The sequence below is a fragment of the Nothoprocta perdicaria genome, unplaced genomic scaffold, assembly GCF_003342845.1.
Source record: "Nothoprocta perdicaria isolate Ctin4 unplaced genomic scaffold, notPer1 scaffold_68, whole genome shotgun sequence".
In the NCBI taxonomy this organism is placed as follows: Eukaryota; Metazoa; Chordata; class Aves; order Tinamiformes; family Tinamidae; genus Nothoprocta; species Nothoprocta perdicaria.
In genome coordinates this window covers 1,412,796-1,478,564 of record NW_020455954.1, presented here as the reverse complement: position 1 = coordinate 1,478,564, position 65,769 = coordinate 1,412,796, and the positions used below count along the sequence as shown (strand labels likewise).

Below are 65,769 nucleotides of genomic sequence, written 5' to 3'. Positions count from 1 at the left end.
TTTTTTTTTTTTTTTTGTCTCTTTTTTTTCCCCCCTTTTTAATGCTTTTGCATCTTTCGCTGCCGAAACCCATCATCGCCTTGCGCAGGAGGCACCAGGGTGTGCACGGGCGCTCGCGCCCAGGGCTCCGGTGCCTTGGCTCCCGCGGGTGCGCGTTGGCTTGGACGGCGGCCAGGGTGCTGGTGCTGGGGAGGCAGAGGAAGCCGTGCGGCTTTTCCAGCGGTCGGAATCTTCAGCCTTTAAACGCGACTTATACGTTATTTGAACTTCAAACGTTTCCGTTTTAAATGGCAGCAAGCAGCCCCTTTTGGCGTTGACCGGCATGTCGGTCTTGGAAAAGCTCGAAATGTTTGGAGTTGATGCCTCACTTCCATGAAGCATCAGGTGAGGCGGGGAAGGGAGAGAAAACTTGCGTCTCACACATCTGTCAGTTATGAGGAGCAACGGGACTATTAGGTGTTTATTGAGCAGTATTCTTGTAATTTAAATAAGTGGAGTGGCTCCAGTTAGGCCAAATATAGATGGGAATATCCCTTTGTGCCGAGTTGGACGTGAAAGGGTGGTGCTGCCTCGTGAACCTGTCCTTCTTCCGTGGGTTCTCCCCTAGCCGAAGAGCAGCAGGTCTCAAATGCAGCTCCAGCAGTTGGCTGGATGCTGGCGGATTTTCCATGGTGGTCTGTTAGTGTTTTGCTTACTATGAGTTGTATATTGGCAGGGATCTCATATTTATGTGACTGATTGAAAGACTTGATGCCTTGCTGCTTGTCCTTCCTGCTCTTGTTAATGATCTGGTTAGGGGAAGCCTCTGGAAGAAACACAGAGTTAAGATTTGCTCCTGGTGCAGCTGCGAGGAAAGACACTGCAAGTGTTAGCAAGAATTCCCCCCAAAACTGTGGTTTTCTTTTTTTTTTTTCCTTTTCTTTTTTGATGTAAAAGCCCCCAGGTTTAATGCACTGCTCCTTAAAGGCACGTGGAGAAAAGCTTAATCTGTAATAGAAATGTAAACGGCACTTAATCTTTGGGCAGAAATAGTAGGTAACGGGTGAAAAATAGTGCTTCCTGTTTCAACAGTAGTGTTAATTTTTTTATAAAGGAGATTAACTGAAACAAGGTAGAGGGAGGGAAATTTGAAGGCTCTGACAATTCACATCAGCTGATGTTCTGGCCTACTTCCTTCTTTGCCTCTGCAACATCATTCTAGCATATGTGTTTGATCAGAAACCGCAAATGCAAAGCAAGAAAGATGTTCTCAGCAGAGAAGATAGAGGCTTTTCTTTGCTCTGCAACAGTGAGAGGACAATTTGTGGCGCATACTCCGCTCTCGTGCCCCTCCAGCTGATGAACTGGGCTGAAGTCGTGCCCAGATTTGCACGAGTGGTTGGTCCCCCACGCGGGGAGGAACGTGTGGTTGCACCAGGGGGCAAGTCCTTGGGGCCGCGTCCCGTCGTGCACCCGTGTTTGAGGCGCTGCTGCTGCTGCTGTAAAAGCATCACCGGATTAAGGTGCCTCTCCTGTAGCTCCTGTGTCTTTAGGATCTGCTGCCCTGGGGGACCTGGTTATTATCCGCCTGCATTAGGGCTCATTGGCTCTGAGCACAAAGGGCTGGGAATGACGAGCACTCCCGGAGCAGCCCGTCCTCGCTGGGGTGTTTCCTCAGCCTCCACCTCCAGAGGGTAAGAATGAGAAGGTGGGGGCATGGAGAAAGCCGTGATTACCCACCCCTTCCAAGAAGGAAAACACCAGGTGAAGATTGTCTGGATTAAGGGCTGTTATTAATTTCTGTTCAAGAAACGGGTTGCCCATTCAAGAATTTTGTTTCAGTTTTAAGCCGTAGATTTTAAAGCATTGCTTGAGCTGTGCTTTCAGTCTCTTCAAGCAGAAAGGCCAAGGTCTTTTAATGGGAAAAATAGTAAGTAAAGGTTTTCCTGCCTAAGCATTTTTAATAGCTGCAAAATGTGTGTTTATGGGCGGGAGGAGAACGGCAGAAATGAAGCCGAGTGAGGAGCCGTGTTGTAAGGTAGAATTCTGCTGGCGTTCCTTGATGCCACCCTGCAAACACATTTGCATTTAAAATTTTCAGGCAAGCCAAACTGTAGGAACAGCGCCGAATGCTAAATGAAACCCGACAGCTACATGAGAAAATGTCACATAATGATCCCGGGCATTCCCTCGCGCGGACAGTGGCGTTTAAAAATGTTATCCGTAATAATTACAGATCTGCTTAAAGGCGACTTTGACACCGAGACGAGTGCAAAGAAAATGAAGACGTCAATTTTATTGGGGGCTGTTTCCACTTGAGAGGTGCTTACGTTCTGTCACGTTGCCCTGTAACTGCAGGGGCACTCGCAGGAACTGTAAAATCCCTTCCTGCCCGTCACTGTATTTCTTTGTGGGGCCTGGGCTGAGCTCCGTTTCCCCCCGGTTCCCGTGTAGGAATAAACCCAGTTTGTGCTTCCTGCAGGAATGGTGCCAAGGCCGACGTGATGGCAACCAGGGCCAACAGGAGGGGCTTTAGGAGAGCCCTGCTGGTCTTCCCTCTTCACGTGCAAAACTTGGGTGTCCTCCGCCTGCCCCGTGCAGGCAGATCAACAGTGTGGAAGGCTCTGCAGCCACCACAGGGTGGAAATAGGAAAATAAAGCCAACAACGGGTTAAATTGCCAACTGGGAGTGAAAGAGTAGAGGGCTGCGAGACTGAACGAAACGGAGGGCCCGTAAACGGACCGGGTTGTTGCAGGGAAGCAGCGGCGTAGGGCGATTCAGTTGTCCATCGTATTGTGATAACGAATGAAAGAATAATATTGTGGGTGCATCTGGCTCCCTGCATCACGTGCAGGGCGCCTTCCTTTCGGAAGGGTGGCAGGAGAAGAGCAGCAGCGCTGAGCAGGGGGCTGATTCCAGAAGGGCTGATTTGTGAAGAATGATTTAAAGCTGCTCAATGTGTTTAGGTCTTGAGAGGTGGCTGGATGGAGGCTGTGACACCAACCGTTTCAGAAGCGGACACTCGAAAGGGGGATTTAGGCCTTACTGAGGGGGTCTACCCAGACTTAGAGGGCTCCAAATGAGAATGTGGCTGGAGCATCAGAGAAGCTTCTTGAGGGAATGGCCAATCCTGTTAAATTAATCTGCCAAGGCAAGAATGTTGTTGCCTTTTTTAAGTACAGTTTGCAGAAGGCTGGGAAATGTTCTGCAGGGCCAGCCGCTGAGCAACAGCCCCCAGGGCTGCATTAGGGTACTGCGATCTTGTATCCTTGGTCCCATCTACAGGGCTCCTCCTAAGGAAAATGGATAAAGTCAAGGGCTCGGGGCATTTTCCTGCTTCAAGTCGCAGCCGTTAGCCACAGAAATAGACAGAGCATCATGTACTTGCCGAAATGTGAGAGGAGCTTCCAAGGGGAGCGGAGCTATCCCGGAGTTGTAGGCAGCGCGCAGTTAGAAAGGCGGATGGCCGTGATCCGGGATGCCCCGGAGTCAGCGACACTCCGACTGCTGCTTCAGGCCAATTCCGGGATTTTTTCAGCCTAAGATGTCATGAGTTTTATGCTTGATGTAATTGGGGGATTAAGGTGGGATTTGTCTTTTTGTTGCGGATTATAAAAAGATGCAGAAGTTGCAGCTCGTTCTCAGAGGGAGTGAGCAGGAGAATGTTACTGCACACTCCTTATTCTCCAGTTTCCTTCCCTAGGGGCAAAGTGGGTCAGTTCAAGAAAAGCCTCCTTAAGGAGGCAGCTGAATAGCCCGCCAGTCTTAGGAGGTGCCTCCTCAGGCAGTTTGATGCCTTTCCTGCCCAATCTTTTGGTTGTCATGTCCTGGACTGGTTTATATACATTAGACATGCGCTTCTTGCAGAACAGGTGGAGTTATAAATGTTCCAAGATGCTGTGTTGTTGCTGGATAGGGATATTTTAATTCTGACTCATAGTGACTGCTGTAAAAATGGGAGATTGTTTGACTGTCTCCAGCTTGAGAGGTTTCACAGAGGTCAGGCGGGAAAAACAGGGCAAAAATTTACAGCAGCCATTTAAGAATGACCCTTCTTTCATTAAGAGCAACTTAAGTCCAAAAGTTCCTCATCTAGTAACTTGTAGCTGTTGCTTTTGCTTTATTGGCCATCCAAAGTAGAAAGAAAAGGAACTATTAATTTTTTTTTTTTTTGTCTCAATTTCAAAGGGAATGAGAACATTAGGAAAGCTGAACTTTCTTCCAGGAAGGGTGTTAAGCCAACTTGGAGGTTCTTGTTCATCCCCTGCATGAGCCAAATACTGTTGGTTTTCTTCTTACTGTTATATTAATTATTCATTCTATGAAATATCCCTTCCAGGTTCAGTCTTGGCAGAATACAGGGCTACGTCTCTTCCCTTGATTAACTGCATAGGGCCCCATTTAAAGAAATGCCAGAGAAGTGGTTGATCTCTTGCCCCTGCTTTCCCCTCTGAGGCCCCCGGGCAGTTGGTTATCAATCAGACTAAATCAGTGGCTTGGCTTGGCTAGGCTTGGCTTGGGATAACGAAGCAAAGCATCATTCCCAATTTATGTATCATATCAGGAAGGCCTGACTCGGTCCAATTGGAGGTGGCAGGAAAAAGACATTCTTGTGGTAATCCTGGCATCCCTGAGGATAGAAAATATTGGAAATTTGGAGAGAGAGCCTGTGCTCTGAAAACGCCAGGCCAGTTTTGGGTAACTGAGAAGCCTGGGAAGTTCAGATAAGGAGACAGAGTTTTAGGCCCAAGCTTGTGAGAGTCGCGTGTCTGCATCAAATTTGGCATTCCAGCTTGCTTCCCAAATGGAGTCTCCAATGTGTTATTCCCCTGGGAGTCGAGTTACCTTTTTATTCCGTGTGGCTTTTGTTTGCTCATCATTGTTAAGGGTTTCCTGGGACAGTGGGGCTCGTCTGTGTGAAGCTGAACAGACAGGATGCGGGATATTAACAAGGCTGGGAGATGACTTCCCCCTCTTCTGTAGCACCTTGGGGCCCTTGTTCCTGCCCTGCTGTTTCTCAGCGTTTGCCTGAAGATCTCAGTCGAGGAATGGCCACGGACAAGGTGTGAGGGTTATGATTGCATAAGGCTATGTAGTAACTGCCTTATTCCTCTTTCTTTTACCCTTTCAAAGTTATTACTATTTTTAGGGACCAAGCTCCAAACATGGAGGATGCACTGCTGCATACCCAAGCATTTTCTCTCAAGCATAAAACTCGGTATTTGAGTTTTAGTCCCGTCTGCATCTTGTAACTATTTTGCAGCACTAGAGGAAAACGCTGCGGCTGCTAATTCTGGTAGCCTCAGTCCTGCTTATTTTAACCAGTGCTCCTAGTCCCTCGTTTCTCTGCCTTAGTGCCTGCAGTTTATTGGTGCTCTGATTTATTGCGTCTCCAAAGCCCAGGGCTCAGGAACGAAGCCCGTCCCGTGCTAGGTCCCACAGCAGCCCAAACCCGACTGCAGCCCCTGCACAGTTAACACTTTCCTTTTTATCACTAAATAATCACTAAATTGGAGGGCAGGGGGCTATCTCCTTAGCTGCTCCCTTCTCCAGAACCCTCCAGCCTCTCCGCTGACACTTCTGCAGCCTTTGGAATTAAGTGTCCAGGGTAGCGAGGACAATTTAGAACTGAGCAGCACTGATAGCAAAGGAGGTTTAATGCCCTAGGGATGCTAAAAGCTGTAAGGAACTTAGGCAAGCATAAAGCTTAAAGTTTCATCTGGGGGCTGGGCAGAAATGTTGTGCTCGCCCTGGCTTTTGTTTGCCTTGCCTTCAAGTGAAGGGGCCCATGGATGCCCTGGCCAAGCGAGCCCCTCTCACCACCTTCTTTGCTTGCTTGGCTTTGGTTTGGCACAGCAGGGATAGGAGAGGGGAGAAGAAAACCCCCACTAAATGTAAAGGTAAAGCACGGCTAAAAGTAAAGGGAGGCCTTGTGCGTAACCCAGGGAGAGAGGATGTTTCGTTTCCTGCACGAGCGGTCAAACCAGACGGGTTCCTCGTTGGCCCTGAGATCTGCAGAGGTGACAAAACCTTGTGGCTTTTTTGGGCTTCTTTTTGGTTTGTTTTTTTTTTCCCTCATGCCCTTCTTTCTCTCTCTTTTATATATATATATATATATATATATAAAAACACATATATATATGTATATTTATATATATATATATATATAAAACAATTGAGATCCAGGTCAGCCTGTAAGTCGCCATGACCACAGCAAACCATGCAAGGCAAGAGGGACTCCTGACTCTCTTTCCTTATCAAAACCATTAGCTTTTGGCCAAATCCTGCTCCCTCGTTGATCACCTTTGGAAGGTGGCAAAATATTTCAGCTCTCCACTGAGCATTGTAAAACAAACAAACGAACAAACAAGTATTTTGGTGGTAGTAGAGTTTCCCATGCATTTACTTAGATTTGAGATCTGGTTTTGCTTGTGTATTTTTTCACTTCCTTAAGCATCTTTATAATAGCAGAAATTAAGTTTCTAGAGTGTGTCTGGCTTGATGTGCCTTTTGGTAGATGCAACCTGCCAGGCATCATCTCATGAATGTACCAGCCAAGCTAAGACATTTCTGGTGTGATTACCTTATATACATATATATATATGTGTGTGTGTGTGTGTGTGTGTGTGTAAAAATGTTGCATTTACCCTAAGGAAGGGCAGCTTCCCAGACCAGCTTTCCTTGGGGGCCGCTGTGTTACCGCTGGTTGTGTGAGGTGCTCAGTATTCAGAGTCGAGCCGGGCTCAGTGTGAAACAAATGGAATCTGCTGCTCTTTTGTGGCCTCTTATAAAAGCCTTTTTTCCTCCGGTGCCATTTGAAAATGCAGGGAAGCAGTGTGGAATTTTCTGCTTTGTTTTGGGGCTGCGTGGCTTGCTGCTGTGAGGGGATGTGGGCTGGGTTTTAGCTTTAGTCTTTAGCATTTGCCTCTTCTGCTGCCCTTTTCTTACCCCATGGATGGTTGTGCCTGGGACGCATCCAGAGGGAGCGGGTGCTGCTCTTCCTGCCTATTGTTAACAGTTTTGTTTGCACTGCCTCCCTACAGCACCTACCCCTGTGAGCTTTTGAGCGGTGTTGAGAGCAACGCAGAAAGCGAGCAGTAATCCAAAACCCCTAGATGCGGCTCCTTTAGGAGATTCTGTAGGTGTCTTCCCTAAAAATCGGATCAGAACGGGCTTGTTAAGTTAACTCCTATTGAGGTGCAGTTACCCTCCTAGACCTCGGGGAGGTCTCAGAAACTCTCCGGAGGCTGGTGCGGTCCCCGGAGCGGTGCCAAGTCCTTGGGGACACAGATCCCTTTTCTGCGCTGCCTCCTCTTCGCCCGCTGAGCTTTCCAGGCCTTCCCAGCGTCGCTGTCCCGAGCGCTGCCGCTGCTTGCTCAGGGTGGAGCAGATGGAGCAGGGATGAATCCATTGCTGCTCGCGAAGGGTCGTCGTGATCCCGCTGGAAGGCGGATTGCACCCGCACCTCCGACCTCGCGGGCGACTTTACGGCTCCTCTCCTCTGGTCTTTGCTCTCCAGGGCTGAGTGTTAGCAGAGCTGGCTGGTCAAAACCTCCTTTCTGCTTCACTTTTTTCCTCCCATTCCTTTTCATTTTCCTTCTTTCCTTTTTCTTTGTTGCTGTGGCATGAGTGGAATAGCTGATGATGTGGTGGAAATACTGCAGCCCTGGCAAAAGCCTCTCCCCCCCTTCCTTATAAGCACTATACCCACAGCCACCATGCCACCATGCAAACTAGGACACAGTGAGAGAAAAGGTGCCAGGTAGACCTGCCGTTAAACCATGGGCCAGCAACTGTTATGGGCAGTTCTGCCCAGCTTCACAGAGGGCCTGGATACCCGCACTTTTTCTTTGGTTATCACCAACTTGTGCTCTGCCAGTGCCAAGTTTTTGCTGCATTTCCCCATTAAGATGGGGATGCTGCATTACGATGCCCCTGGGACAAGCTTGTTTCCCAGGAAGGTGCTTGTTCACCTTGTTGCTCTGCTGGGTAGAAGGCAGGTCCCTGCTTTGAAGGTGGGTAAAAGGAAGGTTCTCAATTCCAAGGTGTTTGCCTTGCAGGCATGTGAGGCGGAGCAGCCGTGGCCTGGCGCGGTGCTCGTGGGGAGATTCCATCTCCCTGAGACTTGGATCCCATCTCCCAATGGCTGGTTTTGGTGACGGAAGATTGATGGAGCCAGAAACCTGCTGGCTTTTGTCTGGTAATTCCAAGCCCTGGATTTGTGTCTCGCCAAACTTGGCCAAGTGAGAGGTAACACATCCAGGTGATGTTCCCACATGGGTGTTTTACACTCTGCTCTCCTGGGATATCATCCTTACTACAGCTGCAGTCGGAAGGTCTCTTTATATCGTCTTCCCCTTATGTTTTCTCATCTTTTTTTCAGATAGCTGCTGTCTCATGTGTAGTTAGTTCAGTAGAAGCAACTGGAGAACTTAGAGTTGCTGTCCCCAGCTGCTGCTTCCACCTTAATCTGCCGGGTTGGTGGAGCTGAAGGTAAATCAGTGTAACCACCCACAGCTTCACTAAAGGTGAAGAAATTTGCTGTGGGAATTGGCTCCGTTTTCAAATAGGGATGGATCAGTTGGCAGTCCCTGTCACTCAGCCAGCTGAAATGACTGAGCCAGCAAAGACGACCCAGCAGGTGCTCAAGTGAAATGCTTCAAAAACACCCTCTTGTTTACCTTCAGCTGCATCTTTCCCCAGTAAGAACCCTTCAAAAATTCATGGCAAATTGGCTAAAAATGCGCGAGATGGAGTGGCTTTAGTAGAACCCGAGAAAAGGCCTCTCTGTTTCTTCCTGAAGTTGCTCGAGGAAAGTTCAAAGGGAACTTCTAATGTTTATTTACACTGCATTCACCCATCCAGAAACTCTTTGCCATGAGTTATTTGAAGCTTTAATGTTTTATTAAAATCACAGTGGGATGTTGACTCTAATGTTGATTCTGCACATGGTATGCCTATAAAACCTAGGCACTGGTATCTTACATTCGCATTGAGATAAAAACGATGCACGTTGGGAATAGGATTTTCCAGCCTTTTCCTGATGAAATTGTTGAATGTTTTTCTGTCATTTTCCCTGAAAGCACAGCCAGGGCAGTACAAAAAGTTTTGAGAAACCTCAGTCTCCAAAGACATTTTTGAACTTGAGGAATATTTTTTCATGCGGTAGCAGTCCTCCCTTGTAAAACATGTTTTACACTGGTCAGGATGCAGGTGAGCGAGTGTCCGGAAAAGGGACTGTTCCCACCTTGGCTATAAAAGGTAGCTATAAAATCGAATTCAGAAGTCACTCAGCCGCCTTCTTGGCTTGTCCATGGTATCAGCCAGTTTTTATGTTTAAGACTCAGACCACAGGAAGCAAAGAGTGAAAGAGGTTTAAAATCTGAGTTGGAATTACTAGGGTTCTCAGTGTTGAGAAAGTCGAAATCTAAGATAACAGGGAAGGCGTTTTGGTGAATCCTGTTACTTGCTCCTAAAGGTTCCTCCTTAATTATTCTGCGTGTTCTGGTTTTTTGTTGCTCTTGTGGAGTGAAATTTGAGACATTTGAATGCGGAGCTTTCTCAGTTTTCTTTTCGTATGGCTGCTTCTGAAAGTGGAAAAACGAGAATGTCAAGGAGAAATTCTTCCCTTTAGATTTTCATCTTCCAAGTTATGTCCAGAAAGATATAAAAGTAGATTAAGAACCACTGTTGCAGCAGAAAAGAAGAGATAGATACATGGGCTGGAAACTGATTGTCAGCAAAATAAAATAAAATAAAATAAAAAATAATCATCTTAGAAAAGCCAGCATCACAGATAATGGTATTGGTTGCTTGAGGTAAAGTCAGGAAAAGTCAGCAGGAGTTTTCCTTTCCGTTCCTGTAGCGAGAATTCATGGGAATTCATCCCCTTGCTGGGTGGGCCTGGGCTTGCACCTTTGTGCACAGCACCTGCTGAGACCAAAGAGCTTTTTTGGCACCTGCTCGTGGCCGTGCAGCCAAAACGCTGGTTTGCAGCAGGGCCAGGGGTCAGTCCTGGGCAGGATCTGGTGCTGCCTCACCTGAGAAGCTCATGTTGTATGAGAAAATGAGCTTCGCAGCTGAGTTAACTTCCAAGTCCTGTTATTTGGGCCTTTATTTGACTGTGTTCCTTGTAACGCAGCTGTGGTGCCTGATTCTGCCTTACAGCACGTGTTCTTGAGTCCTCGCTACTGCTTGGACCTCTCGCCTCTCTGCCCAGGACAAGCATTTTGGATGTGAGCAAATTGCAAATACCTGCTCTTTAAAGCAGAATTAAGGAGCCGGCTGTTACCTTTTCCTCCTTTGCCCTCAGTGCCCAATGTGCCTGGAAACCACCCTGCCCTGGGGCCTGCAGCAGTTCCAGCTCAATGGGGATTAACAGCAGCTCCGGCAGCTCGGGGCCCCAGAGTCCCTGGAGCCCTGTTTCTTTTCCGTGTTGGCCAGAGGGTCTCGGGTCTCAAAGCTTCAAAGAGCTGGTTCCATTTACACAAGGGTTTTGAGTTATTCATAGTGATCTGTGAAGCGCAGGGGTTCCCCTCCGAGATTTGTGTTGCTGCTTCGCCCGCGCTAAGGTAGAGGCAGATGTAACTAGCCCGAGAAAGCTGCAAAACAGCCCCAGAATTCACACCATGGTGCGGTACGTGCTGGCAGCACGGTGTCCAGGCGTGGGTACAACAGGCTGTGTGGATTCTGGAGCGGCTTCTCCTGCACAGGGCCGTGCAGACTGCTCCATACAGACTGCTTTGCCGCTGGGATGTTTATTTCCTCAGTTGATCAAAGTACCATGGGCCAAAGGCAGCCTGGAGGACTCTCAATGGGGCCTTTCACAGGCTCACGGAATAGTCGAGGTTGGAAGGGACATGTAGAAATGCTTTTATCCAACCCCCCTTGCTCAGGCAGGGACACGTAGAGCACGAGACATCCCTCGCTGGAAGCACGTTCGTGTGTCGCCTTCCATCTGCATCTTTGCAGCCGGAGAGGTCGCCATCCCTGCCTTGCCCCACAGGAGTGTCGCTCCGCGGTGCCGCCGCCGTCCCGTGCTGGAGATGCCTTCTCCCATTCTCTGAGCTGCCTCCGGAGCTGCCCGTGTCTGTGCTCTTTAGCTTGCTTCAGTCCAGCATAGCACAAAACTGCTACGGCAGCCAATGTCTCTGATTTTGGCACAAGTAAACGGTAGCAGCATGCAGCTCAGTTCCTCAAAGCAGGCGGAAAGCCCTGATGAAGCACACGGAGAATGCACGTGTGTGTGAATGTATCTCTAGGTACGCACTGCAAAGCTATCCTTTATCCTATCTATTAAACAGTGATTAAAATTAAACTAAACCTTTAAATTCTGTTTTTTTTTTTTCAATGTTAGGCATTATAATAAACTCTGTTCAACACCAAAATACCCAGTTTGGGATTGGTGTGTTCACAGTCATCTCAGGGAGGCAGTTCAGGTCCGGGCAGTGATATTGGCACCGCCATCTGCAGGCCTAAAGCAAGAATTTCCTGTGTTTCTAAATGACACTGTTAAGATTTTTCAGGTCACATTGAACGGTTCCTCTTCAAAGGTGACCACCACATGCAGCGTATTTCAGACTCTGTCACCCCTTTGGTTTTGGGAAGCACAACTGTTGTGCTAATGGGAAGCATCAGCTGTGCTAGTGATAAGCATCGCTCTTAATGCTGGTGTCAGTCAGTCCCTGCTGAGGAAAACAGAAGTTTGCAAAAAAAAAAAAAAAAAAGTGCAAGACGATTCAAATTAATTAAATTCAATTAAAATTAATTAAAAGAAAATGAATTCACATATTTTCCCTTCTGTGGGTGCTGGGTATGAGGTTATTAGTGCGCTCTTGAGAGGCAGTTCCTATGTTAGCAGCCTGTGCAATCAATGCTACTTCTTCTTCTTCTCTTGCAGAGCTGCCCTTTTTGGTTTTTATTTCTATCTTTTTTGCAAGTGGCTGAATTTTTGAACCAAATAATATCGCTCGTCACAATTTTCCTGTGACTCTCGGGAACGTGCCGCGGAGTCTTCACTATCTGCTATCCAGTCCTGCTTTCTTCTCCCTTTAGCAGGTAAGCAAACGTCTCTACAGCGCTATCTGCAATTCCAGATCCCGCTGTATTTCCTGCCCTAGCAAATAATCTGCAATACTCTGTGATTCTTTTTTCTAAAACATCAACCCATGGCAGTCACAGAATCACAGAATGGTTGAGGTTGGAAGGGATCTCTGGGGATCATCTAAACCAACCCCCCTGCTCCAGCAGGGACACCCAGAGCACGGGGCACAGGGTGGCATCCAGGCAGGTTTGGAAGATCTCCAGAGAAGGAGACTCCACAGCCTCCCTGGGCAGCCTGTGCCAGGGCTCTGGCACCCTCACAGTGAAGAAGTTCTTCCTCACATGCAGATGGAACTGCCTGTGTTGCAACTTACACTCATTGCCCCTTGTCCTGTCACTGGCCACCACTGAGAAGCGCTTGGGCCCTTCCTCCCTACATTCCCCCTTCATGTGCTTATATATATTAATCAGATCCCCTCTCAGCCTTCTCCAGGCTAAACAGGCCCAACTCAGTCTCTCCTCATATGAGAGATGTTCCAGTCCCTTAATCATCTTTGTCGCTCTCCACTGGACCCTCTCTAGGAGCTCCATGTCCCTCTTGTCCTGGGGAGCCCAGAACTGCCCCCAATACTCCAGGTGCGGCCTCACCAGAGCTGAGCAGAGGGGCAGGATCCCTCCCTTGAGCTGCTGCCAACGCTCCTCCTGATGGATCCCATTGGCCTTCTTGGCCACGAGGGCACTGCTGACTCATGGCTAACTTGGTGTCAACCAGGACTCCCAGGCCCCTCTCTGCAAAGCTGCTCTCCAGCAGGTCGAGCCCTAATCTGTACTGGTGGCTGGGGTTATTCCTCCCCAGGTGCAGGACCCTGCACTTGTCCTTGTCTTCCCCCTAAGTAAAATCCATCTCCATGCGGAAAGGAAAACTCCAATGTCACCCATCGCTTTTCCAGTCGCGGGGCCGCCTCGAGCTGCGCGCGCGGGCTCGGCGGCTGCTCCCAGGATGGCGCTCGGGCGGCTGCCGCAGAAGGGCGCGGAGGCTGCACGGGGGCTGGAGGGCGCGCGGGCTCCTCCGGTGACCCACGCGTGATGGGAGGAGCGGCCGCGAGCGGCTCGGTGGCAGCAGCGCCTTCCGCAGCCACCGCGACGGCGGCATCGGTGCTTGACAGCGCTTGGGCGCAGCCGCCTGTCACGGCGGGGACGGCCAGGCCGTGACAGGGAATTTGGGAAATGCCTTGAAGCGGCTCTCAGAAAACGCTAGTCACATATGGGGGGAGAAAGGAGGATGTAAGCGTGCCTGTGTGTGCATGTATTTATTTGAAAGTAAATGCGCTTAATCTTAGATATTCTTTTTTTTTTTTGCTTTTCATATTATCATCACACGCTGTCATCTTTGTTTTTTTCCAAGCAATTTTTTTTTTTTTTTCAGTAAACAATTGCCAGTTTCCTCCACCAACTTCATGTTCTCCGTGAACCTGTAAAGAGATTTATATTCTCTTGAAGATTTGTTTGCTTTATCACAAAGCTGCAGGAGCTAAACTCTGCCATGGCTTCATTTTTTTCTTTCTGTGAATTTTAAGCAAAGCAGTCTTTTTAAAAGGTACTCCTTTTAAAGAAAAAAGAACTTTCTCTCTGAATTGTTTTGAGCAACGCACACTTCCTTCCAAATCTATATAAAGCTGTAAACGCTGAGGCTGCTCGCTCTGTGCTATTTCATTACAGTGGTCACTGGATTTTGCTGCAGTGCTTGCCTTACCTCATCCCAGGCTGGTAAAGTGCAAACCCTCGGGATGTTCCCTGCAGCTCCCGCTGAGCTCTTGCACCCTATCTGGTACAAGCGTAAGACCTGCAGCAGAATTGATCTCTAATTTTACCTCGAAACTGAACACAGATGCTGCAAAGTGAAAGAAAACGCTTTCGTTTGTGTTGCCCTTGTTTTCCAAGGGCTTCAGGACGCCTGGGTTCCCTAAGAAGTGAGTGAACAGCATCAGTAGCAGAGATGGGGGATCTGACAGCTCTTTGTGCTACAGCTGGAGCTCGGACGTGTCAGGTTGTGAAGAGAGTAGGCCTGGATGTTGCTGCCTTTCTCATGGGCCTCTCCTCCGGAAAATGTGAGGGAAGAATCAGGGTATAACTTTTCAGGGAAGGTTTACTCTTTGCTCCGTGCTGTGGCACGGTGTCATTTAGAGCTTGGGATTCCAGGGCTGTTGTAGCAGGGCCCATAGACGACGTGTGCTGGCGGTTCTGGGCCCTGCTGGTTGGTGTCTCCACATCTGGAGACCTCTTGGTCTCCATGGCCAGTTAGCTGAATGCACGGAGACTTGGTCTCCACGTCTAGCCAGCTGAACATGCCTTCTGGATCTATCACTGGTGTTGAGTGGGTTTAGAAACCTGATTTCAAGTGCAATGCCATTTTTCTCTCTCATCTTCGCCATCTGAGTAAAGACAACAGTGTCTGCGTTAGCTGAGTGGAGATCAAAGCATAAATTTATACATCTACTTATCGAACTGCAGGTAAAACAACCATTTCACCTGAGAAACGGATGGAAATCATGTATATTTATATTAAAAAAAAAAAACAAATTTTGATTTCTGCTATGAGGAAATGGAGGAAAAAAACTGATTCATTCTTCCTTTTTTGCCCAGCTGCACAAAAAGTGATCAAAACAGCTTTCATAGAGCTAAGGAAAGGCATACAAGTCACCTTATTGGGGTTTGAATCATCTTCTAGAAGTTAAGTAGGGAGAATCGCCCAAATAAGGTCATAAAAAGTCATAACCAGGCACAGAAATCATGATGCTGATTTGGAAATAGTTTTTTTTTTTTTTTAATTTTTAAGAACTTGTGTTCTCTTTTTGCACATAGTTGAGACTATCAGCTGTTTCAGCACCTTTGATCACTAGATTTTATTTCTTGATTAAAATAGTAAGAAAAACAAGTAGATAAGTAGGAGTAAGACTTGAGGGCTGGGACATATTTTCATTAAGCCTCTTAACTAGGACTTACCAGAGTAGCTAATAATTTTTGAGGCCTTTGTTCTTTGGCCACCAAAGTTTAGGCCTTCTGATAGAGAAAGACAGTTGTATGTTATTACAGGTTCACACTTAAATTAAAGCTCCTATAATTTTTTTGTTGTTTTTAACAGTACTGGGTATTGAAAATCTGAGTTGCAAAGCATTTTGCCTTTTAAGAACGGCTTCAAAACATTTGAAACAGATTTTGTGTTTGAACTAGTTTTTCTGCTAAGAGCATGGATTCAGAAGGAAAACACTACAGTAAATGAACGCTGAAAATTTATGGTTTATTCCAGTGGAATAAGTCAGATGTATTTAGCCTTTCAAATGACACACTAAATTCTCATGCTGAATAAACTGGAGAAACTCGGGTGGAGTCAAGGAGCCAAAGAGCTAGATTTGCAAAGTCATTTATCTTGTGCCAGCCTGAGTCAAAAGTTCAGTTTTGGGTGCTCTCCTGCCCCAGCATTCAAACCTGGAACCAAAACCTTCAGCTGGAGCCAATTTCTGAAGCAGGTGACTAATAAGATGAATATCAAACCCAGTGCACACACACACACACCTCCGCACACCGCTCCTCTCCAGCCTGGGCAGAATTAGCAGTTTCTGCAGTCGAACCTGGAGAGCTCCATTGGAATACACAAGAGCCAAGCCAAAACATGGCATAGAACATCTTTAAATCCAAATCTGATCTTTCTGAGGCTCAGAAAAGAAAAGTACTGCTCTTAAAAGTGCACGAGCTGTCAGTTTTTTTAGCCTAAGGATGGGCAAAGTGCAGATTTTCCAGGAGGCAGAAACTTCGTTTGTCTATTCCATCTCTTCTTGCTGCTTGGAATAGGTTACCAGGAAAGTGCCCATTTGGTGTAATCTGGTACCAGCTTATTTCTAAAGACTGGAGTACCTTAAAAGAAAATGAGGCAAGGATTTGAATGTGGAGCTGATCCACAGTGCGGGCTTCCCCACACAAGAGATGTTTTCAATTTTTTCTTTTTTTAAATGATTTCCCCAAAATGAAATATGTTATCCAGAATACATACGGAAAGCCCTGGGCTGCCTGCTCTGGGCTGTCTGGGCTATCAAGGCAGCCCTGCATCCCAGCAATGTGACCTGGGACTCTCAGTACTGGATTCCCAGCTCTCCCATTGGGACCTTGTTTGCGTGTCAAGCTCTCTGGTTTTGACTGGGGAGCTGAGCTCCTGTTAAACTGAGTCTGTGTGGACTTCAGAAATGATAGTGACCCTACGGCAGCAGGCCTGAAAGATCCTGGATGGCTCATGGCTCCCTATGCCACAAAGCCTAAAAAGCATTGAGAATCTTACCTTTTCTTTTTCCTGTAAAAAACAGGAATTAAAATTTTCTACACACCTGCAGACTTTGAACCATTTTGTAGAGAGAAATTAATACAATTTAAAAGAGCTCTTTTGAAATGACTAAGGAAAGCCTGGTGCAAAATAAAGCCTGAGCAACAGGACTCGCCAGGAGTAGAATTGATGCTGTCAAGCTGCTGGAGACATGCAATGTTTCTATGTGAGCAGCCCTTGTTCTTTCCCCTTACCTTACCTCCCCAAAATCACTGCTGCTTACAGAGGCTGTTTTCCAGGTGTTGCTACCCTGTGGGGGGGAAAGAAGTGGATTTCTGGATGGAAATGTAGTGGAATTTCCCTTCCTTGGAGACCATGACTCGGGTGGTGGTGTCCTGTCGATGGCTGGCTGATGCCTGAGCCTGGCTCATGGGCTAGGGAAGGAGTGAAGGGAGTTTTGTGTAGCCTTGCCATCGAGTCTGAAACCTCTTGAGGACTCTGCCTTTGAGATGAGCGGTTTCCCTGAGCCTGCTGAGGAAACACCGACCCAGCAGATACTGGGAGGTCTCATAGCGCTGGACCTGCGGATATGATGAAATCAAGATTTAAACGGGCGAGTGTAAAGTGAGAATCGTGAGAGAATCACCTTCGTGAGAATCAGGCCTTTTGCAGCCTTTCTGTTTCCGTTGCCCCTGTCTCACTCTGCAGGGGCTGTTTTGGCTTGTGTGGCCTGCAAAGTTGACCAAGTTCTTCATTTTGGAAGTTACTCATGAAACCTACAGCGCGCTGCTGAATCTGACCATGTAATCAGTAATTGCAATATTAGATTTTCTCTCTAAAATCACTCTGGATATTTTTCCATTAAAAAAAAAAAAAAAAAAAAAGTCCATGTAATACCAAAGGAGAATGATAAATCTTCCTAGAAAAAAACTCCATATGTATTGCAGGCTGGGCTTTTTTTTGTCTGCTCCAGGACTGTAAGATTTGCTCCAGAAAGCTGCAGCAGTGTTCAGGTTGCAGTAGTGTAGTAACATCAGGGCCCAGGACCCACACAGCGTGGTTACAGGGAGCAGTGCCCGGGAGGTGGCACCCATGCCAAGGTAAGGTGCTTGCTCGCAGCCGTGCCCACGTTTTCCTGCCTTCCCTGCAAAGCCCGGGCGTCACTTGTTGCTCGCTGCTGCGGCTTATTAGCAAGCCAGCAAGTTGCCAAAGTGGGCTCTTTATCTTGGTGACCTTCCGAGGCGCTCAGAGCCTTTCTTGGAAGACCTTGAATGGGGAATGTTTGGATACGAGAGGAAGGGCAGCGCACGGCACCCTGCTCCGAGCCACTCGGGTTCCCAGCTGGGGAAGGCACTGCACCGTGTATAACTGCAGCAGACAGCACCGAGATGCTGTGGCTGCTGCAGCAAGGTCACCGTGCTCTGGGATCCAATTAAAATTATGCAAGATAGGCAGTTTAGGGAAGAATTCACATCGGGTTCAGGAGGGGAAAAGAAAAAAAAAACATATAAAGTCATATGCTTTATGAGCTCAGTTACTTTGTACGATTCATTTTCCAATATCACATGATCGGGCAGTAAAAGTGCAAAGTATTTTAAGCCATTCATTTGCTTTATAGATCCGAACTGTCTGACTTTAGTTTCTAAGTCATGGTTGTAGGTTTGACTGGTTTCTGTATCGCAGCAGTGTCGTGGGCTTGCCTGGGAGCCTGTGGGGAACACGCTGCGATGGGTTGTGAGTTTAGTGCGTGAGCTTAAACTGAAGCTTAAACTCCCAGGACCTGCAGAGAGGTAACAGGGAACAACATGAGCTAGAGGGAATTGCCTTTTGCTGGACAACTTGGTGTGCTGGATGGGACTGTGATAGGCATGTTGCAGGTTACCTGCCCTGATTGCTACCTCCTGGTGGACAAGGGTAAGAGATTTAGCAGTCTGCTGCACTTGAACTGCTGTGCATATGCTTGTGTTTTGTAACCTCAGGACCTTTGCTGGGAAAGGGATTTCATGGGTGTTTTGAGCAAAGGTTTCCTTACAGATATTGCTGGACTCATCTCCTGCGTTGTATTAGGTTAGTGACTGGGCACTCTGAGTTCAAGCCCTTGTTATGCTGTCTGCAGCACAGAGTGGAAAGGCACCTTGCCTAAGGAAGAGCTCACAGTCCCAACAGGCGAGACGAAGAGGCGATTTCTTTAAAACCAGCTGAAGATTGGCTTGCAAACAGTGTGTTAGTGCCAATAGTTTCATCTCCTTTTTCTTTCCATCCCCTTTTCACTTCATAACTTTTCCTGAGAAAAAAAGCTAGTTAGCCGGGAAAGCTAACGGCAGAGGGACCAGAGATGCTCCAGGCAGCCCCATATGTCCACGTGCCCCCCTGTAAATCAGCGCTTGGCTGCAGCAAGGGTGGAAATAAAGCAAAGGGCTCAGAAAGGCCAGGCTGTCCCGTGCCCAGCCCAAGCGGTGGCGGCGGCAGGAGCTGTTGGGGCCAGCGGGAAGGGCTCGAGGAGCTGCCTCTCTGCTCCTGTACCTTCTTGATCCGCTTTGTGCTTTGTTTCCCCATGAGAAAGGCGCCTTCTGTGGACGCTGGAGCAGCAGAACCGCTGAGTCACGAGGTTTGCAACTTCTTCCCCCTCCGCTCGCTGTCTTTTATTTTTCCCCGCAGCGGTCACATCCCCTCCTTTCACTGCACCTTCCCCCTCCCCGTATGGTGCAGCGGGACATGCGGTGCCTTTAAGAAGACTGTGGCGTTTTTTCATTATTATTATTTTTGTTTTATTTGGAAGACTTAATTCCCGAGTGTTGGCATGTGCGCCGGCATGCCCTGCCTTCTGCAGTGGGGCTTGTGGGAAGCTGAAGTGCGTTCGCCTTGGGAGGGTTTAACTCTTCTCTGCCACAGCCTTTATGCCTCGCCTGCCAAAGAAGGGATTTCTGCTCTGTGCCTCCAGAGAGGAGGAGGAGATTTAATTAAATTAGTGGGATTTTTTTTTCTTTTTTTCAGTTTAAATTTATCTTCATTAAATTATTTTTTTAGATGGCAGTGCCCTGGTGAACAAAGCTGACATGGCAAATTCTCTAACCGGTGGTATCCTTGCACTTGCTTCACGATCACAACATTTTTTTTTTCCTTTTTTCTTTTTTTCTTTTTTTCTTTAAGCAAATACAGCCAAGCCCGTGTTCTGGGAGGAGCCTGCCCTGAATGTTTTCAGTGTTTGCAGCGGGCATCCACGGGTGCAGCATGTGCACTCAGGCGCTGCCTGCACCCACACACCTTCCAGCAGGTAGTGGCACCGTCACCGTGAGGAGCTTCTTGAAAGCTCTCCTTGTTTTGGGACACTTCGTGCACACCCTACCACTGCCATGCAGCGGCAGCCTGTAGTTTCTGGGGCGCTCGGCGCATACTCTTGTTCCTATGCGTTATCTTAGGCTTCCAGATAGCTCTAGGTGGATGGGTTGGGTCAGCCACACGGATTTCCCCCTGCACATGGGCTTCCCATGCAGAGTCACCTGCAGCATGCGGGCCCCATGGAAGGACCAAGAGTTTCTGTTAGAGATGGGCCTGTTCTCCTGAGGAGGAAGGTTTCAGAGGAAGGCAAGGTGCTCGAGGCAGCACTGGGTGCTCCTTCCATGCTCTGGAGATGATGGCTGCTCTTCGAACACACCGTTCGGCCTTTGAGCTGTGGGTTTCTTCTGCCGAAGGTGGTGATAGGGGCACTGTGGAGGGGTTTAACTGAATTAAGGTAACAGGAATTTACAGTTTCACCTCTGGAAATGTGCCGAGCATAAGAACTTTGAGCTTTTTACCCTCATGCCCAAGAGGTGCTCAAGCTGAGCTCCTAGATGACCAAGAGGTCAAGGAAGTCCATGGACAAGCAGCATGATGCCAGGGACAAGTAGTGCACTGTAATGGTGGGTGCAGGTTACCCGTGCTCAGATTGATGTCTTTTGCCCTAAATTGTCCTGTTTTCTGCAGCCTTGCCTGGTGCATCTTAGGTTGGCGCAGCAGCTCCCTGGGCCACCTGGGCAATGGGAAGCCATCCCATTGCTGGCAGTACAGCCATAGATTGTTGTGGCTGTTTTCCTTTGGCTGACGTGTCTGTTATGAACCGGTGTTTGTTCGGCTGAAGGGCTGAAACATCTGGAAGGGACAAGGGAGGACAGTGCCTTGGCACACAGGGCTGACTGGGAGCCCTGGATCCCTTTGGAAGCGTGTGGCTGGGTGCCGCCTGCCGCACGGCTCATCCGTCTGCTCCGGGGTTTTGCTCTGGGAAGGACAAGCAGCAAAAAGCTCCTGCAAGCAGCAGCACAAAGCTACTGCTGATACTGAAACCGCCCCGAGTGGCGAATGGGTTTTTCCTCAGATTGGGGGAAATATGTGAAGTAAACATTCGTGTAAAACAAGCTTAGCTGAGTTTTGACGAAAAATGCAGGTTCTCTGGTAATTTAAGCATTGAGGTATTTGGACACGAGCAAATCCAAACCTAGCCTGGATCTTGGCAGCAGATTGTCACAGATAAAAAGAAGGAATAAAAAACAGGGGCAGGGAAAAGGAGCTGGAAGTTCCCCTCTATTCCAGCCACCTTGCATGGACCAGAACCGTACTCTGCAAAGAGTCCCAGTAGCTTTTACCAGGACAAACGCAGCCACACGCCTTCAGAAAGAAGTGCCTCTTACACCTGGTCTCGCTCTACCGCAGATTTTTTATTTCTTCAGAGCAAGCTAAGAACTGTATTTTCACACAGCTTCCCCGCTTCATTCAGCTCTAGTGTCACAGTTGGAGAGAGAGCAGGTTTCCTTTGATGTTCAGGCGCCTCTTGCAGCGTTGAACGGCGCCGCGAGTCGTGCGGCCGCTGCCGCACTTCAGAAAGGGCAGAGCTTTTTAACGCCCCGCCAGGAATTCCTCGGAGCCTCCAACCCCGGCCTCCGCTCTTCCTTTCCCCGTTGCGTTGTGCGTTTTTATTTTAGTTATTTATTTTGAACACCTCCCGCGTGGTGGTGGTTGGTGGCGAGCGCGAGCAGCCTCCGAGTGGCCTCCCTCACGGGAGCGGGCGAGCGTGCCGTGTCGCAACGAGCCGGCGCGCGGGCGGTTATGAAACTTTCCAATAAACCCTCCGTGTGTCAGTATCGGTTGCTGGGAGTGGGTTCTTTCTTTTTTTAACTTTTGGGTGTGTTTTTTTGCCTTTTCGCACGTGGTTTCGCCGCGGGGCCCCGGGGGCGGCTGTGGGGCCGCGCAATCCCCTCCCGGCAGCGCCGGCCCCACGCGGGGGGCGGCTGTGGAGCGAGGCCCTCCCGATGCTCCAGGCGCCCGCGCGGCTCCCAAGTTTTTTTGTGTTTTTTTTTTTTTTTTTTTTTTTTTTTTTTCCCCAAAGGCCTGGAGAAATTATTAACTGCAGCTCGTGACGTCAGAGCTGATCTGATTAAAGGTTTGTTTTCTTGCTGGCAGAGGTGTGCTCCCTGGAGGACTGGTTCTCTCTTCTCTCTCTATTTTTTTTTTCTGTTTTGTTTTTTCTCTCTCTTTTTTTTTTTTTTTTTTTAAGTGTCTCTCTCTTCTCGACCAGCAGACGGAGAGGAGCGGAGCGCTGGCGCTGCCGCCGCCACCGCCGGGGCGGCGCGTGTGTGTGTGTGCACAGGATGGTGTAGCTGTAGCTGCCCCGCCGCGCAAGCACGCGTTTGACCATGAGGACTCTTCGCAGGTTGAAGTTCATGAGTTCGCCCAGCCTCAGTGATCTGGGCAAGCGAGAGCAGGCAGCCTTGGATGAGCGGGGGAGCCAGCAGCGCCGGGCCTGCTCCAACGCCACCTGGAACAGGTAAGGAGCCCGCGGCGCGCGCCACGGGCACGGCGAGCCCGAGCCCCTCACGAGCCCGAGCGCTGCTGGTCTGTTACAGCTGTGGGCGCCCCACTGATCCCAGGCTCGCAGGTGATCCCCGCAGGACAGAGCCAGCTCGGTTCCACCTTGATGTAAACACCTCCGTGTGTGTTTGTGTGTATATGTGTGTGCGCGCTTGGAACAAGGCAAGGTAGCCCATGCTGGTTTGCTTTGCTCTGTTTAAAAGTTAGAATTCTCTTTATGTCAGACACCACCTCCCTCCCCCCAAAAAATAATCAGGAAACCATTCATTTTCTGGTGAATCACTTATTCATCAGAGGAATTCTTTCTGAGTTTTCACCCTCACAGCCTTTCCAGTGACATTCGTCTTTTGAAGATATGCCTAAATCTTCCGTGTGTCCTTAGGAATGGCATTCTTTGGTCCTTTTGCAAATGAAATGTCATTTCCTGGCCCAGCTAGCTTGGAAGGTGTCACCCGTGATGTTTTGTAATTGTTTGGAGATCCGGGTGTGGGAGGGAAAGTATCAGTGAATTATAGATGTGCTTGGTGAAAGTGTTTCCATTCTGAGCAAAACAGAAGTAGAAAATACTCCGTCTTCTGTCCCTCTCACTTCAGTAGTTGCACTCTGAGACCTTTATTATGAATTATTTGTTAGATGCCAGCAGCACACTGATAACTTAAACTATTCTAAGCACTAAAAAGTTGCTGTTCAGTGTATCTCGCTGCTTAAATAACCCAAGGATGCTCCAGAGGTGCTAATTAAAGGTCCGTGCTCCCTGGCCTCATGTCAGTCAGTCCCTTGCTTGGGCAGCTGGAATCAGCAGGGGATGAGACACTGTGTGGTGGGAACCAAGGTGCCAGAACGTGATCCTCAGATCTTCCTTCTTGGTGCCCGTGTGCTGGAGCTGGATAAGCACGCCAGCTCCCATGGGATCGAGTGAGTGGCCAAGGAAAGGCCGCCTCATTTGGAAATGGAAAACATTCCCCTTTTCCTTGCTATCTACAAGGAAACTCAAATCCCTGAGGCTGCGACAAGTCACGCGGGTTATGGAAGAGTTGCGCTGCGTGGAGCCCAGCGCAACTCTTACTTACCCAGCACAAGGTTTTCCCCAGTGGGAAAACCTTGGAGATCCAGGAGGTCCCTGCGCCCGGTCCAGGCAGAGCCGTGGCCCGGCACCCTTCACCACAGCTCGCGGAGTTCACATCGGATTAAAATAGCTGGGATTTTTTTCACTCATGTTGTCTTTGATTCCTTTCTTTTCTTTTTTCCCCCAATCCAGCTTCAGGCGAAAAGCAAGGGCTGAAAGCTGACTGAGGCGACCCAGTGGGTCGAGAAGCGTGGGGTGTTTCATCTTTAGCCCACCAGCCAGAGGGGCCGAGGCAGATGAAATCCCTTGGGAGTTTTTCCCTGCCCCAGCCAGGCTTGGGAAGGCTACTAGTGAAGGACACTGAGGTCCCTTCTGGTGCGAGGAAAGGGAGAAGGCCTGTGCGAGTGGGAGATAGCGAGGAAGAGGCGAAGAAAATAGATCCGAGATGCCTGTTCCCTTAGTGAGGTTAGCAGTAAATCCAAGGAGGCACACGCAGTCAGAAAGGGTGTTACGGATCGGGCTAATTCTTACAGGGCTGTATTATGCACAATAGCTTGCTGTAAATTAATTTTTACAGTCATGGGAACCATATCTCCTCTGCTAATTAAAAAGGAATGTTTGCTCGGATCACGGGGAGGTGTTCCGAATGGAGAAAACATCGCCGGCTGGTGCATTTATCCAATACTTCTACTAGGAAATGCTCTTGTTTCCAATATTCAGCGTTTGCTTGGAAAGCCCCCTGTCTGCCTGGGCACCAGCTGCTGCTTTTTGGCTTTCCAAGTGCCTTCCTCTTGGGAGGAGGGACCGTGACATGAAGGGACTCGGCTGGCGGCAGTGACCGCTGTGCATGGAGCACGTGCCGGCCTGGACTGTGGTGACAGAAACAGGGAGAGGAGCCAGAGTTGCTCCTAGGCCCTCCAGACGTCCCTGCGCTTGGGCATGGCTGTATTGGAAGCCAAAATCTTGCTGCACGGAGGCATTAGCTCCCTGGAACACCTCTGGGAAGGCTTCACCTGTCTCAACTCTACAGCAGCAGTGTTTATGTTTGGCAAGGCTCGTGATGGATTCACGTCTGCAGAGCCTTTTGAAGGCTGTGGGCTTGGCAGGCTCCGTGTGTTTTCACTTGTACGACGCTGCTGCGCCCAAGTTGTGGCCCATCCCTCCTCGCGGACTCTTTGACCTTGAGGAGGAATTTGGGAGATGAAAGGCACTTAGAAGCTGAGATCTTGTTTTGAAAAGGATGGGGCCTCATGGAAAACCTGGAGGATCCCACCGGGACAATAACTTGTGGGCAGTTCAGAAAATGGGGTTTTCCAAACTGGGTTGAGTTAATTTGGAAAAGCGGGTTTTTATTCTGCAACAAGAGTGTCTTCGAGGAGGCTTAGATGGGTTAATTATTGATATATTTATTAGCTGATCTGATAAATATCCAAATAAGATGAGCTGTAAGCCGCATAGTCCCTTCTGAAACTGTTGCCCTTCATCTCTGCTGTGCTGGTAACGTGTGATTATTCACATAGGCCTGGTTTTGCTCACTGACTCTTTGCTTGCAGCTCTTTAAACAATAGGATTTGCAAACAGTAAACAAAAATGCCGTGGTGTTTTCACCCGTGCTGTTTGCATACGAAGGTGGTGACTGCTTTAGAGAACAAAAACTGCTTATGCACAACACGCAAGAAAAACCTTGGCTCACACCACCTGCTTGTCCAGGAGATAACAGCCTGAGAGCACCAGGAGCCTGGTCAAAACAAGCAGGGGCTCCAGATTCGGACAGAGATTTGCAAGCCCAGTTTTGCAGTTGTTCCTCAGCTCGGTGAACCAGCTGTTCCCGCGCTGGCAGAACGCAGTGCTGTAATCACCAGAGCTCCCCTGCCCAGTTCCTTTGAGCTGCCAGTGGAAGGGCCACTTAAATGCCAAGGGGGACAGACACCTCCTGCTTAGAGGAGGCGGTGGCACCGGGCAGGTGGCTGGGGACCCAGCGAGGTCTGTGCTTCGGTGCTGCCAGGTGAGTCAGGCAGTGGTTGGCGTGGCAGAAAAGTCATCCCCACCCTCCCGTCTTGGCACGCGGGCCGTTCCGCCGCCTTGGAGCGTCAGCGGAATGGGTCGTAGCTGGCGCTCGCGTGCGGGTTGGGTGTTTGCACCCCAGTACGGCACCTCTCCCTTCCTGTGGAATAGGTGCCTGCGGGAACCACACACAAACCAAAAGCGTTCCTGGCCCTGCTTGTAGAAGAGCAATCTGTAGAAGAGCAATCGACCTGATCAGCGTGTATAAATACCTCAAGGGAGGCAGTGAGGAGGAGGGGGCGGCCTCTTTCCAGTGGTGGGCAGGGATAGGACTAGAGGAAATGGCTTCAAACTGAAGCATCGGAAGTTCCACAGGAACTTAAGGAAGCATTTCTTCACTGTGAGGGTGACAAAGCACTGGAACAGGCTGCCCAGCGAGGTTGTGGAGTCTCCTTCTTTGGAGATCTTTAAAACCCGCTTGGATGCAGCCCTGTGCCACGTGCTCTAGGTGACCCTGCATGAGCAGGGGGGTTGGACTCGATGACCTCTGAGGTCCCTTCCAACCTTCGGCATTCTATGATTCTATGAAGAGGCTGGGGCCTGATCTCCATGGGAGGTTGTGACTTAGCTCAGTAGGTGTGGGCAGTTCAGGGACAACTGTTGCTTCTTCCTGAGCCCTTTTGGGAGTGGGCTCTTTTTGTGTCCTCTGCTCTGCTTTCTTGTGCCTGGTGATCACACATTTACACAGCCACTGCATGCAAGACATTCATAGCACTATGGGAGCAAGAGTGCACCCATTATGAACCTGCATGCTGTAGAAGAGTTGCAGAGGAGAGTTTATAAAGCATTTCCAATTTAGGCTGAACTATTCACGTGCAAGCTTAATGACATCCCTTAGGACCTAAGCCTCAGCAGAGGCTGGTGGCAGACGCAGGTTAAAGGAGATGCAGCCACCTCGGGCCCCTTGCAGGACTTTGGGTGGAAGCAGCAGGTAAGGGCTCCCTGTGGGCACAAGGGGCCTCTTTTCCAGCTCCCGCAAAAACCCAGGGCAGGGGAGCGGGTGACAACCAGGATGCTTTAAGCAGGTGCAGCTCTGCTAAAGGCCAGCGCTTAAGCACTTGCAATCTGTCCCAGCCACCTCTTGGTGGCTCTTTCTCCAGGGAGCAATAAGGGACCTGTAGGGCCCCTTGGAGAGGAGATCCTTGCCCTCATTTAGGAGAGTGCAAGAGAGGGAGCAGCCCGGCTGCCAACAGGGACTTACTCATTCTTGCCTCCAGCAGGGCAGCAGGCAGCATCACAGAGCTGCTTTCCAAAGCAGAAGAGCGTGTGAAGGCTGCTTGTTCGCTCCGCTACGTTAGTCGGCCTCCGCGTGCTCCTCATAATGTTAAACGCACCCGAGTCACTTTGTAGCGAGGCTTTTAGCTGCCGCTTCTGAAGGAATGGTCAGTTTGAGCCAAACCAGGCTGCCTTGGATTGCTAGTGCATGTGTGGAGTGTATGGCGGGAAGAGGGACCAGGGTGCCAGGAGATTCTGCTGCCAGGGAGGGCCAGGGGATGTGTCCGCCCTCACAGCATCCCCTCAACACATCTTGCACCTGCAGGGCTCCGAGCTGGCAAGGACAAGTCTTGCTGTGACCCCCTGGCCATGCCTTGGGCTTGCAGCACGCTGCTGGATGCGACTGAGCCCTGCCAAGCTTCCCTGCCTGCAGGAGCCTGGCTTCCTTCGGTAGGTTTCTGCTGAGCCAAACTCACCTTTGGCTCTTCGCAAGAGGTGTCAAACCCAAGTCCTGGTCCCTTCATGACGGGCAAATCTGGCCCAGGTTTCTCTTTCCAGGGCTCAAAAGCTGCTTTTTGCTGCATCTTACTCGGCTCCAGCACTGCAAGATCAGGGGAGGCTGCTGCAGAGCTTGAAGAACGGGATTGTGGAGTTGCTAGCAAAATCTTGGGAGAAGGTGCATGGCACAGTTAGGATTTCCTGAAGATATTTCACGAACTACCGTAGGGGTGACTTCTCCCACTCCAGCTGAGACGTAAAGAACTTGATATTTTATGAACTTCAGCCCTGGAGTCAAATGTGGTAGAAGCTGAGTTGAGGAACGGGGATTAACTGACAGATGGAAGTGCTGCATGAGTCTTATTTCTGGAGGAATCAAAGCTGAAATCTGGTGTGAGGCTATAAAAGACAGCGCTAGGCTGAGGAAGAGAAAGGAGACTTCTGTTTCCTCCCGCTATTTTAAATTCCGAATTCTGGGCAAGTCTTTCAGAGCTTGATCTTGAAGCATTTGCTCCTTTCATCGACCCTTGGAGGTGCAGGGACCATGGGACTGTCCTGGGCAGCACGTGACACCTGGCAGGTTTTTGCTGTTTGGCATCCTAGGAGTCCCCGGGCTGGTAGCCACACACAGCAGTGGGAGTGTTGGATAAGGGACTTGGTGCTGTTGCTCCGGGGAGTTTTGTCTCCATCCTGCCTTGAGTTGCTACCGACTGCAGCAGAAAATCACTGCCTCCAAGCAGGGTCTGCTTACAGAGCGGGTACAAGCAGCTTTGAAAGTGAAAAGGGAGCGTTTGAGCAGGGCAGATGGTTGGAACAGAGCTCCGCTGTGCCCAGGCCTGGCACGTCACCTCCTCTGCTGATGTCTCCGCTGCAGAAGCTCTCCGCTCTTGCTCTTTCAGCTCAGTCTGGCTTTTCCTGCAGGCACAGCAATAGCTTAAATCTGTGAGAAATGAATGAATGGTGATGGTAATCAATTCTGGGTTTTGTAATCAATTCCGTGGTAAACTACACCCCTTTTTTATTATTTCACTTTGGGGAATGGTTGAGAGAATGAATAAATTGCCCTAAAAAGTGGACATTGTCTGTTTTTTCTTTCAAATTTTTAAAGAACTAAGCATTCTTGTTAAGCGCCATTAACTGTGTCCTGGTAAAGGAATGCTCGGTTGTGAGTTGAACTTTATACGTAGTGTCCAGACTTGATAAATGCTGATTAGTCGTTGGAAAGTCACGTAACCACAGTTCAAACAAACATATGCCAGCAGGGTAAAAAATATCATCATGGATCTCATAGTGAAGCTGTGAATTGTTTCTATAGTGAGACTTTTATTTTACTTCAAGTACATGAGCTCATGTTTTCTGAGATGCCTGATCTTTGAGGTGCAACTTTTGAAGTTACCAAGTTGGGATATATCAAAAAGAAGTGATTTTCCAAAATGGTGTCTGTTTTCTGGAGAGTGATCCCATGAGGACTTTGACCTTATCTGAGGTGGAGTACCAGCAATCACCTACAACTTTGTAAAAGATCTTAAGAGGCTTCTGGAAAGAGAAGTTTGTCTTCTCCTGGACATCACGCCTTTCTCGGACGTAACGAGGTGCTAACATCTCCTCCCTTGCTCTTTCAGTATCCATAACGGAGTAATAGCAGTGTTCCAGCGGAAGGGCCTCCCGGACCACGAGCTGTACAACCTCAATGAAGGAGTCAGGTGAGTAGCTCTGCTGGAGTTACCCAGAATGTTATCAGCCAGCTTGCACAGTAAGTGGAGTTTGCTAGCGTTCGTGCTCCCAAATTTCTGCAGCAATATTGTGGATTGCTTTCCTGGTGGGATGCGTTTCAAGCAGAAGCGTTGACTTGGGTTTTGTGGATAGTCATCATTGATGTGTGTCAACACATAGTCCTTTCCCTAGCTGCTAGGCCTAGCCATGGGAAGCATCCCTAATATCTGTGGAAGCTGTAGAGCCTCCCAGCTGTGACATGATGCCGAAAGAAGTCCTGCCTCAGGTCTAGCTTCTCTTTCCATGCAGGCAGAATACGGCAGAGATGTTACACAGCTGTCTTGTCAGCACTATCATCTGGAAAACACAGCTTCAGGTTCCCATTTCTTCCTCAAACAGTGCTAAAACGGCGTTTTTAAGAGAATAGAGAGTGAGGTATAAAATGGTGTATTTTTTTCTTAAAAAAAGAAAAAAGGATGGTAAAAAGACATTTAAGTTAGAGATGCCGAGAGCTACAGTGGTCTCTGGATTTACAGCATTTTAACAGTGCATGTTATTACTGATTAAACCCCTCTTGCTGACAAGGCCAAAGGTTTCCTTGACCATTTGACAACTTGTCCCAGCACTTGGAAGAATAGTGACATGACAGTTTGAAGAAGCACTCCAGAAGACACACAGCTTAATACGTTCCCTAGCAATCTTCAGATAAGACTCTCAGTGATTGCCTTTCCCTGCCACTTTTTCCCACTGCAGCTGGGACCAGGTTGCCTGACAAAATCCATAGAATACCCAGAAAGCACCAGCCCAACCAGGTTCCTTTAGCTATAGGAATGTCTTCAGAGAAGTCCAAGCAAATGACATATGGCTTGTGAGCTCTTTCTTTTCCCTTCTCCCTTTCTCTTTTTTAAATTAAAACGAACTCATTCTTCAGCTGGGGGAAAATGACAGATACAAATGAAGAGCTTTTCTGGGGTGACTGTCAGTGAGTGTGATCCATCAATCACTTTGGGTTGGTTATTGGAATAATGGTCGATCGTTACTGCTGTAAGTGCGGTTTGGATTCTCCAACTTTCTCCAATGGATGAGAAAGTGCCATGCTGGGCTGAGGCTTCCTGGCCCGATGTGTCTGCCTCGGGATCCTTGCCTGCTGAAGAGAATATATATAAATATATAATATATATAATGCTAGAGAGCTACTTTCACAAACTAGGCATCCGTGGCATAACCCTGGCCAGGCTAAAACCACAGCAGCCTTTCTGCTGCTTAGGATTTTTCTTCCTCTTACATCCAACTTAGCCCAAGCATCCTTCCCATTTACTACCAAACTCTGTCCTTCCTCCCAGTGACTGCATGGAGTTTGTTTCCAGAGCTCCCATGTGAGTATCCCGCTTGATGGTTATTCATACAAACAGTGAAAATGACAAAGAACAGAGAAAATGAGAAAGCTGCAAGTGGGCTAAGAGGACAGGGCAGACAGCTGGGAGGTCTGTCGCAAGAGGAAACCACAACACTGGTATTTTTAAGCGTGCTTGTTCACACGTCCAGCTGCAGCTGCTGTTCAAAAGCTGCATTCCCTCAGCCTGCTACGTTTTGTGGCTGACCATGGGCATTAACCTTTTTAGCACTCCTGACTATTTACAACTGAGGTCCTTCTTCCTCACTTGAATTCAAAACTTAAAGAAGAAATTACTGATTTCACAGCTATATGAAAAAATGTATATATTTAGTAGTAGCTGTTGCTATATTATTCAAAGCAGTTTGTTTGGGTTAGTATTATTATTTAATACAAAAATATCAGATTCATGAATATGATTTGAAGTGGAAGAGGTGCAAAAATCTGTACTTGCCCTCTGTTTTAGATGCACATTTTCAGCAGATTCCTACATAAAAAGAAACGTTATACCTGTTTTTTCCACAGAACAAAATTGGAGTGTGTAAATGTTCAGGTAAATGGCTGATACTGCTGACTTTTTTTTTTCTTTACTGGGTAGTAAAATAAGCTATTTTGTTTTATCTATTTAACTGGAGCAGATTGTGGGCTGATTTTCATAACTTAACCTTGAATCTCTTAAATTGAACCGCAGACTAAATACTAGTATTTCAGCAGTAATGTTATGTCTGCAGTGTTTGTGCATCTTCCCTTTGCCTTGTTAATGTCACATATATCCAACTACTGTGTCATGCATGTGCAAACGAATACTTACATACGTGACTTGGTTTTCTGCACACACATCTAGAGGCTTCTCACTCTGCAAGGGTTGTTTGCTAAGAGATCAGGGGCTGCCAGCGTGTGCGCTGCCGTTTCCTTCTGCTTTCGTTCTGGCTGGCACAAGCGCAGGTGCCTCTTCCTCTGCAAACGTGTGATCTGCTCTTCCGCCCCGTCCCCAAGGGGGACAGAAAATAAACGTGTGCCGTACAGGGTGTTTATGCAGCTCTTTTTTTCCTATTTTTTGAGATCATTGTTTGCCCTGCAGGGTTAGGCTTGTAGGGGTAGGAATCGGGGGTTAGTGTGGTTGGTGGGTCGGTTGGTGTTGCTTTGATCCCATGATCTATGAACTACCCCTCTCTAAAATTTCTGCACCGATAGAAATGACAGAACACACAAGTGATTCCCATAGAAATGACAGAACACACAAGTGATTCCCCCTCATCCAATGCAAAAAAAATGATGCAGTCTAATTGAAAGTTTTAATTTGGGTCCTCTTGCGCAGGAGAGATGTTAGGAGGTCCCGAAACACAATGCACAGCACACACAGAGACAGAAAGGGGAAAAGGGCATTCATGGGACTGGAAGAAGTTGTAACTAAAATGGCACACATATATCAAAGATGTAATAATCCACTGTGCTTGGCATTCATCACAGTATCTAAATGCTGCTGCAGCACAGAGCAAAAAATACCCAGTCTCATTTACACCAGTGGTCCCTGGTGTTGTGTAACTCTAGCATTAGAAAGTGGCCTTAAATTTGGGGTTACATGCAGCATGGGAAGCCCTTCCACCAGTAAAAATGGGTATGTAATTTTCAGATTGCTCTCACTGCTGAATAACTGTGCTGAATCTGAAGCTAATGGAGTGCAGCAAGGTGGTGAGAAGCTATTCTGATAACAGAGGTTGTCACCGGTGTTTGTCCAAATATAACTTCTCCTGAGCCTTCGCTGTGTAATTTAACTGGGGATTGGCCAAGAAGCTTATTATGGTTCGTTATGTTTTCCTTTTTAACAATGCAGCTAATTCAAAGCTAACCGAAAACCAAGGAAGAAAAAGAAGGATAGGGAGACCCAAAGGAAGCAGGATGTCCTGTATTAAGACTAATACATATTTATAGCTGCCTCTCAAGTTTCAGGATATTGGCTCGATGCAGACAAAGCACATTTTATTGTCATTTCCTCTTTCGTATCAAGAGTTCAGTCTCAGTAGAACCACTTCATTTTGCTTTATAATCTAATAGCTAATAAAGTCAGATATGTGCAGTGCTAGGCTTTCCGTTATTATTTCTCGAATAATGCTTCAAGAGTTAATTTCAGAATGAATCAAAGACGCAGCAACAGGAAGATACCACCTTAATTTGTAAAGTCATTAAATAGACAATGAAGACCTGATACCAGTGGACAGCAGAGTCGTAAGAGCACAAAGTAGCTCTCAGGAAAACCAGATGCACTTAAAACCTGGTCCCATATCTGACTGGGAATCTTTCCTTTGCTCTAAGCAGCTTCTCACCTGGATTTCACCACTGATACCCCTATATCTAGGGGAGGTTACTTGGTAATCAGAATTATGCAGAACTGGATAGATGACATTACAACTACACTGGGAATAAGCAGGAGGATCTGGAGTGCAGAAAGGAAAGCTGGTGTTTGGAAATCACCTGCTGGAGGCAAAGGCAAATCTAGGCTTCAAAGAGGTCTTCGTCTGTGGAAAGGGCAGAAGCTTAAACAAAGTCTGAGAGTACAAAGTATTGGTCAGTATTCCTTTGTTTCATTTATTCATTTATTTTTGAAACAATGACACAAGAAGGGCGTCAGCATCAAATTGTATTGGTAAATGAATAAGATACTGTATTTTGGCCTCGTAAAAGGTGGCCTTTTTCTCCTGGCCCTGAATTGTCAGAAGATCTCAAGATGATTAACCTTGCAGTGTTGTAAACATCAGGGTCCTGTGGATTTTTTCCTGGAAGCGTAGGGACATGTTTGGCCTTGGAAATAAGGCATATCTTATTTCTTGCCAGTTAAAGAATATGATTCTTTGCTTATTATTTGAAGGATAAAACTTTAAGAGTTAGATGATGTCATACACCAATTATATGTTTTACATAGCTACACAATTGATCACAGGGTTTGGTGGCCTAATCAAAGTGTATCTTAAATAGATTTTAAATACATACATAGATGTATGCATTTGAAATATGAGTATTTTTTAAAATAGATTTAGATGTAATAAAATGGATTCTAGATTTAGATTAAATAATTTTTAAACATAATTTTCATAGCTTTTAAGTAGAATTTTAGCTTGTTTCCTGTGGTTACCTGAGGTGATTCTAAAAAGACAGGTTTTGAAAAGAGCTCAATGCCAGATGTGCAAGTGTACAGAAAACCCAGCCCAGGCTGCATTTTTATAAGGCCTGAGCTCTCATTTAGGCACATAAATGATGACCTTGGTACAGAGAAGTGCTAAACATCTAGCATCCAGCATGGGAGATAGGACTGACCTACAGCTCTTCAGCAGTGCAGTGAGTTTTGTCCAGGTACAGCGTTGGAGCTTGGCCATCTGCTTGAATTCAGCTGCTGAATTGTTGGAATTTTCTTGCATGCGGGTTGCTGTCTGATTAGGGTTTTTTTGGTTTAGTGCAGAGCACTAAATAGAGAGCTAAACTCTTCAATTTCCATTTGCTTTTTCACTAAAACCATATGAAACTTCAGCTGGCTCGGATTGTGACAAGGTTCAGGCCTGTGACAAAATCCACAAAATACTGTCAAGTTTCGGGTTTCTCGGCACATTTTGTCCCAGCTCTCACATTTTGTAGGGCAGAGATGATTCCCCCATGGGCTCATTTCAGAGGAGCTGGGTGCTCCTTGCTCCTGCGTCCCTACATATTGGCATACAGTGCAAAGAGCTCTCCCACGTCTGGAGCGTGAGGCACTGACCAAGCAGAACAACTGGGTGTTTGTGAGAAGGTTCTGTCTTTGTCAAATCTCCATTTCTGCTCAACTGAACCATCTCAAAGCAGAGCAGATGGGTTTTCCACACGTGGAGATGCTGGCTGATGCTTAACCTGTTTGTTATGCTTCTGGAGTCTCTACTCATATCCAGGTATTTTGCTGTCAGTGACTCCCTCTTTTCTATGTGCTCCACCTTTATGATGATCTGTTGATTACATAGGTCCTATTCTTATTCCTCTTCATTACAGGCAATTATTGAAAACAGAACTGGGATCCTTTTTCACCGAATATCTACAGGTAGGCATGTGCTTTCTTTCATTCAGGAATTCATTTTTTAATAATCTCCGAGGAGAATTGTTTCACCCAGTGTAAATGCTCGTTGAAGCCCTTTGAAATCAGTTGAAGATTTCCACTGTTTTTGCTGTGGTCTGCATTAGGCCCCGTGTGTCATTTCTGGAGTGATTCAATTTGGATTTTCTACCTGTAGGTGTGCATGTATATATGAATACCTATAGTTAGATAATGAAAACTCAACCAGTGGAATAGATGTATGAAGCCAATGTTTTTTTTTTTTTTTTTTTTTAATGAAATTGCTGTCTTTTGATGTATTCCAGACATTTTCTTTTAGCTTTAAAATTTAAGCTACTGAATAAAGCTGTTCAGTGCAGTATAGTAAATAGGAAAGCCATGCAATAATCAGTAAACATTGTCTGTTAAAGTGCAACATCCTTTCTACCCAGGTAAGACTAACTATGTGCTGTGTGGGTCAGTCATCTGCGGGCTGTAAAGCCCTCTATATAGCTCAGAACAGGGGCTGAATTCTGCAAGTGTTAGGCAGTTATATCATCCTTTCACAAGAGTCCCAAGGGATTTAAGTGTGATGGATGAGGAAGGAACAGCCGTTTGATGATTGCTTATTAGAATGTAAGACCCCTGTTTTTGAATGTTAAGGAAGAATGGATTGGTAAATGTGATGGCTACAGGGTAGTATAGGACTGAGTAAAGGCAATTTATATTTCATTTACAGAATCAGCTGCTTACAAAAGGCATGGTGATCCTACGGGACAAGATCCGGTTTTATGAAGGTAATTTGGATTTTAGCATGGCTCTCTGTGTCTTTCACAGGTGCGGAAGCCTTCTCAAGGCAGTGACACTGTTTTCAACCCATTCCTTGGATTATGCATTAATTATGTCAATTCATTCCTGCAATCTACAGTCCTGTCCTGCCTTAATGTTCCCATTGGCTTTCCTCAAGGAGACGTGATTGCTTGGTGCAGCAGCTAGGGAATAAGGGAAAAATTACCTCCATTGGCTTTCTTCAAGGAGAGGTGATTGCTTAGTGCAGCAGCTAGGAAATACAAGGAAAAAAATGCCTCCAGCTTGGATGATCTCTATAGCTCCAATTATAGCCTTAAGGAAAAGTGAAAGAATAGAGTGAAATATCTTAATTAACAAAAACCTGAGCGCTGCAGTCCCGGTTAGATGAAATGTCTGGTTAAGTCCAGAATAATGCTGTGCTCATTGTTTTTAGAGTTATTCTGGATTCGTGCACTCATTAATGAGGCCAGAAAGTGGCTTGTTTCACTGCCGAGGCCCCATTTGTCAGTCTGCACGTTATGGAGGTGTCACTGTAAAGAAGTCAGCAACAAGAAGATTGCTTTTATATTCCAAGTGGCAAAGTCCAAATTAAAAAAGAAATAATCCAGGGGTCGAAGTTGAGAGTATTAATCACTTTCTGCTTTTTTACTTGAATCTGGGAAAATCTAGAGAAGTGTGTTCATTAGAATTAGTCCAGACTGACAGAGTTATCGCTTGTCACTCAATATCTTCTTGTTGATGCCCTCATTCCCCTGCTTGTTAGTGCCAGTGCTGGAAAAGACACTGTCAGGTTCACTTTTTGAGTGAGACTATCTAAACACAGGAAGAAAGTATTGCCCAAATGTGTTAAAGCATCAGTAGAAATTTAATGTGGGCAAATACTTTCTGCTGGAGTCCCTTGCAGCGCTGCAGCCCCCCTCATTTCATGTCCTCTGCGACTGCACAGTGTTTAGATGTGCTATTAAATATACTATTTCATCCTAGATGCAGTTATATGTTGTCAGTGAGCCAAAGGATGTCTGAATATTTTATAAGATTATTGTATGGGTAAATTATTTGAGGATCTTTAGGGAATCTGCGACGATTCTGAAGAAATGTAGCTTTCCTTTAGCTTCTAGGGCCACAGTTATAATTCTGCTTAGTCTAAATGTACTGTTTTAGCACTAGCCTGGAGACAACCATTCCCCTTAGTTACAGCTATCTGTAAATCTTAAATGTGACCTTTCCTTACTGTCAGTACAGCTGATTGGATCAAGACGATGCTGTGGGACCCACGTTTTCTCATGAAAAGAAAATAGCCCTGAACACAGCAAAAAAGAGCCCCCATTTCACATTGCAAGTACTCAAACGCTTCTAAGCTGAACACAGAGTTCCTCAATTATATAAAATAACAGCTTGGAGAGCACAAGGGGAGCGGAGCTGCAAGGACTGCAAGGCCTTCACAGCTGCTTCACAGATCACAAAGGAAGTTGTCTTTAAGTGTCATATTGACAAATTAACTCCAGAAAACCACTACATTCCTATCCTCTTTTCTTCTATTTTTACCAGCTTGGATATCAAAATACTACCTCTGATATTTGAAATCAAAGCTGACAAGACAAACTGAAATGTCAGGCCACTCTCAAATATAGGAGCATGTTTAGCACAAAATAAAGTTTCAGCAAGCTGTTGAAGTTTATTTTGGTTTTGAATTCAGTGTATCCTCTTCTGGCCTCCCCTTAAAATGTGGTCAGAAATGCTAGGGATGTGATGATTAAATTACACACGTATTTTCCAAGTGCTTTCTTGCTTGCAAGTGTCAACTCCCCAAAACTGGAACGTTTTAGAAGGATAGCTAATTGGGGATTGAAATTGAGGCTTCTCATAACGTGGTTGATGGATGTGGGTCCATCAGGCTGGAGGCAGAGCTTGCTGCCTGCAATGGTGCCACCACTGCAGGGTTCCTCCTGGGCTTGGTGGCCCCATGACTTGGACCTCCAAAATACTGCAGTAAAGTTGGGAACGTGGAAATCCTGGGAATTCCTCTCCAAGCAGGAGTCCCCCTCCTGGTGCTCTACTTGTGCTTCAATTAAATGAGCATTTAGATGTCCCCAGCTTCCTTGAATGCCATACTTACTTATGGTAAGTGTAGGCATCTTTGCCTGACAGTAAAACAAACCTATTCTTGACCAGACCCAGAAGTCACATTCCTCTGTGTGAAAGATGCTGATCATCTACAAACTCTGGGGATTTTTGCACAGCCCACAGCAATAGGCCTGCCTGGGAAAAAGCAGTTAACTGTGCAGCCTTTCTGAGCTGCTGCACAGAAATCCATCGCTTTACAAAACAAACTGCCCACAGGATGAGAGGAATGTGCTACAGTAAAGGCGTATTTATCCCAACAGGGCAATTTGACTTCATGCAGTTCTTAGAGAAAAATTTCAGAAGGACCCAAATTCTAAGTGTTCAGCACCCACTTTTGGAGCCAAATGTGTTAAAGGGCTCGGTTTCCCTTTAACTTTATGTGTTACATTAACTGATGTATTTAACTCTTTTAAATTCTGCCCTCAAGCTTTAGACTAGCTAAAGTCCTTCTTGTGAGCAGGATTTCTATCTTTGAAACACTTTTAGCACATTGACCATAAATGCAACAGTATTTATTATTATTACTGCTATTACTACTGCTAGGAAATTTTGAACACGGTGTCCTGTTGTGTTTCACTAGAACTAATTTAAGACAAATAAAAAAGAAAAGAAGCTTACAGCATATTTTTTAGTCCTGTATATGAATATATGAGAGGATCGCAGCCTGATGATGCAGAAGGCAACAGTCTTGAAGTAGGTGACAAGCCAGCAGCTGCAGTGTAGCTTGGTGATTCAGGTTTATCTCTGAAAGCATTTAAAGCCGTGCCCTCAAGAGTGATTCAAGAGCTGCAGAACATGCCAAAGCTGGTGCTGTTTTTCATACAGGTAAAAAATGCAGCAAGATCAAGTACCCTGTAATAAAAGCTTGGTGCTCAACTCACTTTGTTTGTAGATGCTGTCTTGCAAAGTCTGCTTCTGAAGGTTTACGTGCAAAACTAGGAAAACTGCTCCCTGGCAGGGGCCTTAAGTAACAGCATAATACAAATATGAAGGTTAATATTTGTTTCTGATACTGTGCTGATCTTGACTCATGGATAATGAATTTGCTCCCTGATAAGCTATACTGCCTTATCGGAATGCCTCGTGTGTTTATCTCCGTAATAGCAGCTGGGGGAGGCGGAGTGGAAATTTCCCCATCCACAGCCAGGTTAGGTGCATGGGGGCACAAATCAGGGTGCCCAAGGCACCCAGGCCAGCTGGGGGAGTGTGGGTGGGACGGCCACATTCAGCTCCTTGGCCCAAATTCCTCTCCCAAAGATCTGCAGCTCCCACATTTGCCTCTAAAAGACACAAGTACTGAATGATCTGATATCCCAAAAGGAATACAAATGCCCTACTACTAAAAGTATCTGGTGAATGATTCATCGTTGTGAACAACTAGCAGATTTGCATCATTTCCTGTGTTTCTTAGTCTTTGCAGTTAGCTGATTATAACCCAAACTGATCACCAGTTTGTTCTATGTTTTTGCAGGGCAGAAACTACTGGATACATTAGCTGAAACCTGGGATTTTTTCTTCAGTGATGTCCTGCCCATGCTTCAGGCTATTTTCTATCCTGTGCAGGTGAAAATTTACTCTGTTACTATAGAATCTTGAAAAACGGGAGGAAGCAGCTTTTCTGGTTCATCCACAGATTGATGCAATCTTTACCTGCCTCTGCCCGGGCCAGCTTCCCAGGGCTGCTGTTCTGCATAGTCATGTTATGGAAAGAAGTTAATTAAGGCAACCTGGCTTGAAAGTGCTTGGCTAAAGAAGATGAAGGGGAATTTTGGAAATAGGAGGAGTGTGCGGGGAGGATAGATGGTCCTTATGTCAAAGGGCTCAAGCTGAAAGAATAAGGAGGATATGAACGATACACTGAAATATGCACACAGTGAAATAAGTGCAGCTGTGTTGACTTGAGCATATTTGGGGAAACTTTGTAAACATTTTTGCATTTTTCCGAGTGAACTTATGCCTAATTTGTTTGTCCGGTTGTTACCAATCCTGTTTCCATCTGCAATTAACTGCAAACATGCAATCTTAATTCTGTGGCAGAGTTGTAGCTTTAGAAAAAAAAATGATTCTAAAACAGAAGACATGTAGAGACTGGATAGCCCGTTGACTGAAAACCTATTAGAACCCCAGGCTGGATTTTTTATAAGTGCCACCTAATCTAAATTCAAGTCTACCTGATAATGTAGGTAGGCTCTCAGCATGATTTCAAAGACACTTACCTGAATTAGAATTCCCTTAGAAGGTTTTGGAAATTGCACCAAATACCTCTTTTTCACTGCCATGTTTCTGAGCCTTTGAAAATAATGCAGCCACACGAGACTCCTCATCTTTTAAGTGGAATTAATAGCCTGAATTTTCAAGGGAGCCTAGAGGGAGTAAGCACCAAGTCCTATGTAATTTCAAATGGATCTGGGTGCCTTATGTTCTAGGCACAGTTTGTGCTTATACGCTCTTGGAAATACCATTCACTACTGCTTTAAGCAGATTTGGGACCCTCTTCATTATATATAATTACTCTAAGAGAAAAGAAGTGGTGGGAGTGTCAGAGGACTTTATTCTAAATGAAGAGAAGTCAACATTAGGTGGATGCCAGGACTTCCAGAAAGGTAAATATTTGACTGGCAGCACTCAGAAATGCGGGCAAGAGTGTGCAACTACAGCCACATATATCCAAGGAATAAATCCTAATCACAGCAACTGGAATGGTTTGACGCCTCCTCAGCAGACGTAAGGCAAGCGGTGTTAATCTCCACCAGCAGAGAACTAGCCTCATATTCTTCAGAGGAGACTTCTTCCAGTGAGAAGTGATTCTTACATTGCAAAAAGATGTCTTTGAAGATGCATTGGAAACTTCACCTCTCTTCTTGCCTTATGCTGAAATTTCCCAAACTCTGGGAGGAAGGAGGATTCTAGGCAGACTGCAGCTACGATTCCTAACACAATCTAAAGAGCAAATGCTCGGCCAGTGCTTAAAATAATGGATTTTAAAAATATATATATTTTTTTTTAAAAAGTTTTTTTTTTTTTTTAATTTTCTGTTCATTTTACTGCTTTTGAAATACAAAATGTTCTCGCATATTCTGCACTCATGTAAGATTCTTCTTCAAGCCCCCACTGTCTTCATAGCTGAGATGAGTTTTTCTTGGCAAATACACACTTGGTCTTTGTCTGTAGCAGTCAGTATTGTCAAATAGAACAAATTCATGGTGAGTGTTTATGGGTTGTTTTGTGTCCTTTATCATATTGCCTCTGCTTTGCACTCATGTGTGCCATTCTGGTAATCCTTTAGGAGGAGAGGAAAGAATTTCACCTCGGAATTTTGACACTCTTTTTTGCGCAGTTCATAATCCATTTTGTTGTGTCTCTCTTTCCAAGGGGAAGGAACCCTCTGTTCGGCAGCTGGCTCTTCTGCACTTTAGGAATATCATTACCCTCAATATTAAGTTGGATGATGCACTATCACGTTCCAGAGCCAGAGTTCCACCTTCTATTATCCAGATGCTGTTAATACTCCAGGTAAATTTGTTATTTTTCCTCAGGTGATTTTCTTTATCTGTCTTTCCCAACTGCATTGCTCAAATCTTCTAAAGTAGCTTCTGTTATTGAGTCTCTATTGAAAACTTCTCCCCAGAACACCAGCCATCCCATGCAATTAAATGTTGTCTCCATCATATCTAGAAAAAGGATCTAGACTCCTAGAAAACGTGCCTTAAGATCAAGGGGATTTGAGAATAAAGACTATTTTTGCAACTGCAGACTGCAAAATAGTGAGTTTTGCAAGAAGGCCAATCTTTGTGGTACTACCATGACTTCCATTAAAAGTTGTGTGTTGCACCACTGGTGATTTGGAGCACAAAGATTCACAGCTGATGTAGGCAACAACGTGAATATGCAATTTGTGGTTGTATCATAATCATAGAATCACAGAATCATAGAATGCTTAAGGTTGAAACGGACCTCTAGAGATCACCTAGTCCAACCCCCTGCACACGCAGGGTCACCTAGAACATATCCTAGAGCTTAGGCTGCGTCCAAGTGGGTTTGGAAGATCTCCAGTGAAGGAGACTCCACAAGCACTCTGGGCAGCCTGTTTCGGGGCTCTGTCACCCTCACAGTGAAGAAATTTTAATTTTAATTTTGTTAAGAAATAACCATATTTTCAGCCACTATGACCAAATTGCATCAAAAATGTAGACATAAAAAGGTACAAGATCAGATGCTGATATTTTCTTTCAGTATTAGACTGTTTAACAAGAAGCAAAAAGAGGAAATGCAGGAATAAAAGCACATTTAAGAAAATATTTTCTTAATTAAAGAGAAGCATGAGTGTGTGATGAGGAGACGAGGGATGAAGCAGAGGGAGAGAGCCAGGACTGGAATTCTTAAGGCGTGAGGAAAGCTGGGAGTTTCCTGAGTGGTCATCTTTTTATTGCTATTCTTACTACAAACAAACAGATTCAGAGCAAATAAAAGAATATAGCTTCTCACACTTGAAGTCACTTTGCTTATCCTCGTCACGCAAAGTGGTGCTGCATCTGGATTAGTTTTAGAAGATGGGATAATCTGAAGGCCAGTGATGAAAATGGAGCGAGGAATAAGATTATCTCCGCTGGATCAAGAACGGATAGTTCAGCCTTGCTATCACAGTGCACATATGTTGGGGTGTATAATGGTGTGTTTAAGCTAGATCTCTCTGAAAAGATACTTAGGCAATAGCACTGCCTGCTTGCCCCCTTATCTGCCTCTCCCTAACCTCCCTCTGCCCAAATGCTTCTTGAAACTTGGCTGATTGTGGCGCAGCGACAGCTATCTCCGAGATATTAAGTTCTATGAGCTTCATGGAAATTAGTGTCTGGAGAGAGCAGAGGAGCCTCCGGGAGAAAATAGAGCATGGGCTTAGCTGCATAATGAGACATCAAAGAATTCACATAATTGAGCTGTGAACGAAACTGTGCTAATAGACACCAGAGATTCCACATTACAGAGCACCATCAGGAATACCTTAATCGCAGGAAGGTGGCCTATCAGACCTCATCCCTTCTTGGAGACTTTGGTAATTTGCTTTTTGAAATCAGGCTTCAGAAGCATCACTGCTGACAGATCTCCCTAGTTTTCTGAGGGTGGAGTTTTCTTGGCTTGTTTAAACTTTCTTTTCAAAAGAATCCGCACTAGCTGTGATTAGGATCCTGCTTCTGGTGAATTAGGTAGCCTCTTGATTTAGGAAATTCATAGGAGCTGACGTGGAGCCACTTGCCAGGATCAGTTCCTACAGCAAGCGATTTCATGGCAAATCTGCTTTCTCCAGCAACTGGATGTGTTAATAAGGTAGATGCCAAATTAGAGGGTAAAGACAAATCCAGTCTCATTGCAAGGCTGCTGATGGAATAATAATAATAAAGTGGGAGGCAGCTTGACCTTGGGTGTTCATTTCTGCATGTGTTAGCTGCAGCTGTATGGTGGGGAACCTGGTGAGGAACGTCCTCTCTTGGCAATAGCTCTGCCAAGCTTGAGGCTTAAAAGCTAATGGAAGTTACAGTAAAGGGTCAGGAAATGGGCTGGGAACGAGCCAGTTACATGCTTAGTAGTGTTAGTCAATTAACTTGATTTCATAGCTAAGTCTGTCTCCCAAATTTAAATGTCAGGCTAAGCAAAGGCAAAAATTATACATTTGTGGCGTAATAATGGAATTTCCTTGGGATTAAGCTAGTGTGTGAATAGGACTGGAGCTGAGAGAGCAACTCAGCTGTCCAGAAACGCGTGGTGACCTTGTGCGTGTGGGTTTCCTACACTGAGAGAAGAGGTCTTGGTGTGGGCACTGTCTAACCGTGTTTCCATCAACCGTGGATATCTCTTCCATAGCGAGCTCAGTGACACTGCAGCGGCTTCCTGAGACCTGAAGGTGAGTCTAGTCATGTTGACCCTGAGGAAGTGTTGCTCCTGATGCCAAGCCAGCCGTGCTTCGGTCCTGGACGGCTGCAGGCGGCGGTTGCATCACTCCAGTGCAGGTCATCTGGTTCCAGGCAGCAGCTGTAACTTCAGCTGAAGGTCACATACTGGCGTGCACCAGTCTGTCCTGTTAGGCTGGATTAAAGAAGCGATGGGTTTTGTAACTAATGCAGGATACAAGTGGTATAATCATATATTGGCTTGTCCTGGTGTAGAGGTAGATCTCTGTCAGTTTATCGAGAGAAGATGCTTTTCTTACGGAGGAGAAGGGAACTTATAAGGAGAAAGAGGAGACAGAAGCTGTAACAATCCTTGAACTTTATTCAGGAGGTAGGTGCTGATCCAGCCAAGCACATTTTGCCTGAGGATGGGCAGTTGAATTGGTTTCAGGAAAATTCCAGTATAATTTCATTGCCTTGTGTCACAGCACAGAGCCAGTGCATGTTACTCGTGTGTTGCTTGCTCAGGGGGCTGCCCTGTGCCAGAGGCCCCACAAGGAGAATAAAAGAGCCACTGCTAAAGAGCTCCAGAATAAAATGGAGCCTGGAATGAAGTTGATGCCCAGACTTAGTTGTCTGGGTGATAGTTTTTCCTTCTTTGCATCAGCTCTTTCATCCTCTCCTCTGTACACTGCTTGCTGGAAGGGTCCGTACCAGGTATTTAAGACCCTTGCCCAGGACGTGGTGATACAGCTGGGACAGAAGGGGTCACCAACCTGACGTGCCTCATGGTTTGCCCACAGAGCCAGATTCCTCCGTTTCCTTGTGTTGAAGACATCAAAGGTAAAACAGGCAGAGAAAACTCCTGTCTTCTCTCTGTACTTCCTCTTTGAAGGAAAGAAGAACTTGCATTTCTGCAACAAAGCTATTACAGCTATTGTAGTGGCTAACTGTGTAGCTAAGGTACCCTCCACTTAAAGGAATGGAAATTAATCCTCCGGTTAATTAGTGCACTCAGCTTCTCCAGTCCAGTACATTCACTTCGGGATATAACCTGGTCCTCGTTGTGATCCTGGTTGTTGATATATCCTGGTAACCTGGATATATCCAGGGATATAACCTGGTCTGGTTGTGACCAGGTGGGCTACTGCCCCAGGGTGGATGGAAAGAGCAATATCTCTTTGCACTTAAAGGGAGGTTAACCAGAAAGCTCAAGCTTTCTGTTGCCACCTGCCTGAAATGTTTATCCTACATGGTTGCTCATAGACAGTATAGGATGCTCAGGATGCCTCCGAAACGCTCGTATGCCTTGCAGGGCCTTAAAGAGCAAGGTTGTGAATGAGACAGGTAAAAGAAGAAGAACTAAAACTGCTTTTCAGCGCCAAAATATATGCAGGAGCTCACGTATATGTTCTGTAGTGTCAACAGTCTCTCCTCGGTGACCTTTCTCTTGGGCTGGAATTAGGAAGCAGGAGAAAGAGGGATAAGCAAAATTAGAGATTAGAAAGGAGTTTTCTCCCTTGTGTTCTGTGAACCAAAGAGAGCAAAACTACCACAAGAAGGTAAACAAAATGTGACTAATTTCTCAAATCACATATTGTGAAAGAAGCCCTTTACCACTGAGACGGGAACATCTTATCTCCAGGTATCTTTCCTGAGGTCTGAGAAAGTCAGGACAGGAGAATAACAGAGTGTTTATCTACATCTCTTGGTTGACAGCAGGATTGTTGCAGTTCACAGAATCTCTCCGGGCAACCCGAGGTAGTAGAGAAGCAGAGAAAAGCAAAGCACCGTCTCTGTCATGCTGAGGGATGAGGCCTCACTAAACCCCAGCTCCAAAGAGAAAAATAAAACCTGTGGTTTCCTTTTCGGCTTCTCTGAGCTTCGCCAGAGCTCCCTTGCCTGTTGTCTCTCTTTGTAAAGGGAGACAAAAAAAGACAAAATGCGCAGAACTGCCCGGTGGGCCCTGTTTGTTCTCTCTCGATGTCCCTACCTGCCTGTGTGGCTCCTCACACTTGAAAGGGGCGGGAAAGCTCCTCGCAGGAGCCGCAAGCAAGTGCAAAGAGCAGCTTGATGGTTCCAAACAAAACGCCCTGTGCTGTCGGGAGACCGCGGGGCTCTCGCTGCAGGGAAGCAGATTTTCCACGTCGCACTGGGAAGCACGGCAAGTGAGGCCAGTTTGCTGTGGCCAAAGGGTTTCATGCTGGGCTCTTGCTTTTCTGAGGTAGCCTTGTGAAGGCTTTTGGACCGGGAGCGAGGGTTGGGCCAAGTGGGGTGTGCGTGAGGTTTCTGGGTGCTTTTCCTCTTGTTTTTACCATTTTAATCCCTAGTTTGGTAAAATGTGCAGAATTGGAAACCTAAAAATAACTGTATCATACTCTCTATATAAATATAAGTCACCATATGCAAAAGCAGAGTTTACCCTGGATTGTGGAAGAATATATTTTCCTCTTTCCTTGCACATAGATGCTTTTCCTGTGCTGGGTGCATTAAATCAGGAGTCATGTAAGGTATCTTACAGCCAGGCTGGTGCCTGAAGTGTAGTGAGGTTTCCTATATTAGTTTGTACTGATATACCCAAAACTGAGAATCTGGGCTTTGAGATTTAATTTCAGAATATTCTGGGTATAAAAGAAGATTGTTGCTTCTAAGCAATACCTATATCTCTCTCTTACTGGTTGTCTCTATCAGTAAGAGCAGCTTGCATAAATTCACATAGGTTTGTTACCCTACCATGAGTTTGTATGGCTGTGACTTTTAACAAGGCAGAGCATTCATTTTTTGAAGGAAAAGATCCTCTTGAAAGAAAAACGTGACCTCTTTTTTTCCTAGTGAGGAGTATTTTTCCTTTTTGCTTTTGCTTTCCTTCGTATGCTTTCTATTATTGTGCCGGTTTCCTGGTGCCGAGAATCATTTCAGCATGGAATTACGAAGAAAATGCTGGAATTGCTTCACGTGGACCTTGGGATGAGCTCAGGCAGGTCGGGATGTGCTGAGAACCAGCCGGGGGCTTCAAAGCCGCGACGGCAGCAGGATCCCCCGTGCGATGGGGAGGAAGCAGCGAGGTCTCCACACACCCTGTGGCTCTGCTGCTGCTTCCTGTGCCCGGGAATATAGACCCTCCTTGGTTATAGCCAAGGGGGGAAAACACAGGCTTCTCCCCCGCTCCTTAATGCTCTTAGCTCTGGTCCATGTGTCCTTATTTCAAGCCCCAACGCTTGTTTTCTGGAGGTGCAGAGAGCGGGCAGCAAGCAGGGTTGCTGGTAAGGGGCGTTTTTGCCGTTAATTCACCCAGTTGTGGACCCTGCTCCTAACTGCAGCCCCTGAGTTGTTCCAGCTGATGTCAGCTAGGTGCATGTACAACCCGGGCTCAACCAAATTGTCCTAACATGCCCTCAGCCCTGAAATTTGCTTCCATTGACAAACCTGGGCTGTTAGAACCTGTACAAAACCTTATAGATGGGAGAGAACCTTAACTGGCGAGAATAAAGAAGAGGTAGATAAATCAAGCCGGTGTTCGTGTGAATTACAGTGTCTCTACAGAGTTTACAGTTACACCGGGGAAGGAGGAGGAGGTTTCTAACTAATTGCATTAGTCTCCACAGACATCCTTTGTGGACCCATTTTGGCCCCTAGACTAAAACTGGCATAAAGATAGCATAGAAAAGTGGAGCCTTGAAAACCTCTGAGGAGGAGATGTTCCCACTGCCCGCAGGTCCTTTGGGGCGCAGTGCTTTAATGCGCCGAGGCTCTCCTGAGGGAACCTCAGTGAGAAAGTTAATCCAAGCTACCTTTCAAAGAAGATTAATTAAGCCTCATTAAAGCCCTATGTGGACATTCATCTGCAGAATTAAAGGACTAAGAAGAGAAGCAAGTTTAAATTAGCTCTAATTCTGAACCAGAGGCCTAAGCACAATTTATCTAATCGGCTTTCTGCTCTCAACGGAGTGAATATTATTGCTTTTTTCCTGAGTGTCCCTGGCCTGACAAACCCGACCTTCCCGGGTGGGCAGTGGGCAAGCAGAGCAGCTCCCACCAGGAGATGCAAGAGGCACCTTCACCTTCTCCAGTCCTTCAGTGCTCCTTCCAAACCATTTTGCTCTCTCTCTGGCCAGCCAGGAGAAACCCTGGAGGAGCTGCAAGCTCAGTGGTCATGCAGAGGGTGGCAGGAAGCTGGTGCTCATGGGCAGCTCTCTCTGGTCTCAGTGTCCCCTCTCCTGCCTTGGGTTATGTCCCCGAGCTGGGTCAAGGCCCAGCACTGCCGTGGTGCAGGCACTGACCAAGGCCCCTCCAGCTCTCTCTGCCCACTAGAGGTGTCCCCACACTGTGGATGGTTTTCTGTAGAAAGGGCTTAGAAGTGACTCTAGCAGCTCGCTCTTTCCATCAAGAATGATGTATTTTTCTCCCAGGTTTTTGGATTTGGGTTTCTTTCTCCTAACCATACTACAGAACATTACTGGAGGGAGATTTTTCCATATAATGTCTCCTGTTCTGTGGCTTTTCCCCAGAAGAGGCATTGAGAAGCAAAAGTGTGGTGAGAGATGAGCAAAATGCACCTAGGCCTGTCCCCCAGCTCCCCTGGTCCTGTTTTGCTGCTGTTACCCCCACTTCAGCATCCTCTTTGCCCTAGTTGAACGAGGATGGGATGGGGCTTGGAGGCAGCACGGATGAGCACAAAGGGAGAAGCAACCCCTCCTGCATGGCACAAATGGGATTTCTGAGCACCTGGAGGAGTTGGTCCTTGTTCCTCCTCCAAGGTTGCCTACTCTCCAGGACAGCTGCAAGGAATTTCTGCCGAAATAAAAGGCCAGGACAAGCCATGAATGGACTGAATGCGCCTCTCAGAGTCATCACCGCCCGTTGAGTGGACGAGGTTAATAGGTGCTTGCTGGCAATTTCACGTCCTTACCCTTTGCTCTCTTGTAGCTGCAGAAACAACTACATGACAGAGTGATACGCTACGCGTACCGTGAAATTCATTAACTTGCCCCTACCCGATAATTAACAGCAATTAAAAGGCAACCAGTTAATCATGTGACCAGGCAGCATTCAGATTACCGTCCCTACTTAGGTCGTCATCTCCTCGTGAGTGTGATTTTATGGCAAGTAAATACATTGGTGGTTTTAGTTACCCAAGTGTCTTTTAAGGCTAAGGGTAATGTGATCTTTGTGCCGGTATTGCAGGTATCCTGTTGGACTCCAAGGAAAAGACAAACGCCTCGTTCCTCCTGTATCATCTTCCTGTATCATTCATGAGCCTTTATCATGGTTTTATTGTTTAGCTGAAGAGAAGGAAGCCTTTGAGAAACTGTGGGATATTTCCATTTCTGACATGTCTGAGTCACACCAGGACAGATGTTCAGGCAGGATGAAGCTAGTGCAGCTCTGTTGAAACTAGAGGAGGAATTAGGCTCATAGTTCTTTCTCAAAAGTTCTCAAATATGATTGTATATTCAACAATGTTCTTCACATTTGAATTGAAAACAAGCAGAAGTTTTGCTCTGTGGAGGCGGCTGTGTAGATAACTAAATTAAATCAAGGATGAGTCAGCTTGGAAAAAGTTCTTTCCATGTCAGTAGTGGGACCTTGCCTTCAACAGAGGCAGCTCAGGTTGTCCATTCCTGCTGCATGGATTCCCACTACATGTGGGTTTGCTCCGGCTGGCTCAGTTCCTCATGGAGGATGAAGCTGCAGGGAGGATCCTGAAGGATGAATGTTTATTGATGACCTAAAACGTGAATTTCTTGGTTGTGAAAGACCCACTACTGTGTCTTTACTAGCTGTCTGGCTGTTGAGCTTCGGCAGGAGCTCGACTAGCACATTCAAATCTCCAAATAACTTCCTTCCATCTAATCATTTCATATCTTTTCCTTATCTTCCATCTTTGTCTTCTGCCTTGTCTTTTGCAACCCGATGTATATAACCCATAGCTTAAAGAAAAATCATATACTGGATTCCTGCAGGTAAGAGGAAGGCTTTTCTTGCCCTAGTGTTTGATCCTGTCTGAGGAGGAAAACCCTCTTGCTCTCTTTCTGCAGCCGAGCCATTCTGAGAAACTCTCACCAACCTCCTGCCAGCCGGGTCTGGGTGTTTTGTCTTCCTTATCTTTTGTCTCCGTCTCAGTGTCACCAGTGAAAGGAAGAGGGAGACAGAGCTGCTTCTCCCGCTGACGCTGACGTGACTTGGCACTTGCTGAAGAGGAAAGTGGCTGTGACAAAATCTTTATTTCCGAGGCAGTCGTGGGGATGGAAGTGCTGGCCTCTGTCAGTGCTGCCATGCAAACTCCTCACCTCTTCCCCGCTTTGAGTGCTGCTGGGGTGAGAAAGGAGATGGCTAGAGATGAGACCAGGCGTGGTTTAACCCTTCATATATTCTAGGCTTTGCCAACACGCTGGGTTTAGGCTAAGGTGATGGGAGGCAACACTGCCAGGGGCTCATAGGGATACAGCCATGAAATGTCTGGCTGCATAAATCTTTAACATACACAAAAAATGGACACGTAGCACGTATGGGAATGGCCTTCAGCGGCTTCATTAACACAACTGGGGTTGTTCTTACAACAGTAATTGTCATAAGAACTGAATCCTGCTATTCAATAACAGTAATTACCTGCCCTGTAAGTTTGCTCTGTGTACTCTGTGTGCTCTATGTGCTCTACACATTTGCTCTATATACCAGACAGAGAATCACAGAATCATTTTGGTTGGAAAAGCCCTTCTGGATCATGGAGTAAACCCATCCCCAGGCTGCCTGCTACTCCGTGTAGCTGCCTGCAAGCAGAGGAGCAAGCAGCTTTCTGGGAGGCTTGCTGAGCACGGCCCCCGTGGATCACTAGGAAACCCCCACTGGGCTGTGGGGTTTTCCTCAGAGAGGAAACTCTTCACTTCAACCTCTTCCCACATCCCGAAAGGTGCCTCCATCACCCTTAAACCCAGCACCTTAGGAGTTAAGCTGGAGATTACAGCCAGCAGCCCCATCCTTCTCTGCAGGATGAGCGAGGTCAGCATTGCACTTGCTCAACTCTTAGGTAGCAAAGATGCAACTGCAGAAGGAAAGTCCTTAAATCCATCCTCTTTCCTGTTCATGGGAATTCAGGAGGTAAGCTGGTTTTTTTTTTTTTTTATTATTATTTTTATCTCTAGAAACTAGTAATCTGGTTGTTTTTGTCCCCCTCCATCTCTGTGGTTAAATTCTGGAAACTAGTAATGCTGTCAGTTACTGGCCATCTACACCCCTGCAGTGAAACCATTTCTAGCACAGATTGTTTGTGCTTAAGGGCTATTGCAGACTGTCACGCAGCAAGTTTTTGCATTGCTGCTGTCAGAAGCAGTCACAGTATTTTAGAAGAAATCCCACACTGTGTATGCCCTATTTCGTTTTTTTTTTTTTTTTATGCCCTTCTCCTACTATCAGCATTAGTGACAAAATGTTGAATTCTCTGAACTTTTGGCCTGATTCTCTGCAGCTGGTTTTATACGCTGTATTTTCCTTGCTAGGAAGATGGCAAAGGCTGAGAAGAATCAGTTCTCAATCCAATAACCCCGTGCATAAACAAAGGCCAGATGCTGCCCCAAAAATGCAATGGAGAAAGCTCAAGCTATATAAAACCAAGGGCTTGGTCTTGCAGACGGGCTTCCCACATGGGCAAATGCCAACGAGGGGCCCAGTGTCCTCATGCACTCGGAATATCCTGATGTTGTGTGGGAGCCTTGCTGTGCTGCAGTGATCAGTAGTGATTCAGTGATGCTGTAACACATCTAAGGTGGAAAAGCTGCGGGATATTAAATATGTGCATAGTTGGGATGCAGATGCCCATGCAGAATGCAACCTGTTGCGCAGCAAGGAAGGAGCCCTTGCTCCAGCACAGCTGACACCAGCAGGGAGAACCAGCGGCCCCTGGGTCTCCATTTCTTCCTCCTGCCAATTCCCTGTGCCACAGCGGGGTTGCTGCTCGGCCGCTCAGGTTTTGCAAGGTGAGACCTGACTCTGTGCAAGATACTGGTTAATCTTGGCCTGCGAGGGCACCGTGCAGCCTGGCCCCTGCAAGCAAGGCCATCTCCTGGGCTCAACTGCAGGGCAGACCTTGCTGTTCCTGTGGTCACCAGTGTCTGTGCACCCGTGCCAAGCCTCTGCCCGCAGCGGTGTCCAAATATCAGGCATTTCACTATAGATACATGGGGTGTCTGCATTGTGGTGGGTCCTGTGACTTTTAGTTTCAGGTTTTCCTGTGGGTGGTTGAGCAACTGTTAATATCCGGTGCTGGCCAGAGCAGCAGCACTGAGTGTGTGGCTCTGTCAGTCGTACTGGCCCATGCTCTGCCAGCAGTTAAGGGAAGAAGTGCATTTCTTAAAGCATTTGTCCTTCCTCTGAGGAATCTGCTGCCTTTAGCAAAAAGACCAGTAGCATTTCTCAGCCCTTCTGTGTTGTGGTTAAGACAGGGCACCCCTCGAGCCCAGGACGTGTCTGACCCCATGAGCATCTTCCTGCAGTGACGTTCCTTTCATGCAGCACCCAGGCAGGACCATGTCAGCAGGCGTGGGTGGGAGGCCAGATGGGGACCCAGCAGACCTAGACCAAGGATGTCCCAGCAGACCCGGTCTCCTTTTTTAGAGGTGCAAGTACAGCTTATTATGTGGGTGGCTTTTATTATTCAGTGGTTACAAGGGAAGTGAAAGGCATCTGGCTGAGAAGACCTTTCTGGATCTTACTAGTGGTGGATGTTACAAGTCAGAATGGAAAACTTTAAAGGGCCTGTGACCTTTTCATGAATACTGAGAAAAAACAGGAGTTTATTGTTGAGCAGTCAGCAGTAGCTTGGTGTTTAATAGTGGCTTATGATTTTTTTAGACACACAAAAATGAGTGAGGACTAAGTATTTCAGACACAAATGAGTTGCCTGAGGCAACTTCCAGTTGTCCTGAAGTGAAGCAGCCTTCGGTGAAGAGCAATGTGGAAGATGAGCTCAGCAGAAGAGCTCACAGGACGGCCTGGGGTTCGCGTGAGGCCTAGAAGAGACTCCCGGAGCTCAGGACCGATGTGAGGTATCGGGGCAGAGCAGGTGGCAAAGGGGAGAAGTGGAGGGAGATGAAGAGTTAAAACAAAAGAAATCAAATACACAAGAGCTGTGTCCAGGTGGAGATCCAGCTGCAGGGGAGTAACGCGAAGCATCAACGGAAAACACCCAAGAGAAGCAGGTAGCAAAAGGAACAGCCAGTTTATTTCTAGCAGCTTGCCTGAGTGAGACGTCCTCTTCCCATGTGCCTGATTCCCAGAGGACGTCGAGGCTTTCGCTCCAGCCTTTTTCTCTCCAGGAACTGTGATTTATACGCTCGGTTCTCTTTTCTGCCATCAGGAGGGTGATGCACGGCAAGATCTGTAGGGTGAGAGGCCTAAGCAGCACGTGGCACTGAACCTCCTGCCTTTCCGACCCGTTGCAGCTTTCACAAGCCAGGCCTTTCCCACAAGATCTTCTGCATCTGCTTACGGGAACGCTGGAAGCCCAAACCTCTGTGTCCTATTCCAGTCTGGCTCTCTAATATTAGAGACATACCAGACTAGCAGCAGCCTAAGCAGCCTGTCAGGGCTGTGTCTTTCTTTTCTTTTTTTGCAGATTGCTTCATGTCTGGGTTTTGTTACAGGAGCCTAAGTGGTCAGCATGAGGTGGGAAGTGGATGATTAATTCCTGAGACAGCCCGAACACCTCCCTGATGGGCTGAAGATGACGCGGTGGTGTCTGTGGTCATTAGGATGTTCGCTGAGGACTGATGTATTTCCATAGTGCTTGCATTCTGGCAGTGCTTTTAAGCAGGCTTGTAAGCGAAAAGGAAAGGATTTCGGTTATTGTGATGAAGACACAACGTGTACCTAGATGCCCCCCTAGCAGGGGCAGAGCGTGTAAATGTAACCTGTACATTTGCAAATCTGTGCAATGTAAATGTGTCATCTGTAAATGTAAATGAGGCAGGTTTTCAGGTTACATTTAGGAAGGATTCTTCAGTGGCCGTTTTAGGAGCGCCGTGAGGCTTGGAGAATTGCTATAAATTTTAAAAGGAGCCCGTGGGCTTCCCTGGCGCCCTTGCTGTTCTTCTGAATGTGCCTGCTTATTAGCAGGGCCAAAAGGAGAAACTGCCACCCGTTCTTTCCCTTTTGATTTCATATGAAGTTATTTAAAAAGGTCGTTCCTTTAAGACCCCAGCCAGGGTGGATGCAGGACAGTGCACCCAGGGTGATGGGACGACACGTTCCGACTCATGAGTTTTGCTCCCGAGCACAAGGGATGTTTCTCTGGAACAATGCACCTTAATGTCATGGTAGGAATTGCGCAGTTACCTTCTAGTTGGGAGGGCAGTAACATCCAACACCTAAGTCAATAACCTGCAATCTTCAGTGCCGTATGACCCTTCTGGGGACGTTTATGGGTCTGTATGTCAAAAGTAGTGGTGCACTGGGTCCTTTTAATGCTTTCAGACTGCGACATGCAGTTCTCTTTCTCCAAACGATTTAATCAGAGGTAATGAAGTAAGCAGCCTGGGTGCTGTGTTATATTCTGTAATATTTATCTCTTTTCTTGATGCTGACTACGACCTTTTCTGTTTACAAGAATTTCACCCCATCAGGACTCCAGTTACCATTATCAGTGCCTTGAAGGATGCTGGGGATACGGCAGACTCCTGTCGCCAGAAAAATTACGTTATTAACTTTCCAAACATCATGAGGTGACTGTTGCATTTCAGAACAATGTAACCAAAATCAGGACTTGCTCCAGAGCTACACTCTTCCACAAATGCTAAGGCTCTTGCTGCTGTTTGATATTAACTATTTTGGCCTTCAGCTGGGAAATAAATGGGTCAGGGAGAGCCTATGAAAGGCGCTTAATAGATACATCTAACACTCTGAAGGAAGCAGGAAAGCCCTGCTAAAATGGAATTGGGTTCATTGATGGTCACGGTAATATTTTAGAGTTAGTTTTTGCATGTCTGCAGAGTATATTTTGTGCAAAAGATAAGGGTAAAGCCTCTGTTTTACTGCTGCTGCTCCAAGTTGTCCTTTTTTTCCTCCAGATGGTGACATGGCTTCCTGTAAGCTAAGCAGCCAGCCTGCTCCATCCAACTTTTGCTTTACTGCTATATTTTGACATGCCAAACAAATAAGATATCAAGCAGTAAGTATAAGAAGAACCAAGAGCTACCAAAATAGCAAGAAAATAAATAAACCTTTTTATACTGGTGCATTTTAAATCCTGCCATGAGTTTCTCAGAAACCGCTTTGGCATGGATGCAAATCACAAACTGACTTTCATGCAGCGTTTAAGCGTAATTACTTAAAGATTTGGGAAAGGATGCTTTGCTTTTTAAAATACCCATTTATTACGAGTATATATTGATACACACCCCTTCCCACTTGAACTCCTCGCCCCCTCAGACCCATATCTGGCTTTTCAGTTTGTTTCGAAAGTGAATGACTGCCAGACAGAGGGATCCAACTAATGGCTGGCCAGGGTCACAGAAGGAGGTTTTACACTGTAAAAAAATGGTATTTTGTAGTCTCTGTGCTTGAATGGGAGCAGCTAAGAAAAGCTGGAGTGAAAAGAAGGGCGGAGGATAACACAGAGAGAGAAGAACTTGAGTTGTGTTGCGGGCAACTGGTAATTCTCTGTGTTCATTCTCCTCAGCTTAGCTATGCTTCTTCACAAGAATTAATAACGCTTAAACACAGAGAAGGGAATAAAGCCTTGTCCCAGATTCCGGGCATGAGCAATGCTAAGTACTTTTGCTGCTAGTGCTGTATATCATATCTAGGAAGCTGGGTCTGGAGGTAACTGATGGCCTGAGATGTCGGTCTTTGCCAATGGGAATGGGTTATGAATTTGATATGATCATGATGGCTGCGAGATTAAAGGCTGGGAGAGCTGGGCCTGTTCAGCCTGGAGAAGAGGAGGCTGAGGGAGGACCTGATCAGTGTCTATAGATACCTCAAGGGAGGCAGTGAGGAGGATGGGGTGGCCTCTTTTCAGTGGTGGCCAGCGACAGGACAAGAGGAAACAGCCACAAACTGCAGCACCAAGAGTTCCCCAGGAACTTAAGGAAACACTTCTTGACAGTGAGGGTGACAGAGCCCTGGCACAGGCTGCCCAGAGAGGCTGTGGAGTCTCCTTGTCTGGAGATCTTCCAAACCCACCTGGATGCTGCCCTATGTCCCGTGCTCTAGGTGACCCTGCGTGTGCAGGAAGGTTGGACTAGATGACCTCTGAGGTCACTTCTAACCTTAAGGATTCTGTGATTCTATGAACATGTCAGAAATTAGTTTAAAATAATAGGTGCACCTTCACCAAGCCTCCTGAGTTATTTCTAGGTTATTTTTATCAGTTTTTAATTGATCGAATAGCATGGGTTCATTCTGCAGCTACCGCGGTCTTCCAAGCTTTCAGACTCACTGCCTGTGCCCTCACTTTCCTATTTGTATTTGTGAAGCCTGAAAGGACGTAGCACATTTCCAAAGATTGTTATCCGTTCTTTAACTCCACTGGTGGAGCTCCTGTTTCTGCTTAGTTAGCCGTGATTTATTACTTTTCATGCACAAACTTCTCTCAAGTGGAGGAGCAGGAACGTGGCCACCCGTGTCCGTCAGCCAAGTACCGCAGCCCAGAGGCAAAACACACCACTCAGAAACTCATATTCTCAAACACTCAGGCCAATATTTTTTTTTGTAGACACTTTTTGGGGAATCATACCAAGCAACAGATGCATCCTGGACATCAGGATCCCTTCACGTATTGAAGGAAGTGTTGCAGTTTTACTCATGTGACCGCATGCGTCTCTCTGGCTTCTTTGATTCTGGCGTGTTTATTGGGCTTTTGACAATCTGAAATCTGCTGAATTCCCACTGAATTTGACATTTATGGTCTTAACTTTACGAGAAGATACATCAAAATATATATCCTACATCTGTACAGAGCCGCATTGACATGTGGATGTGCTTTGAGGAACAAGGGGAATCCTTCACATGAGTAGAAAGGGCTCTGACCAGGCAGCAGTAAGTGCAGAGAGACCCCCAGGTCACAGCACTTACCTGGCAAGTGCCCAGCCTTTTAAGACCACTCCTGGGTGGAATGGGATAATGAAGTGCTGAAAGCAAAAGCTTTTGCTATGTTCGAATCTTACCATGAGTGGGTTTAATGTGATTTTTGCCTGGATAACAAGTGCCAAGGATCTGTGAAAGCACCTCAGTGTAAATATATATATTTATGCTTACAAATTCGTGTTTCAACAGAAGTATATTTTGTTGAAAAGATCTTGGAAGGGGTATTTCAGAGTCCTGGCTTTATCTTTTCCTTAATCCTGGTGGCATTGCTTTGATGGCAGTGACACCTCGTGGTACCAGCCCCTGGTGCAGCATCCAGAGCTGCTTCATCTTTCCTCTGCGTGGTCAGTGCGGGTTTACGATAGCAAAAAAAGCCCAGGGAGGTATTTAGTTGATCTTTCCAGAGTTAATCCTGCATTGCCCATGGATGCAGCTTTGTACACCTGATACTGACCCTCTCCAAGCATTCATGGAGTTCCTGCATGGTGGGGGGGAGGTCTCTCCAGCTGGTCTCTCCACATCTCATCTCATCTGGCTTTCCAGGAGGAGGAATCAGCCATGATGAAGAGACTTGCTGTCTCTCCATGCCCATGAGCAAAGGAAGAGTTTGGCTCAAGGAGACAGCGTTCACCCGGGGTGTCCTCTCTCTTTCAGGGGGTTCACGAGTCGAAAGGAGTTACTGAAGATTACTTGAAACTGGAATCCCTGATCCAGAAAGTCGTTTCTCCTTACTTGGGCACGTATGGCCTGTATTCCAGCGACGGACCCTTCACACATGCCGCCTGTATTTTGGGTAAGAACAATCGTGGCTCTGCTGGCAGAGCACGGAGCGCCTCCCTGACAGGCTGCCCCACACAAGGTCCACCTAAGAGGAGACCGTGTCTGCTGTCCCAGCGTGACCAGGCTCCTTCCCAAGGCAAGGTTGGGGATGTGCCCTTAGAGCAAAGCACATCATTGTAGCACTGCTTTTTATTTTAAACCCATGAGTCTAGGGTGTATATCTCACTTTTCCACTGTACCTTTGAATGAGAAGGTTGGCCCTGTTTCTGGAGTGAAGAGCGCTGTTCCTCAGTGCACAAAGACGGTGCCAAGTGGTTTAAAGCTGTAAAGAGAGTGGGAATGGGGCCCTGAGAAGAATGCGTGCTGAGCCTGCAAACACGCAAAAGCTTTTTGCAGAGGGGAAGGTCCAAAGGAAATCTCCGTGCTGCTGAGAGAAGCAAAACAGAGTTGATCCCGCATGGCAAGGGCAGCTCCGATGCCACGGAAGGGAAACTTCCCAGGGCCACCTCAGTTAGACACTGGAATAAGCTCTTTCTGGAGCCTGGAGAAAAATACCCATTACTAGAAGGCCTCTATGCATGCCACATAAGCACCCATAAGGAGCAGGGTGGGTACACGCGGTCCTGCCTCGTGGCAGAGGGGCCGACGAGGTGACTGTTGAGTCCCTTCCAGTTTATTGTCCGTGACATCCTGAGCACCAAAGCGTTCAGGGACTCCTGCAAAGGCAAGATTAGGCCTTAGGATGGGGGTCTTTTGAAAAGCCCCTTTATTAATTGGATCTGATGTAAGTGCAAGGGAGACACTAGCAGCGCAAATCGAAAGGGAAATGTGGCAAATTGTACCCAAAGACTTATATGTAAATACAGCGATAGCCTGCTTGAATGGAGAAAGCAGAGGAGCAAATGGGTTAAATGGTGCGTTTTCTATGCAGGCAATTCCATCTGTTTGCTTGCCAGGAATGGTCATTAAGGTAGTTGATTTTCCCCTGAAGCTGAATGGAAAAAAATGGTTGCGTTGCAATAGGCACTTAAGAAACAAATCAGTTTTACGTGAATAAATCCAGGCCAGTTATAAGAAACAAATCAGTTTTACGTGAACAAATCCAGGCCAGTTATTTATGGAAAATGGTTCAAAATTACTACTTTATGTTTGTCACTTGCCATTAAAGGGCCACAGGCATTTAAATATATTCCCAAATTGATGTTTTCTGAGTACAGGCTTTTGTATGTCAGGTCCAAAAGAAAAAAAAAAAAAGTACCTAAGGCCTAATAAAATTCCAGTGAAATAGGTTTCTACAAAATAAATGTTCCTTGTGATTGCAGAAGATGGTGAGGTTGGTTGGTTGGTTCCAAGGGAGTTGAGCACAAAAGTCCCTGCTACTTTTAAATGAACGCCTCGAGTTCTGTCCAGCTATTTGGTGGTAGGATTTAAAGCAATATTTTTTGTGGGACTGCTGCCCCCCTTTCTTCTCCATCTGGAGGGCCTTCCCTTCCAGCCCAACCTCGATGTGACCAAAAAGCCAGAGCAAGCAGTTTTCCTGGCACGGTCGCACCAGGAATGCTTCTCTGAATGCCAGATCAACAAGGACAAGGTCTGAAAGTGAACTCGGCTCCCTCAGTTTTCAGTGTTGAGGCAAAACAAATCTGCAAAATGCAGTTTGAAGTGCAGGTTTTTATTTTCCTTTTGTGCAGCATATGACTAATCTCTGTCCAGGTAAACAGGTTGGTACAACTTTAGAAGAGAAGAGTATTTCTGAAGGAAACAGTATGGGCTGGAGGAGATACCGACATCTGCATCATAATTTAAAGTGGGCAGTTTATATCCAGTGACTGCGGTCACCTTCCAGCCTGTCCCTCATTCCCTTTTTGGAGACGGCAAAGAGACAGCAGCAGGCAGAAAACTCCAAAAGGGAGATTAGTCACACCACATTTTCTAATACAAATGAGTCTTAGCAGTGTGAAATCTCCCCACTAGTTAGAAAGAGATGATCTAGCTCCAGGAGAACATTGCAGTGCTGAAGTACTCGCCGAGGATCTCCGTGCTGAATTGCTGCCCTCTACTGCTCAGTGTTTGGAAAGAACCCACTTGGCCAAAAGCAGCATTAATAAAATTTCCATAGGAAAAATAAAATTTCTGAGGGCAGGTTTATTCCCCCAAACTGCTGCAACCCAGCTCACGCTGCACAAGGATCATGGTGCTCTTTGCTTGCGTGGCCTCTGAGCAGTGCTTCAAATCTAAGTTTTTTGAAAATGGTTAGTAAGAACTGCCTGCTTTACTCCTTGTGTCCTAGATTTGCAGGGGCCTGATTTTCCCGAGTTGAGTGGCTGCTTCCTTGCTTTCGTATGGAGATTGGTAACAATACAGTTTTGGTTTGATGGGAAGAAATGAGGTTTTGAGAGCACAAGTAGGGGTAAAGTGAAACACAGCCCGATTCCCTTAGACCTGGTGCAAAGTTAGCTTTCAGACACCGCTCAACTACTAGCAATTAGTGATAACCTTTACAAACAAAAATAATTAAGGGCAGAATTTCCCATTCCGAATTCATTTGCAACTGCATCTCAAGTGATATACGGTATGTAGTATTTTACTGCAGCTGCTGAAATCATATAAGGGAATCTTAGATATCATGTTTAAAAATGGCCTTTAATTCACTAAAGGGGGCTAGAAAATGTGAATCCCGTGGGTAGATAAAGCCAGGCCAAGGTATTTTAAAAAATTTCTGTGGTTTAAGAAAGACTTGAAGTCCTTAGGCCCTTGCCTCTTCTTTGTCCACACCTGTAGTTTGTGATACCATAGGAGTGGCACGTGCAGTAGATAGTGACCCGTGTCTTTGTCTGTTCCCAGAGAAGCGGTACTTCAGGCGCTCCAAGTCAGGTGACATCCTGGCCAAGAACCCCGTGGTGAGATCCAAGAGCTACAACAACCCGCTGCTGACGCCCGTGGCCGAGTACGAGAGCGAGGCCATCGCTGCCAACGGCACGGGCATCCGGAGGCACTCCGTTTCCGAGATGACCTCCTGCCTGGAGCTCCAGGGATACTCCAATCTCACCACTATCATGGACAGTGGTTCCAAGAGCTCCGTGACGGCCACAAAGAACTCGCTCTCAGGAGACCAGGAAAGGTCTGGCGCTGGTTCAGTGCAATGTTCCAGCAAACTCAACGCAGCTGAGCCACCACAAAAAGGACTGTTTCACCCTATGGATGACCCACATAGGTCTTTTGAGCTGGACAGGGACCCTGCCTTGATTTCGGTTCCTTCTTCCAGCCCTGAGAATATAGTGGATCAGATTTTGGAGTCCATCGACTCCGATTCTGAAGGTATTTTCATAGATTTTGGCCGAGGCTGTTCCAATTCGTCGGCCTACAACGTGGACGTGAACAGACAGAGCATCATGTGAAGGTGACGTCAGGGGACAGAGCTTGGGTTTTAATATATTCTACATGGAAGTTACTAATGCGAGCAGTCAGACTGTGGGTGAGCTGTGTATGCCTAGGGACCAGCCCCTCAGGTGCAGGTCACCACCACTGCACTGAAATACACACTCGGAACAGGTGACAAGAGGTGGGAACAGGGGAGAAAAACCCCCGGCACCTCGGTACCCACCTGCTCTGCGGTCTCATTTCTTACTGTCTTTCTAAACATGGAGATTCACAAACTGAAAGGTGTCTGGCAACTTGCTCTTAGTGCTCCTGGCAATGTTTGCTCGGTAAGAGAGCCTACCAAACAGCTGTGATCACTTTTACCTACTTCAAGAAATTCCTGTAAAAGTTCAGGTTGTTCTCTGGACAGTAACATCTCAGGCAGAGCACAGAAACATATTCTTAAAAAAAAAAAAAAAAAAAAGAAAAACCAAAAAGCAAAGTTTGTGGCCCTTCATGCCACAGAAAACAGTGGTAAAGAAGTCTTTTAATCTTTTACTGTACATCTTGTATGCACTCCCAGTGATGACTAGAGCCCTTGGGAAAGGCAAATAAACAGAAACGTGCTACCTGATGCCATGCAAAGGCTCTTGTCTTAATGTTCTGTTTCCCAGCCAGTGCCTTGTGCCTGGGAGAGCATTGTCTTCAAACTGGCCCTTAGGACCGTGTTGCATTGCCCTGGGTGTACTTAACATGGCACTGCCAGGAATTCTGTGCACCGTCAGCTCCTGCGGTGTCTGCTGTGTGGAGAGCGTCCAGCACAAGCCAAGTTACTCGTTTCCTCAATAAATAAAAACATGCAAAATGTTTTCGTGGCAAAATCCTCATTATATAATTATGTTCTTAAAGGAATACTGTAGGAATAAGGAATATATTTATGTTCTTAAAGGAATACTGTAAATTATGTATTGATAGTTGGGGAGTGCGAGCCTTGTAGTTGTTCTGATCCAGAACACTCTCAGCCCTTTGATTGTGCCTAGCAGTAACAAGCTAGAGCATCCGTGCCAGTGGCTTTCCAGGGGACTGATACACATGCTGCTGACTGGAACTGGCAACATTACATTATTTTTATTATGTTTGACCCGAGGATTCTGCAGGAAATGAAGAGCAAGTTGCCTGCTGCAGGGGACTGCTTGGCAGGACTGCTCACCAGCGGGTCGGGCGACACCTCGGGCTTTGGTACAGGTGCTGCAAGATCTGCCAGCTCAGCTCTGCGCCTGCACTGACACTCACCAGACTGCCACAAGTTTGGATTGCATTTCCAGACTCGAGGCTTGGCTTTTGATGCTTCGTTTCTGTTGGCCTCATTACTTGGTCTTCTGGAAACCATTAGCTCAGTCTCTTTGTGCCTTCCTGCTTCTCTGCTGGAGTTTTTGGGTCCCTAATGGATGGGCAGGCTCCCCTTAATACAGAGATTTGGGAGACTCAACGGAGGAAGGAACTGCAAGGAGGAGGCCAGGGTTAGGTGCCTGTCATGCTCCTTGGTGTCCGCTGTGTTCAACTGCCAGCCCTCCCCTGCAGGTAGGCACTGAAGTCAGGTTTAAAAGCTCCAAGAATAAGGAAGTTCTTCTATGCCTCAACAGCCACAAACCTAGCAAAGCAGGACATCCTTGAGCAGGATGTGAGCGCTTCCCAAATTCTTAGGTCAGAAAAAGGGATTTTGCAACCTTGCTTACCCTGGCAGCAGGAAGACTATAGGTTGGCTTACGTTAACAGCACACATATACAGACTTAGGCCCATTCATCAGAACAACGTTGGGGGCAGGAGGGGAGAGATAAGGGGAAAAGAGCAAGGCCAGCCCCAAAAGGTGTGACTACCAGCTGGGACAGAGTGGAGGGAGTATTTAAGGGAATGGAGCGCAAGTGTCTTGTGAGTCATCTGTTGCCTCTGGGTGGTGGTGAGTGTGTTCTGCAGTGCTGCTGAGCCAGAAGGAAGAGGCTCTTACTTATCCCCTCTGGAATGGTAAGGATCTGGGTTTCCTGGAGTTGCAGTAGGTTAACCTGATGATGCTAAAATGGTATTCCATTTGTGGCAGTTGTTCAGAGCTAACTGAGCTCTGTTTGACTCTCCCCAAGCAAATGTGTTGGATATAGAAGTCTGCTTTATCTGCTCTGCAAAGGCTTTTCTCAGGGTAGTTACTGAAGAAGGAGCAAACTCAGGTTGAGAAGACCAGCTCCAGCTGCATCTAAGGCCTGCTTATTAGTTAGAGAAAACATATAAACCCAGCAGTTCTGCTAAAAAGAGTCTGAAAACCTCAAGTTGAAGAGAAATTCCCTCCTGCAGTGGTGACTGAGTGGCTTTTATCTCTGCTTCAAGTTTATATCAAAACATGTAGGTGGTGGCTATGACTGCAGGAGCATTCCCTGTCAGCCCGTCCTCTCCATGCTACCATCAGCTGAGGCATTTCACATCCCAACCCCTTAGATAAGGTGTTTGCTGCCCTTCCCTGCTTGGGATGGGTTTCCAAGCCCTCCGAGAGATATACTGAGCACCTGCTGGCACTTACTGTTCCTCTCGTCAGCGCTGCAGGGTGAGCTCTGCAAGCAAAAGGAGCAGCGACACCAACACTGTGAGTAGCTGCAGAGAAATACTGCAGCTCCCCAAAGTACAATCAGCACTAGCAGAATAACTGGTTGTGAATCACACTGCCCAAACAGGGACCGTTTTGCTTGAAAACGGAGGAAATGTCTTCCCATTTTTCAGTTGGTTCCTGGCAAGCTTTTCTGGTCGCTGCTGTCACTGAGACAGACGTGCTTGCTGGTACCAGCAGCTCCCGTAGGCTGCTGGCTGAACCATGAGCTATTGGAGCTTGGGAGCTTACATATGGGCAAGAAGAGCAACCATCTTGGCCCTTTTGCTAAAATTCAGGTCCAAAATATGTGCCCTCAGGGGCATGGGCTCTGCAAACTTGTGACTTCTTACTCTGCATGACACAGTGGCAAGGGAGCTGGGAAAGTGGCAATGCCAACACATGTTGCTGTGCAAAAAAACCCCATGTGCTGCCACCTGGAAAAGCCAAGGGGCTCGGTCGGCACTTGGCGGAATGAGGATGTGGTGGAACAAACAGACCTTGTGTTGCTAGTTAGACTTTCTCCATCCTAGTCTTTCATCTCCTTCGTGTCCCTGAGCTCTGCAGTGTCATTTCAGAGCTGTCACTTAAGAATTCTTCCCGAGAATCAAAAGTTTGAGGGGGAAAAATCCTCAGATACCACTGGAGGTGGTGATGCCACCAACAACGTATGCAGCTCCTTTAAGAAGTCATAAATCCTCAGCACCACATCCTCCAGGAGAATGAAATTTTTGTTTTATAATTGGAGGCCTCTTTGCACCTTTCCCCAACAGGAAGAAACCCCCCTCACTGTTACTCTCACCCCAGCAGTGCTGCTCATACCTGAACCCACGTTTTGGAGACTTGCAGGAAGGGTTCAGCTTTGAGCCCCTTGTAATGCTGCAATCACCTGGGTGTCTTAATATTCTTCAGGCAGCTAATACAGCTAGTAATTAAACAGTGGGAGTAGCCTGTCCTTTCCCAAATGGTCCTTGTGGTGCCTAGTTGGATTAGCAAGCTGGATTGCCTACCTGAGAGAAGAACCCAAAGCTGGGGAGCTGAGCAGAGAGAAGAGGGAAATGGATGTACATGCAACCCCAGCAGCGGTTGGGCTAGAACCAGATGTTTAGGATTTGTTAGTTTTCTCGGGAAATTAGATATTTGGGTTATGTTTTCACTAGGGAGGACCTGTGCCTGTATTCTCACGCGTAGGAATTTCAAACTCTTCCCCAGTACAATGTCCTGAGCAGGCTTATTGCATAGCTTTAAGGCACTGAAAAATGCTATATGGCAATTACCTCTTCATAATATGGGTATAGTAGTCTTCATCTGTCTTCTTGCCTCTTTAAGTTGTCAAGTGCCCTGTAAATTGTCTGTTGCTTGAAGCTTCGGAATAAAGTGCATGCAGCTAGAGGCGGTGAATTAGGAAAGGTGTGTGCTTAAATCAGCAATGCAGCCCAAACTTTTAAACTCTGTTTAACTTTGCTACTGTCGAATTCTTGCTGGAGCTGCATCTCTGATTTGGGTCTATACATGCTGATGCATTCTTATTTATGATCCACTCTTCATCTCTCCTTGCACCTTGTTCAGCTTTCCTCCTCGACAGCCTCCTCAGAGGCACATTTACAAAGACACATTTACAAAGGAAATCAGCTCTCTGGAGCCGATCTAATACTCTCAGCTTTCAGCACTTCATTTTCTTTCTTTTCCATGTGTTCTTACCAACATCAAGCTGCTTCTGGCCTATTATTCTAAATAGTTTAGATCTCTCTGAAATTCTATCATGTTCTATACTTGTTAAACTCAGTAACCCCAGAGAGCAAGTATTTCTACCTCATGCTTCAATCCCTCTTTTCCATCACTGAGTAAATACATTAAGCAACACAGCAGCTCCTCAAGTAACTTATGAGGGCTTGCTGCTCATCTGCTGCTGAGGAAAGTCAACGCTGCAACCTCTTTACTTTCTGCTCCTTAGACAGTTCTTGATCCATGACAACATCTTAGCTCTGACCTCATAGATATTTTTTTTAGCAATTCTATGTAGAAGATCATGGGAAGTCTAACTATCAGCCAGTCCTCCTTTTCCACCACTAGACTAACATCTTTAAAAACACCAGAAGGCATTGCACTTGACTTCCTCTCAGCAGGTCGAGGGAGGGGATCGTCCCCCTATACACAGCCCTGGGGAGGCCACATCTGGAGACTGTCCAGTTTGGGGCTCCCCAGGACAAGAGCGATGTGGAGCTGCTGGAGAGAGTCCAGCACAGGGCTATGAGGAGGATCAGAGGCCTGGAACATCTGCCATATGAGCAAAGGCTGAGGGAGCTGGGCCTGTTCAGCCTGGAGAAGAGAAGGCTGAGGGGGGACCTGATCAGTGTCTGTAAATACCTCAAGGGAGGCAGTGAGGAGGAGGGGGCGGCCTCTTTTCAGTGGTGGCCAGTGATAGGACTAGAGGAAACAGCCACAAATGGAAGCGCCAAAAGTTCCACAGGAACTTAAGGGAGAACTTCTTCACTGTGAGGGTGCCAGAGCCCTGGCACAGGCTGCCCAGGGAGGTTGTGGAGTCTCCTTCTCTGGAGATCTTCCAAACCCGCTTGGATGCAGCCCTGTGCCCCGTGCTCTGGGTGTCCCTGCATGTGCAGGGGGGTTGGACTAGATGATCTCTAGAGGTCCCTTCCAACCTAAGGATTCTGTGATTCTATGAAAGGACCCACACAATAGACCAGGGAGCATATGGTGCCTCTACAACAGCAATCTATGGACAAAGAAGGAGAGGGACACCACCTAAAAAACATTATAATTGCTATTGCCAATAAAGATTGACCCCATCAGAGTCAGTGGCTGGTGGTAGGAACATGGATTTATCCGATCCACAGCTATAACCTAGTTATTCTGGATTGCAGAACACTTTTTAGCTGTGGATTTATCTGATCCACAGCTATAACC

General features: G+C 46.7%; 1 protein-coding gene across 3 annotated transcripts; it reads left to right on the top strand.

Annotated features, from left to right (window-relative positions):
- Positions 1–11,171: 11,171 nt before the first annotated feature.
- PRR5 (proline rich 5) lies at positions 11,172–61,020 on the top strand. Of its 3 annotated transcripts, XM_026050352.1 has the most exons (10): positions 11,172–11,241; positions 11,880–12,037; positions 22,021–22,134; positions 28,644–28,724; positions 34,139–34,187; positions 34,918–34,975; positions 38,584–38,675; positions 40,485–40,625; positions 56,729–56,867; positions 59,699–61,020. In XM_026050352.1, the coding sequence occupies exons 3-10, from the start codon at positions 22,031–22,033 to the stop codon at positions 60,250–60,252; spliced, it is 1,218 nt and encodes a 405-aa protein (XP_025906137.1). In that variant the 5' UTR covers positions 11,172–11,241; positions 11,880–12,037; positions 22,021–22,030; the 3' UTR covers positions 60,253–61,020. The 3 variants fall into 3 exon arrangements, with proteins under 3 accessions (XP_025906137.1, XP_025906136.1, XP_025906138.1); XM_026050351.1 differs by lacking the exons at positions 11,172–11,241; positions 11,880–12,037 and having other exon boundaries at positions 21,890–22,134; XM_026050353.1 differs by lacking the exons at positions 11,172–11,241; positions 11,880–12,037; positions 22,021–22,134 and adding an exon at positions 26,959–26,973.
- The last annotated feature ends 4,749 nt before the right edge of the window (positions 61,021–65,769 follow it).

Bases quoted from the DNA above. Each gene is read 5' to 3' on its own strand.
- PRR5 (XM_026050351.1), top strand. From the start codon at position 22,004: ATGAGGACTCTTCGCAGGTTGAAGTTCATGAGTTCGCCCAGCCTCAGT. The intron at 22,135-28,643 runs GTAAGGAGCCCG...TTGCTCTTTCAG, and splicing joins TCCAACGCCACCTGGAACAG to TATCCATAACGGAGTAATAG. The intron at 40,626-56,728 runs GTAAATTTGTTA...TCTCTCTTTCAG, and splicing joins AGATGCTGTTAATACTCCAG to GGGGTTCACGAGTCGAAAGG.